The sequence below is a fragment of the Mercenaria mercenaria genome, chromosome 9, assembly GCF_021730395.1.
Source record: "Mercenaria mercenaria strain notata chromosome 9, MADL_Memer_1, whole genome shotgun sequence".
Lineage (NCBI taxonomy): Eukaryota > Metazoa > Mollusca > Bivalvia > Venerida > Veneridae > Mercenaria > Mercenaria mercenaria.
Window position 1 is genome coordinate 39,983,883 of NC_069369.1, and position 57,724 is coordinate 40,041,606.

Sequence of the window (57,724 nt, forward strand, 5' to 3'; positions counted from 1 at the left end):
GAGAAAGTGTAAAATTAATAATGGTAGTCCGTGCTAAGCAAGAAGAAAACTGAGGGCTTTCAACGTTTTTAGTCATTTTATGGATCTAGTCTGGAAAAGGCGTTTTTCTCGGTATTTGCTACAGAGATTTTTATCAATGAGTTGCCTGGGAGTGGAAAATGATTCTTTTTTACTGTCTAGAATGTGTAAAACGGTAAACAATATCTAAACGTTAACAGCACTTCCTCTAAATTAGTACAAATTTACATCTCGCAAAGAATATATATAAAAAAAGATATGTTAATTTGTTTCAAGAGCCCCGGGCCTCACTATTAATTACTGTAACTCGAACCTACTGATGTTGGTAACAGTTGTAACGAACAAACAGACAAATAATAACCTTATACATGTATAAAAAGATTAATGGTTGAATCAATACCTGGTGATGTCATGAATAGCTTTTGATGCAGTATCTCTTAATAATAAAACATACTGGGATCGAAACTAGTAGGCTGCAGTATGGCTACGCAGCAAGCTATACTTGTGTGTGGTAAGGTTCAAAGCAAAAACGCCGAAAATAACTTTACGATGGATCATGAAATAATACGTATATGTAAAAAGGACTAAATTTCAAATGGATTATGGAAGAAAAAATGTAACCTGCACTTACTTCTGCTCAGTGTGGGATATTAATTCGCGCAAAACTATGTACAGATAAATTATAAAAATAAAAGGAATAAGGTAGATCTAAAGTTTGATGATACCATGATGGAAAACGCAAACTGAAAACAACAGCAGGGAAAAAACTCGGAGACATACATCTGCGCTCTTTTAATGTGTCAGTCCCATGACGCTATGAATACCTGGTAGGCATTGGAGACCTTTTTTCAGCAAACGTACCAGGTTTGGAGTATTGGCAATATCTTATAAGCCTATGGTCGGCTGGGCTGATGTCTTTGTTGTGACCGTTGTAATGGGTAGTAAGGTATAAAATCAGTACTCATTAGAACGTGCACAAATGTTGACACAGTTCTTTTTTCAACAAGATGAGACAAAGATGACAATTCTTCCGTTGCAAAGGAGCTCTATTAGTCGTCGCGCTCGATCACCTCTGTAGATTGGCAGCAAATAAACTGGACATGTATCATTTGCAATTTATTGGTGCACACCATGCGCGTTTACTGGGACAGTTTGTTTAAGAAATGGTTTATGTAAATAATCAATCAGTGAAGGTGATCTGTTCTAAGTAGTGATGCCGCGGGTACTGGCAAAGTTGTTACCTGTGGTACCACTGCTTACAGCGGCCATTTTCAATTCAACAGAAATGTTTACGCGAATATAATATCTGTTTCTAACTCAGGAAGCATTTCATATACCCTGACCATCCGCTGTTGTTCTCAGATGGATTGTTCTCGAAATGCTACGATAGCTCAAAGACAGAGTGTCCGCTCAGGCTTTTAGCCCGAGGGTCGGGGTTCTTGAACAATCCCTTGTCGCGCCATAACAAAGACGCGGAGAAATGGTATTGGTAGCTCGCTTGCTTCGGGTATTCCAAATGTATTCAGTACTTGAAAGGTTTTACTGGATGTAAAATGAGCTCAGGTAAGTATATGTTTCTGTCGGATAAGAATCGTATGTAGCTCATGTTGATTTTTGATTATATGCGACGTAAAATAAAGATTATCTTTACTTTCGCAGCATGTTGCCACAGATGTTATAGCATCCGAAGTTTTTAAGAATAGGCGTTACAACAATTGGTTTCAGATGTTTGTCACCTTTAAATGAATTAGATCTACTAGTGGCTGACATCTTGAACAACTGATACGTATTAGACCTTCCTGCTGACATTTGCTTAATTTTTACTTCGTTCAGTGTGGGTTTTTATGCACCTGTCAATATTTTGCCCGTCCGGGGGGGGGGGGGGGGGGGGGGCTGACCCAGGGGAATTTGACATTTCAAAAATTTTGTTGTCTAAATCCCCACCCTAGAGACAACATTTTTTGTCTAATTCCCGCCCTAGAGCCTGGTTGGTACATCAAATGTTTGTCAAATTCCCGCCTGTCGGGAATGGTCTTCTGTCTAAAGTCCCGTGTATGCCCGCCGCTCCCCCGGGCGGGCAAAATATTGACAGGTGCATTATAATGTCATGACATGACCAGACAGAAAATAGATCCACAAAAGGCTTTTTTACCTCCAATAAGATTATTACATTTTCACTGGATAAAAGGTGGTCACGTGGTGATCTCCTAGATCTGTGGAGGGTCAGTAGATTTTCATGCTTTGTTTTACCCAAGTGAAAACTTGAAGGTACCTGTGGTTCCTGAACGGAAGGCGCGGATACTTTGAGAAGTGTTTACACAGTTATCTCCCTTTTTATAACCGGGCGTAAATTGTGTACGTTTCAGGTAGATTAGGTTGGTAAGTTTGACCTTTTAAATTGCTCTTTATTATCCATGTCATGCTATTTTGATAATGCAGTAAACATTCTTACATTATATTGAATTAGTAAAAATATAAATCGATTGGCTTTGTTACGTTCTTCATTCTCGAAATTCTGAATTGATTTTATTTGTAAACATGAACTGATTAAGGTTCGTGTAAAGTGTTTTGAAACTGCCCCTGGGGTGAATTTTTGTTTTATGTTTTTAGGACTCGTAGAGTTTTGTTTTTCATAAAATTATACCAAACTGTTCAGAATAAGAAAAAGTGTCTTTCAAGAGAATTTGTTATGTTTGGAATAATAAATTTCTCTTAAATCACATTTACTTTGCTAGTCCATATTCTATTTTGTAAAAATATTATGACATTATGTCTATACTCATTTTGTGCCTGACATATTTCTCCAGGTACTCCCAGTGTTAAAAATGTTACAAAACATGTATATTTCAAAACGTGTCATGCGCAAGAACCAGGTCCCTAGGTCTGAGGTTAAGGTTACACTTAGAGGCTAAAGGTGCTGGTGGGCTCGACATTCTGCCCGTGGGCATGCAGAATGTATTTCTAGTATTTTCAAGTGACCCGCAATTGGCAGTGATCCGCTATTGGCGAGTTGACTATAATTTAGGGCTATGTAGAAATCAAGTATTTAAATAGAGATTTTCATGCAATAGTTTACATAACAGTAGACCCAGTGGTATTCAACTTTGACACCAGGCGTTATGACTATAAATCAACGTTCCATGCAGAGTGCTTCATACATTGCATGTAATAGAATCAGGGGGAGTTTCTGGAATTGGAGCATCTTCATCTTGCCCCATCATCCACCCTATGGACTACTAGTGGTGACTAGTACTGTAGATTTACTAAATTGGATACAGACAAACATTAATTTGCCTTCATTTGACAGTTTTGCTCATCTACCTGTACTATCATAGGCATATTCAACAGGGCCTGATGCCCTGGTGACCCCCACTCATAAAATCTGAAAATCTGGCAGGCATAATGTTTCAGACTCGCTGTAAATTATGCCTCCACCCCAAGATCTGCCCCTGATTTGTTGGAATTCAGCATCAAAGCAGACCTGATTACAACAAAGTGTTTACAAGTCAACTCTGCTCTTTATACACCAGGTTTTATTATATTGTAAACATAGTAATATTGACTAACTTTCTTTAAAGGTAGGAAACAAAAGAATTGCAGTCATGCAAATCTATCTGTGAATAAGCAATTGTTTGATAGGTTGGCAAAAATAGTATTAAAAGTTTGGTATCATGTTTCACCTGTATTGATATTTCAGTAATGCAAAAAAAATAGACGAAGGGTTAAGGGTTTTTAAAAAATCAATTTTCCTAATAAGAAAAATGTATTCATAGCAACCGGATGAATACTTTCTGAAACTTTTCCATTTTCTCTACATTGGTTTCTTTTCCTGTCTGTAAGTACAAAGCTTTATTTTAATCTTTTGATTTAAAAATTAAAAATATAAAAAAAATTATGTTCCATCTTTATATTGCTACATAAAATATACATATATAGCATGTAGTTTCAGTCGAGAACCAACATTAAGTCATTGATTATAACTTCAAAAGTTATGAAGAAATTTCTGTGAAACTTGCATAAATTATAGATAAATATCAGTAGAAGAATTTTAACTTTGAGAAGTATTATTTCTATGTACTGTGCATCTCTTTTTATGCCCCTGTAGGTGGGCATATTAAAATTTCACTGTCCTTCTGTGTGTTTTGTCTGTGTGTACATCCGCCAGTGTAAATTCTTGTCCGGGCTGTAACTCTGCCATCCATAAAGGGATTTTGAAATAACTTGGCATAAATGTTCAACATAATGAGACGACATGTCATGTGCAAGACCCAGACTCCTAGCTCTAAGGTCAAGGTCACACTTAGAGGTTAGAGGTTAACAGGGTCTGTTTCGTGTCCGGTCCATAACTCTGCCATTGATGAAGGAATTTTGAAATTACTTGGCATAAATGTTTCCCACAACGAGACGACGTGTCATGCACAAGATCCAGACCCCTAGCTCTAAGGTCAAGGTCACACTTAGAGGTTAAAGGTTAACATGGTCTTTTTTTTGTCCGGTCCATAACTCTGCCATTGATGAAGGGATTGTAAAATTACAAGGCATAAATGTTCCCTATATTGAGATGATTTATCATGCGCAAGACCCAGGTCAAGGTCAAGGTCACATTAAGAAGTCAAAGGTGTTTCTTGTCTGGTCATTAACTCTGCCATTTACCAAGGGATTTGAAAATAATTTGACACAAATGTTAACCACACTGAGAAGGTGTGTCAGGCTTATGACCCGGGCCTTTTGGGTCAAGGTCAAAGTCACAAAATGATGTGTGTTTTTTTTGCGCAGAAAGCTGTAGAATTCTTGGGCATGCTTCGGGAAGCATTTGCTACCAGTAGTGACTATATTATGTTCAAGTAAATCTCAGTTATGGTATTCAATGTAAGATTTCTACTTTTGAATAGAGCATTTTTGATTACCTCCCTTTGTGATGGTGATCGTATAAGATCATGTGCAATATTGACATTAGTGGTAATATTAGTGCTTTTCTAACCATACCATTATGCATACTGTCTATTTGAACAGCCGATTTATCTGCCTTTTGGGACTTTAAGTCAGCATTTTGTAAAGTGTCACAGGTTTTTTTTTGGCCATTATTATAGCTGTTATCCAGCTATATTCCCAATGCCAAAAAGTATGTATTTTTCCCAAAATGAGTGCAAAAATTCCCAATATTATCTATATTCTGGAAAAAATTTCAATCAAAATTGCTCAAAAATTGACCAAATTATGGACAATTTTGTAATGGAAGTATGTTTAAGAGGTTCTACGCTGTAAAACAATTGTATGAGAAAGTGCTTAAACACATCCTTACTATATCCTATGGGACTAAATGTTTCCAAATTTGGAACATTTATGCGTCAAAATTCCCAATTTTGGGGGTATAGGCTATGCTTCCAAATTAGCTAGAAAAAACCCTGTTGTCAAGTGAATTTTTGTCATTTTTCAGAATAAACCAGTATGCCTCTCAAAGGAATTCCAAAGATAATATCACCAGATTTGCTCTATGTGCTTGCATCAATGGGCCATGGAGATGAACTAAGTAAGTATAATAGTAAACCTGGTAATTTTTTTTTTTTTTTTTTGATAGGTTCAAATGCCACACCAACACAATAATTATAGGTCACACGGCGACTTTCCAGCTTTGATGGTGGAGGAAGACCCCAGGTGCCCCTCTATATATTATTTCATCACAGGCAGGCACCTGGGTAGAACCACTGACCTTCTGTAAGCCAGGTGGATGGCTTCCACTCATATGAAGAAATCAACGTTCCTAGTGAGGCTCAATCCCACATCGGTAAAGGGGCAAGTGATTTGAAGTCAGCACCCTTAATCACTTAGCCACGGAGGTCCATCAGTTGCAGAGCAAGTTCATAGTAACCTTTCTGACTGTTAATACTAATGTACCATGCATATTTTAGTCAAATTAGCTTCCTGATTGATGTAGATCACCAGCTACATTTACACGATTACAAATGGGATTTCCAGACCTATTTACTTAACTTTAGACTACAGATAAAGGCACTTACATGTATATATTAATTATGTTCCCCCACACTGTAGTGTTGGAGACATATTGATTTACTCCTGTTTGTGCGTGTGTCTGTGTGTCACAAGTCTTGTCGAACATTTCTCATCCGATCTTCACTAAACTTAAACAAAATGTGTTTTTCAATAAGTCCTTGGCTAAGTTCGATAACTTGCCAAATCGGCCCAGGCACTTCAGAATTATGGCTCTTGAAACTTGTTTTTTATAATCAAAGCACTGAAAGTCTGATAAGGCAGTTGAGGTCTTGGTGCATGGTTGACTCATATACTACTATTCAGATGATTAGGCAGTTGTGGGAGACATGCGCTTTTCTCAAAAGCAGCGCTAGCTCTAGTTAAAATTTGACAAAATCTTTTACTTAAAAGTGTTGATGAACAATAGCCCCAAGGTTATCTTGTATATCTTGACTCTTTTGTCTCTGCTTTATATAATAAGAATGAAGTCTGACTTTGATATAAATTCTGTTTTGGTTTTCAGTATTAGCTGATGCTCATTTTCCAACATCATCGATATGTAGATTTGGACCAAAAGAAATTAGGGCTGATGGTAATCTTCTTAGACTTTTTCAGTAGTAATTAGGCCATTACTTTATTTATGGCTGAATATATTTGAAATAATGAAATTATAGTCATAGAAGTGTCACAAATTACTAAGAAAATTTCTGATATTGTTATGATAGAATGAAACATGCCTGTACAATCTGACCTAGCTTTTTTGTGCCCCCTCCCCCACCAAACCCCTGCCCCAATTTTTGTTTGGGGGCACGTAGAGTTTCCCTGGTCAGTGTCTGTCCAAATTGGTGTTGTATACATCTCAAAAAATATTTGACCTATAGAGTCACCAATCTCACAGGAATGTTTTTCAGCATGGGAAGTTGTGCAGCTGGTGTTTTAATTGGGATTCCACAAGACCAGAGTTTTGGCCCTTGACATAGTCAAAAATATGGATAAAAAGGGCCTAAGTGTGTGCTGCATGTATCTCAAAAAGTATTTTACTCAGGATTGTGAAACATTACAGAAATATTTTTAAGCATGTGAAGTGCACGTAGCATTTTGTAAGAGATTTCATTCAGCTAGATAAGAGTTATGGCCCGTTACTTAGTCAAAACTACACATAAAAGGACATTTGAAGTTTGTGTTGCATGTATCTGAAAACATATTTGACCTAGAGTCATGAAAGATAATAGGAATATCATTCAACATGTGAAGCTTTGCACGTAGGATTTTGTTTGGAATTTCTTTTGGTCAAACCAGAGTTATTGCCCTTGATTAAGTAAAAAAAATATGCATAATTGTATACAAGTTTGTATTTCATGTATTTCAAAAAGTATTATGGGACTGTTATATCGTATATGAAGTTGTGCATCTGGTGTTCCATTTGGGATTTCACCCTGTCAGACCACTACTGAGTTATGGTCTTTGACTTAGTGAAAAAATACACATAATATGCTTTCAAGTTTGTGTTTCATTACCTGTCATGAACAGACTCAATCAATCCGAGTCTGCTATTTTTCTTGGTCGCATTCTTTGCTTCCATGGGATATTTTTACAAATTTTATTATCATATATATCTTAAGAAATATTTCACCTAGAATCATAGTCATGAAACCATGTGCAGTGACAGGAGTTGGGGGAATGGGAGGGGGGGAGGGCATCAGTCTCATGTGGACACACATTGAATTTTTTATCCAAGATGTCCCAGTTTTGAAACTGATCATGATGAAATAACGACTAACGTTCTGGCTAAGTTTAATATTATAATATATTTATTGTATCAGGTAGAAATGTAGCCTCTGGAATGTCAAGTTTTTTTCTCTGATTTGACAGAGTGATCTAGCTCTTGATCGCAGTTGATCCAGGTTTAAATTTAACAAACATTCTTACCAGGTTCCAGGATGCAAATCAGATAGAAACATGGCATATAGAGCTATGAAGTAATGACCTAGTTACTGACCTTAAATGACCTAGTTTCAAATCTGACTATGATTCTGTTTCTTCATATGGCATATTAGGATTTTGACTTTTAAACTGACACAATTCTGACACCATATCACCCAAAAAGTAAATAGTGTTCCACATCAGTACCCACATCAGTACCCAGACCAATTTTATTTAAGTGATTAATAATTCATTCTAACAATAAAGTCTGTTTAGCTCAGAAGGTATCCATTTTACTTTGAGATATGATCGAGAATGAAGCCAAGCTAATCTAACATACTGTAATTGGTTATTTTTCATGTCTCTGTTACATGTATTTTGCAGTTTGAAAGACAGATTCTATATTGTTATGAATTTGGATTTTGATACACTTTTGAAGACTATTGTATTCCTGGCTGTTTCGAATACATGACTCACTTAGTTAGCAGTTACTAGCAAACAATAATTTAAAACTTGCACTGTTTTTTCAATCCGCAGTCTTTTCATATTGTTAACACTGTTAATATGAGTTTGAATTTACTCTCAGGTATCCCCATTCCAAAACTGCTAGAGGCTGTACTGACACTGATGCCCTTGGACACGTATGTCTCACATCCTGTAAGTACTACTGAACTGTGTCATAATAAGTGGTAACTTGTAATAAACTGATGTCAAGTTACTAAGGATGACTGTGTAATCGACTCTGCCTGCTGTCCTGAAGTATGAGGTGTGCACATAAAGTATTGTTACTCATACAGAAAGGAAGAAAAAGCCGTCTGTTCTCTTCAGAAATTTTGGCCATGTTGAATATCTAAATTTCAAAATTGAAGTCAAAATTCATATTATTATTAGGTCAAACAAGTAAATTTATGTCTGAGTGGAAAATTTAAATCTATCAAAATTTGAAAAATCTTGTAAATTATCAGAAGGTATATTTTATTACAAGGAGTTTCTTAAGAAAACTATCCTACCAAGGGATGTAAGTCACACAGGTAATCTGATGTTTTGATAACTACTTGAATATCATGTAGCTGCAGGTCCAAATTAAGTCAGTTCAATTTCAGGTCAGTTTTATGAATTTTAAGATTATCTATGAGCTATGACTGAAGATAAAAATTCTACTTTTGAAATAAGTGATCTATGTGTTCATCCATTGACCTCATTAATATTATCAGATAAATATTTATACATGTAGGTCACAGTATGCCCATGAATGTGATGTATGCACCAAAACAGCTCTTTAAAGATTTAGGAAATTGTGTAATTCAAGAATTACTTTGGTGTACGGTGAAAACTCAGTAGACCACTACTTAGAATGCTTTAAGATACGTTTCCTGCAATCTGACTAAAGTACTTGATCTTCTAAACGAAGATCTGAGAACGACCCATTCACATTCGTCTTCTGTATATTTTGGATTTCCAGTATTGCTATTTTTATTTTATCCAATCAGACGACATGTTCGAATGTGAAAGAGTAAGAAAAATGTGCAGTTATTCCAGGGCTCGAACCCAGGACCCCTCGCTTACAAAGCAAGTGGCCTACCGACTGAGCTAACCGGCTATCTGATACATTATGACATAAGAATTGTAAATATCAAAAGTCAAGGCTACAGGTAGATTTGCAAGATGTTGTAAGTTAGGCTCTGATTGGCTAGCGAAAGGGTCGTCAGAACGAGGCAATGAATAGGTCGTTCTCAGATCCTATGCGTAGCGTAATAGGATATGTACTTTAGTCAGATTGCGTTTCCTGCTCTGTAGATGTTGATTTATTAACAGTATTATCTACCGGCCAGGTAAAAATATATGCTTCTGTAGAGAAGTGGTTCTGGATGTTATTAACAGAGGTTAAGCAATATATACAGATTCTAGCAAACAACTGACAATGTTTAGAGAAGGAAATGTTGTTGCTCACCTTCGAGGAAACATTGGTTCAAACCTTGTCAAAATCAATGTAATTTTGTCATATTTAACTATATTTGCTTTGTGCTGTAATACCAGTCTGCTCCATCATTAACACCAGTCTGCTCCATTATAAACACCAGTCTGCTCCATCGTGTTACACCAGTCTGCTCCATCATTAACACCAGTCTGCTCCATTATAAACACAAGTCTGCTCCATCGTGTTACACCAGTCTGCTCCATCATTAACACCAGTCTGCTCCATTATAAACACCAGTCTGCTCCATCATGTTACACCAGTCTGCTCCATCATATAACAACAGACTGCTCCATTATAAACACCAGTCTGCTCCATTGTGTTACACCAGTCTGCTCCATCGTGTTACACCAGTCTGCTTCATCGTGTTACAGCAGTCTGCTCCATCATTAACACCAGTCTGCTCCATTATAAACACAAGTCTGCTCCATCGTGTTACACCAGTCTGCTCCATCATATAACAACAGACTGCTCCATTATAAACACCAGTCTGCTCCATCGTGTTACACTAGTCTGCTCCATCATTAACACCAATCTGCTCCATCATGTAACACCAGGCTGCTCCATCATGAACACAAGACCGCTCTATTATGTAACACCAGACTGTTCCATCATGTATCACCAGTCTGCTCTGTCATGTTACACCACACTGTTTCATCATTTTCATGAGGCTGTTTCAATATTAGCGCAAGACTGCTCCATCATGTAACAGCAGTCTGATCCATCATTAACACCAGACTGTTTCATCATTAACACCATTCTGCTCCATCAGTTGTAACACCAGTCTGTTCCATCATGTAACACCAGTCTGCTCCGTCATGTAACACCAGCCTGCTCCATCATTAACACAAGACTGTTTCATCATTAATGCCAGTCTGCTGCATCATGTAACACCAGAACTCAAGACAGCTCCATCATGTAACACCAGACTGCTTCATCATTGACACTTGTTTCATCATTAATGCCAGACTGCTCCATCATGTAACACCAGACTGCTCCATCATTGACACTTGTTTCATCATTAATGCCAGACTGCTCCATCATGTAATTACCAGACTGCTCATTAACACCAGACTGTGTCATCTTGTAGCTAGATTGCTTCATCATGTTACAACAGGAAGTGGAGCTTTCTATTAAAGCTTCTTTTACGTCTTGCAAACCAGCTAAAATAAGTTCCTTTGAACCATGATAATGAAATGTTTCAGGTTTGTTTGATGGACAAAGTTCCAGAAGATAAAGCCAAAGGTTTACAGACACCAATATGGACAGAGTACCAAGTTATAATTGATAATAAGGAGAATACACAGGTACTCACTTAAAGTTGAAAATCAGTTCAGTTAATATTTGAGCATGGTATGAATTTAACATGCCTGTTGTCAGTATTGACTAATTTTTTGATATGTACTGTATATTCTAATATGCTTGTCTCTGTTAAAAAACTCTTATGCTAGAATCTAGAATGATGTCACGTTAACATGCGGTGATGTCAAAGTTTTTGTTGCAACCAAGAAAGAGGGCTTCTATATTTTATCTCCTGTTTTACATTATGGGCATATTACAATTGAAATAATTTATAGCAAAACCTTGTTTTAACACTATTTATACACTCGGGCGGTAATACGTCGCACAAATAATTTCACGAGGGCCATGCCCTCGAGAAATAATTACGCCCAATGTATAACCGCCCACTGTGCATAAATAGTGTTAAAGCACACTTTTGCTATAAATTATTTCTTAATTTAGTGGAAAAATTTGTGACGTTGAAACGTTTGTGAATTTGATCATGTAACACTAGACTGCTTCATTTGTAACACCAGGCTGCTTCATTCTGTAATACCAGATGCATTCATAAAAAGCACAAAAATATCAACTAGGGCAAATTGAAGATAAACAAACATAGCTTTTTTTTTTTCAGTATATGGGGATGCGCAAATATTTCTGCTCGCAAAATGTCTTGGATCGTGAACTTTTTGACTAGGGTATATATCCACTTGTACAGTAGTAAAACATCAGTTATTTTCAGTGGCAAGGAGGTTTACCAAAGTGTATATACATTACAAACAAAAGTTTTTTTTCAAAATATTCCATCTTTTTATGTGGCCATGAAGTTGGATGTATTATGGGAACACCCTCGGTGGGTAGCATCCATAAAAGTTAGCTGCCCTCTTTCTTGAGCAGTTCTGAACCAGTGTTCTCCAAACTAGGTCAGAATATTTATGGGTATTTTATTTCAACCAACTTTGATAACCAGCTGGATATTCCTAATGACTCTGAATTACTAAAAACTTTGAAATTAGTCAGTGTCTACTCTATTACAGGATAATTTATCTTTGATCTTTAGTGTTTATATACAAAATAATGTATTTCTATAAAATATAGATCATGTTTGGTAAGCACCCAACTCTGATCAGTATTTCCAGAGTTAATGCCAGTGAGTTAAAATTGACAGGTCCACTCAATAAGTATAGTGTTGTTATTTTTAGCTCACCAGAGCACAAAGTGCTCAAGGTGAGCTATTGTGACCGGTCATTGTCCGGTGTGCATCGTCCGTCAACATTTGCCTTGTGAACACTCTAGAGGCCACATTTGTGACCCAATCTTTAAGAAGCTTGGTCAGAATGTTAGTCTTGATGATCTCTAGGTCAAGATTGAATCTGGGTCATGTGGGGTCAAAAACTAGGTCACCTGGTAAAATCAAAGGAAAAGCTTGTGAACACTTCAGAGGCCACAGTTGTAATTCAATCTTTATGAAACTGTGTCAGAATGTTTGTATTAATCATTTCTAGGTCAAGTTTGAATCGAGGTCATGTGGGATCAAAAACTAGGTCACTAGGCCAGATCAAAGGAAAATCTTTTCAACACTCTAGAGATTACAATTTAAGTTTGAAACTGATGAGAATTAGTCAGAATGTTTGTTTTGATAATCTATATGTCAAATCTGAGTCATGTGGGGTCAAAAACTAGGTCACCCAGTCAAATCAAAGGAAAAGCTTGTGAACACTCATGAGGCCACAGTTGTAACCAAATCTTTATGAAATTTAGTCAGAATGTTTGTCTTGATGATCTTTAGGTCAAGTTCGACTCTGAGTCATGTGGGGTCGAAAACTAGGTCAGTAGGCCAGATTAACTCAGGTGAGCGATATACAGGGCCATCATGGCCCTCTTGTTAAAAGTCAGAATTTATTTGCTGTGACGGAATATACTTTGTGATACTTTAGCACTTAAATATAATTGTTTTGTCTAGATTTTTGTATCAGGACCTTACTGTGTATAGGCTTTAAAGAATTGAATTGACTGTGATATAAAGCTACTTTTGTTCTGTATGATTTTTAGATAAATATTGAGAAGTTGGAACGGTTTAAATTTTACGAGAGGGCAAAAAGAGCTTTTGCAGTAGTACATACTGGGTAAGCTTTCTTCATTACTTTACAAGTGTAAATACTGACGTACTAGGATGTTTATGCAAAGTGACTATTTTCTAAACAATGTTTACAACCTTTTGACTTCAGAACAATTTGTTTGTTTACAATACTGTAAACTTTTGTTTATGTAACTGTAAACAGTCCAAACACTTAACATGAAACAAAGAGTCTTTAGTCTCTTTCCGTAGAATCTGAGATTTGATGTAAGTGTTTTGTAACCTGCTCATGTGAATAAAAAGTCATCAGTTTGTAACAATACCATAACAGATTTGATGTTTGTCCCGAGACCTGCTCATAGGGGAAGGGAGGGTAAAAGCCGTTGGTGATTATTGTGTAACTTGGATGAACAGATATTGTTTTGTTTATTATCTGTTTGTCAGTAGACCCATTTGGTTTTAGATCAATAACCAGATAATGCTTGAGCCTACAGTCATTTAATTTAATAGGACGACTGCCTGTCAATAGCAGACTATTTTTGTTTTGTGGATCAGTTGGTCAAAGGTCATGGTCACAGTGACCTTAACACTTAAAATGGTTTCCACTCAGTAACTAAAGAACCCTAGATGACTTATATTATTTTATAAGTTAGTAGGCGAAGGTCATGTATGCCTCCAGACTGAAAACAGTCTAGCATAATAGCTAAACAACGCTTGAGACTACTGTGATTTATGCATATGTTCTGAAACAAAACAGATACAATATATTATGGCAGTAACTATCCATCCATTAGCAATTTCCTTGTCTGGACATAGTTTCTGAAACTTACTAGTATATGATCCATATAGATTCCACTTGAGGAAGATCCCTATTCCTCCGTGTTGGGTCTATAGGTCAAAAGTCAAGGTCACAGTGACCAGGAGACTGAAAAGGGTTTCTGTACTCTTTAGTTATAAAGTATAATAGCTATGGGCTTTTAACTTTAAATAATGACCAAGTACTACTAGAGGAACTCTGTTTAATTGGAGTCAGTGCCTAAAAGGTCAGAGGGGTGACAGGGACCAGACTTAATTTCTGGTACTTCTTCGTTTCTGGTCTCTTGCCAGAAAGTATAATACTTACAGCTTTCAGATTATAAACAATGACTAAGTACCACTAGAGGAAGAATGCTAGTGGTTTTGGGGTCAGTGGCTCAAAGGTAATGTTAAGGAGAACTGATTTTTAACTTTTGGTATTTTTTTTTTCATTTCCAGAAGTCAGAAAGAATAATTATAGCTATAAATTGCTAACTTTTTGCAGTGGCTCAGTACCCCTTGAGAAAGATCCCTATTGATTTTGGGGTCAGTGGCGCACAAGTCAAGATCAGAAGGATACCCCCCCTATTGTTTCACTTTCATTTCAGCTTCTTGATATTGTTCCTTAGTATCCCCTAGTCAACCAACCCCTGTATTTTTTTATGCCCCCACTTTGGGGGGAGGGGCATATAGATTTGCCCTTGTCCGTCCGTCCGTCCTTCGGAGAATGTTGTGTCGCGCCTAGCTCCAAAAATATTTGACGTCAAGTCACAACACTTTACAGGAATGTTGGTCAGCATGTGTAGTTGTGCACCTGGGATTTCGCGTTCGGATTTATTCAGTCATGTAGGAGTTATGGCCCCTGACTTCGTAAAAATTGGTCATTTTGGTGTTGTGTCACGCCTAACTCCAAAAGTATTTGGCGTAGAGTCACAAAACTTTACAGTAATGTTGGTCAGCATGTGTAGTTTTGCACCTGGGTTTCACGTCCGGATTCATTCAGTCGTGTAGGAGTTATGGCCCCTGACTTAGTTAAAAATTGGTCATTTTAATGTTGTGTCGCGCGTAGCTCCAAAAGTATTTGACCTAGAGTCACCAAAGTTTACAGGAATGTTGGTCAGCATGTGCAGTTGTGCACCTGGGGTTTCGCGTCCGGATTCATTCAGTCGTGTAGGAGTTATGGCCCCTGACTTAGTTAAAAATTGGTCATTTTAATGTTGTGTTGCGCGTAGCTCCAAAAGTATTTGACCTAGTAAGTCACCAAAGTTAACAGGAATGTTGGTCAGCATGTGCAGTTGTGCACCTGGGGTTTCGCATCCGGATTCATTCAATATTGTAGGAGTTATGGCCCCTGACCTAGGAAAAAATTGTCATTTAAATGTTTTGTCGGGCGTAGCTCCGAAAATATTTTACCTACAGTCATTACGAAGAGAAATGAGTTTTTTTGACAGCATCAGCATAAATACACATAAGAGAAAAGGTGGGGGCATCTGTGTCCCATGGACACATTTCTAGTTTTACTTAAGTAACTTGTTGCTTTAAACAAGAGCTGTGGGAGGACAGCAATGCTTGACTATTCAACAGCCTTGTCAATTGAATGAATATAAAAATGGAAAAGAGGCACAATTTTGTAAAAATGCAAAACAAGAGTTGATGAGTTGAGTGCATGTCAGCTCATCACAGTGGACAAGTGTGTGAAGATTCAATCCATTCCCATTAGTGGGTATAGAGCTACCAGTTTACATATAAAACTTAAAGTGGAATTATATGCATTTCTCAAGTAAAAATCAAGCTTAAATAGATGTACATGTAAAAAGGATGGAGCACATTATAGCTTTTAACCCAACATACCAAACTCTTCCTGTTACCAGTACAAAATAATAAGTTTCCAAATATGACTTTTCTTATTTTGACTGGGGCAGTCTTTTTAAAAAACGGCAAACTGCAACCAGGAGTTGCTTCCCTTCTACTTCAGAAATTTCCATTTTCAGGTAAGGGAGATCATTGTGCAGAAGATTGAAAAAATATCTATTATTTTATCCGTCCGATTTCTTTATTTTTAAAGCATCAACTTCAAATACTAATGCGGCATTATCGTTAATTTAACACATATAAATGCACAGCAACCGAAAATTGCTTTTATAGAACACTCACCCAAAACACACTATATGCAGTATTAGATGCGCATAATGTCACTTTAATAAAAAATTTCTAAGTCAAAAAGGGGGCATAATTTTGTAAAAAGTAAAATGAGTTACGGAACCTGTGGAGCGTAAGTCAATTTTATGAACGTGAATTAGTGTGTGAAGTTTCAATCCATTCCCACAAGCGGTTACAGAAAATCTTACATACGAAAACAACCAATCGGGATGCAGATGCCAAAGCAAGCTCAATAGTTCCACGTATTCTTCAAAAAAGATTACCCCTCCTCCCCATCTGCCTGTGGTAAACAGATGACATCTGATGTTATTTTGGTGCATTAGTTAAGGTCTCTGTGACTTATAGACTGGTCAGTATATGGAGCACTTTGGGCTTTCAGACTTCAAATTTCGTGCGCTCTGCATGTTGTCTCGATGCAGTTCAAGAGTTACAGAGCGGACACGAAACAAAGTCATATGACCTTTGACCCCTAAGTGTGACATTGACCTTGAAGTGAGCCATCCAAAACATGCGCTCTGCATGTCGTCTCGATGTGGTGAACATTTGTGTCAAGTTTCTGCGAAATCCTTCAGGGGATTTAAGAGTTACTGAGTGGACATGAAATTGCTAATGGATGGATGGACAGACGGCCAGACACAGGGGTCATAACATAATATGTCCCTTCGGGCGTATAATGATATAACTCTAAATGCTTAAAGGATGTTCCCCAAACTTGCTCAGAAGCAAGGTCAAATGGGCCTCTTACTAGGTCAAAAGTCAAGGTTATTGCATAAAGAATTACATACCCACTTGTCTCTGACAGGCCATCAGGCAGGTGGGAATGGATCTTATACTAACAGCCATTGTTTATAAGTTGTTATTTCTTAGAACTTTTAGCTCTTAGTCTACTCTACACAATCGATTGACAACTTATATTACCCATACAGATTAAAGACAGATGACAAGTCACAACAGAAACTTTTTAACCTAAATAAGGATTCTTAGGCACAGAGTTTTAGGTGAAAGTTGTCTGTGTTCAGCTACCTAGATATGTTTTGACATTATATGCACAATACAGCAGAGACCATAGGTTTATCTTCTGATCATACCTGTGTTATTGCTACTTCTTTCACTTGGGCCTCCATTTGCAGTTAGTTAAGATAATTGACTTCCAAACCCTACCTGATGTTGGTGTCGAAATCTCACTTTGGGCATAGAATTCTTAAAGTGAGCAAGCAGTCTAGCAGGCTTACGAAGGTTGATGGTTCTACCCAGGTGTCTGTCCTTGCCTAAAATTATGCCTGGAGCCCGGGCACTCCAGAGTCTTTCTCCATCATCAAGAGCTGGAAGTGTCACCATTTGACCTAATTTGTTGGTGATAGTGAATTCACATTAAAAACTATGATGCTAATTTTTGCATTTCTTTTTTTCAGGGAGACTGCCCAGTATGGAAATATCATATTGAAGAAGGGAGTGGCCTTGTAGTAGTGAAATGTTCTTGCACTGTAACATTCTATGGGATTTACATTTTTCCTTTTATATATTTACGTACATTTTCATTATAATTGTATTTTTGCTTGTGAACACGATAGAGGCAACATTTTGCAATCAACTTTTATCAAACTTGCACACAACTTGTATTGGCATAATATCTCGGTTCCTTTCAAAAACTGGCCAGATCCCATCATGGGTTCCAGAGTTATGGCCCCTTGTAGCCATATAGAGACTTCATTTATGGTTTGATTTGATACAAACTTGCAAAATGTCAACAACAATAAATCTTGGATTCCATGATGAATCATAGGTTCTGGAGTTATTTTATATCTGATTACCTCCCCTGATTTTAATCAAAATGGATTTATATCAGGAAGTACTTGTAGGACTCATTTAAAATTTCATTATTGTTATTAGTTGGACTGAGACAATCAGGGTAGTAACTATGGACTGTTTTTATGTCAAATTACCTCCCTTTGTTTCAAATTAAAATGGGTGTATCTCAGTAATCAATGAAGATACTGATTTGAAATGCCATTTATGCCATCAGATGGACTCGAACAATCAGGGTAGATAACTTTTGACTGAATTTATGACAAATTACCTCCCTTTATTTTATGTAAATGAATATACCTCAGCAGTATCAAATGAGATTGGTTTTAAATGTTATTCCAGGGTAAGAAATAGTCATGCTAGTACAAAATGCAGCATTTGAGCCTATGACCCTCAGACTTGTTATGGAGATTGGCCCTGACTAGTACGTGAGTCATAGGTCAAAAGGGACTGTTACAAGAAAATATCTATCCTGATGATATTTAATGTGTATGCCTATGTGATCTATGTCAAAACTTGATCTTATCATTAAGAGCAATGGTACTCAGGTGAGCTATACAGGGCCATCATGGCCCTCTTGTTTGTTTTTATATCAATATTTAATCAAGATGCTAACAACTTGCTCTTAAGATTTGTGAGAAATGAGAACATTTACAAATTATCCTTTATTTCTTTTATTATAGATACTATTTTTATTATGCCCCCGAAGGGAGGCATATTAGTTTTCAACTGTCCGTTCGTTAGTTAGTTCGTTAGTCACAACGTTAACTTTTTGCATGAAGGCACTTTACTCGTGAACCACTGCACCCAGGACCTTCAAACTTCACATGCTGATAGTACTTATTGAGTATACCACCCCTACTGACTTTTGGGGTCACCAGGTCAAAGGTTAAGGTCACAGGGGTCAACGTTAACTTTTTGCATGAAGGCACTTTACTCAAGAACCATTGCACCAAGGACCTTCAAACTTCACTTGCTGATAGTACTTATTGAGTACACCACCCTTAATGACTTTGGGGTCACCAGGTCAAAGGTCAAGGTCACAGGGGCCAACGTTAACTTTTTGCATGAAGGCACTTTACTCGCGAAACAACTGCATCCAGGACCTTCAAACTTCACATGGTGATAGTACTTATTACGTACACCACCCGTACTGACTTTGGGGTCACCAGGTCAAAGGTCAAGGTCAAAGGGCCAACGTTAACTTTTTGCATGAAGGCACTTTACTCGCAAACCACTGCACTCAGGACCTTCAAACTTCACATGGTAATAGTACTTATTGAGTACACTACCCCTACTGACTTTGGGGTCACCAGGTCAAAGTCACAGGGGTCAACGTTAACTTTTTGCATGAAGGCACTTACCTCGCGAATCACTGCACCCAGGACCTTCAAACTTCACATGCTGATAGTACTTATTTAGTACACCACTCCTACTGACTTTGGGGTCACCAGGTCAAAGGTCAAGGTCACAGGGGCCAACATTAACTTTTTGCATGAAGGCACTTTACATGTGAACCACTTCACCCAGGACCTTCAAACTTCACATGCTAATAGTACTTATTGAGTACACCAACCCTACTGACTTTGGGGTCACCAGGTCAAAGGTCAAGGTGCTGCGGGGGGCATTTGTCACCATTAGTGACAGCTCTTGTTTAATCAGTATTGAAAATGCCATTTTCCATTAGTATATCGAATGTGTAGTAGGTGTTTTGTTTTTACTGGGTGTTTTCGTTTAAAACTAGTTATGTCTTTATTAGATATATATCTGTTTAGGGACTATTTTGGGAAATCATTATATTTTGAAATAAATTTTAATTTATAAGTAATTGTGCTTCTTCATCAAGTAAATACTGCAAGACTGCCTAAAAACAACATCAGAATGTGTGCTGTTACAACAGTTGCCATCAGTAAACTTTTTGGTCTGTTTTGAGATTCGCAGCTCAAAAACACGGTTCATACAGAACATCAGAGACAAAATCAAGTACTTTTCAAGGACTATTTACAATTTTTCAAGGACTATTTTTTTTCAAAACCACAACCAAATCTGAACAACTTTTATTGTGTTCATCATGTAATGCAAAAATAAAACAACCATCACTTGTCACAACACTGTTAGCACAAAAGTAAGGTCATATAAGGGGTATCATTGCTCTGTTTCATACCTGGTGGTGCTGGTATTACAAATGAGTGATTGTTATTTTCATCAACAACAGATTCAGTTTCTTTTTGAAATACCATGTTTTGGTACTAAAACGGCGTAACTGGACTGTAAGATTGAATTTAAATGTGATTCATCATTTTGCTGATGTTTGACGCTTTTCACATGGCTCTTAAGCACACTCACTCCCACTGATGATACGTCAACAATTTTGTCACATACGTACAATTTACTACAAATACACTTCTTTCTGTCTGCTTTAAATGGCTTCAGCCACTGTTTATATTCGTCCTTAGTCTCCCACTTATTTGAGTAAACAGATTTATTTTTCTTACTCATTTTAATTCACAGGAATCACTTGCAAATACCAAAAAAAAAAAATTTAAAAAATGCAAATTATTGTTCACCGTGTTAGTTAAAACGGAAACGGAAATGTAGAAACAGTGATACAGTAGCGATACCACTCTGTGTAAATCTCAATAAAATGCGGCCGTAAACCACTATCATAGCATACGGGGAAATCAATTAGTGATCCGATCCAGCGTTTTCAAGAATTAATTTTCATTTTCTCTGGTTTATTTTGAACCTTTTTCTTTTTGCAAAGCAAAGTTGTTGACAGGAAGTTTTTAAGGTGTCTAAGGTGATTTTCAAGCAGTGTTTTTTTCAAAATTCAAGTACTTTTCCAGGTTTTTGTCATTTTCAAGGACAACCATCGAATTCAAGGACTTTTCAAGGCCTGTGCGAACCCTGAAAAAGTATGCAGAATTGTATGAGTTAACCTTTACCCTGCTGAAATTCTAAAATGGACTAATCCAGCATTCAAATTGAGCAGTACTAATTACTGTTCATAGGGGTATTCACTTAAAATTTACTGAATACGAGTTGAAAATGTTAATAATTCAAAGTATTTTACCTAGAATCACCAAACTCTAAATAATTATCAGTTAGCTCTGACATGACCTTCACTCACATGTAGTATTATTTCTCTTGATCTGATAAAAGCTGTCCGTAAGACAGCCAATGCTCGACTATTCGAATTGTTTGCCCAGAAGCAGGAATATTACTCTAAATGTTAAAATATCTATATTCAACCCAGTATCTGCATCAGTTTTGGAGATAATAACTTGCAAGCAAAATGTTAATCAAGATTTTCTTAGTACAAAAGGGGACATTATTTGCCAAAATGCATGTCATAGTTATGGGACTCGATGCTATCACCTAGTTTTATAACCCCAAAGACACATGTGAAGTTTCAATTCGATATCTGCATTAGTTTTGACGATAGTAACTTGCATGTAAAACTTTAACCAAGATTTTCTAAATCTAAAAAGGGGGCATAATTTGGCCAAAATACATGTCAAAGTTACGGGACTTGACCCAGTGAGGTTGGTAATTGACCTAAAAAAAGAAAAAAATGTTTCAAAGCTATATGCTGTACATGTGTCTGTGCTTGCACGCAAAACTTTAACCAGGATTTTATAAGTCCAAAAGGGAGCATAATTTGGCCAAAATACATATCAGAGTTATGGGACTTGACCTAGTGAGGTTGGTAATTGACCTAGAAAAAGAAGAAATAAGTTTCAAAGCTATATGCCTTTAAATGATAGCCATATGTACTTATATGCAAAACTTTAACCAAAGTTCGACATTGACGCCTGGGTGAGTAGAATAGCTATACTATTCTTCAAATTGTCGAGCTAAAAACAGAGATTTCCCCCTTAATTTGGTTAAAGATAGGGATTTTTGATAGATGGATCTTCATGAAAAGTAAGGATCAGTTCAGTAACTGCAAGATTTTAAAGGCGTTGAACTGTATGAAAGTGTGGCCCCTTTATGCAGTCCTTTTCCGGAGTTCAATGTATATATCAGTAAACTATCTTTAGTTTTCACTCAGTTTTATTAACGTTTCAGCCTTATGGTCTTTATCAAAATGATAAATACCAAGAAATTCTCTACATCATGGCGTTTCACAATATAACAACAATTTAAATACAAAACCGGAACTGACGTAACGTTTCTGCAATTTTTACTGAAAATAATTCTAGTTAAATATGTACTTTTATACACAGACATTCCCTATGGACAGGAAATGTGTTTAGATGTACTTTTATACACAGACATTCCCTATGGACAGTAAATGTGTTTAGATTTTTAGCCGGACTTGACGACGTTTAATATCATTACGTCAGTTCCTGTTTTGTATTTAGGTTGTTGTTATATTGCAAGACGCCATGATGTAGAGAACTGCTCAGTATTTATCATTTTGATAAAGGCCATAAGGCCGAAACGTTAATAAAACTGAGTGAAAACTGAAGAGTCTTTAAACATTCAGTACCCCTTAGGGTAATAACTGTATCAGTAAACTGACAATCATTTTGTAAAGTAATATACATGTTTTATATACTGTTTAATTTTCATGTGTAACAACCCTTTCTTTCTATAATTTGCTTTTATTTGAAATTTTTTTCTCAAAATGTAAGGCTAAGCATTAAGAAAACACTGTCACCCTTAGCAATTTGAGAAAATATAAAAAACAAAACAGGGCTGTATTTATATTGCATTTCATATACATCAATGCTCTACATTTGTCAGAAGTATTGTTTTAAGTATACTCCAGACTCCAGCATTCTTGTATAACATTGAGACTAATTTCTGTTCTTCAAAGTTTGGGTGGATAAAATGGTCTGTTGATAATTTCTGACAAGTTCACTGTTGTACACTGTAGTTTTTTTTGCAGCCATATAACTACAGCATTCTGTGTTTTTTTTTTTGTCAGTTTTACACCAGGTGTCCATTTGTAGATTAACCACTGCAATGACTATCCATGTAATTGTTCTGAGAGGGAACATCTCAGGTGTTCAGTAAACTGCTATCAATTACAGACCCCGAGAGGAGAGTTCTCAGATTCGAAGGTGACTGTTCCAAAACACCTGAAATATACACATATAAACATGTTACACACTTTTTCACTGAAAAAATCAAGTACCTCAAATTAGATTAAATCAAACATTTTGTCTGTCTTGTGAAAAATGTGGGTATAAAAGAAAATGCATGTGAAAATTGTTTATGCTGCAACATGTGGGTGATTCCACATGCACTGGTACACTATTATTATAATTTTAGTGATAAAGTTACATTACAATTCTACAAATACCACTGGACTTACTCAAGTGATATTGGCACTATGCGCTAAACATTCCTAAAAGCCAATTTCTGGTACCTTGCAGAACATACCTGGACCTGGATTTTGACATACCCCATGTGGTTCTGGGACGATCTGTGTATGAAAAGAATTGGATCCACTGCCTTACCCTTGCATGATCGTAAGAGGCGACTAATAGGGTCTTAACACTTGGTTTTGCAGTAACTCTCTGATTGCAGCAGGTATGCAAATTTTGATTCCATACCTCATGTTTTTATTTCGATGTAAATGAGATGTGGAACCAAAATTTGTAGTCCTGTTTGGCGCCATATAACCTATACTGTGTTGGTGCACCATAAAACCCAAATAAATAAATAAACAAATAGACTTCGACATAGAAGTCATATAGCAACAAATGTGATACAAGTCCACTGCCTGAAAGTGTTTCGTCTACAGGAGCTTTGACTAACGAAAAAGGTGCAAAATGAGTTTTAAAACCATCTTCCAATTAAATCTGTAACAATTTCTTGAAAAATTGTCATTTTTGTGAATTTCTTCAAGGGTAAGGCCACTAGGGGGCCAGGACTCATCATGGGGTGTAAAATGAGTTTTCAAACCATCCTACAAGGTTTTAAAGCAATATATGTAACGTTTTTTGAGACATTGTCATTTTTGTGAATTTTCAAAGGCATTAAAAAAATCTTTAAAAAATGCTAATTTCTTCAAGGTCACTAGGGAGCCATGGGAGTGTAAAATTAGATTCTAAATCATCCCTAAAGGTTTAAAAGAAATATATGTAACAGTTTTTGAGTTATTCTCAATTGTTGATGCCACAGCCTTTACCAGAATTTATGATCGCTTAGTCTTGCTTCTGCTGATAGTTGGCAAGACAAAAATGATTAATAAACTGGGTGTGTACTTACGTCCAGTCTAATATTAACCTCTTATGGTATAAATATCTACTACAGCTTTTAAGAAATTGTTAAAACTTTATATAAAGATACAACAACAGAAAGTACAGTGACTCATAAGCTCTTTCCTTGAATATAAGTAATTGGTCAAAGTATAAATAGCTTTATCAGTAACTCTGCACCAATTAAATTTGGGGAATCAAGGCTCCTTCAAAATTCACTTTCATTTTTGTATACAATGTATCTCTACAGTTTTCACTTTTCATTACTCTGGGAACAATGCTAATGAGTGAATTCAATAAATTATTATCCTCTGCAAAATGTATGTTTGGTCCCAACCAGTTAAGAAACTTAACTCACTACTGACTTGATACATAAAAATAAGAATAACTAGAAAATGCTTTTGTAAAAAAGCGCATGTCTCCCCCAATGCAAAGTCCTATAGGCAAGAAGTCAATAGGGGTCAAGAGCGAAAGTCAAAGAGACACTGATGGTTGGCTGCAATAGGGATCATCTACTTGGCATGTCCAGTCATCCCGCTAAATTTCAACACTCTTGGCCTAGTGGTTCTTAAGTCACTGTTCAGGCTCCTGTGACTTTGACCTTTGATGAAGTGACCTCAAAATAAATAGGGGTCATCTACTCTGCATGTCCAATCATCCTATTAAGTTTCAACATTGTAGGTCAAGTGGTTCTCAAGTTATTTCCAAAAAATGATTTTACATGAACAGGCCACTGTGACCTTGACCTTTAACAGACTGACCCCAAAATCAATAGGGGTCATCTACTCTGCATGTTCAATCATCCTATGAAGTTTCAACATTCTGGGTCAAGTGGTTCTCAAGTTATTGATCGGAACTGGTTATCAATGTTCAGGTCCCTGTGACCTTGACCTTTAACGGAGTGACCCCAAAAACAATAGGGGTCATTTACTCTGCATGAACAATCATCCTATGAAGTTTCAACATTCTGGGTCGAGAGGTTCTCAAGTTATTGATTGGAAATGGTTTTCCATGTTCAGGCCCCTGTGGCCTTGACCTTTAACAGAGTGACCCTAAAATCGTTAGGGGTCATCTACTCTGCATGACCAATCATCCTATGAAGTTTCATCATTCTGGGTCAAGTGGTTCTCAAGTTACTGACCGGAAATGGTTTTCAATGTCCAGGCCCCTGTGACCTTGACCTTTCACAGAGTGACCCCAAAATCAATAGGGGTCATCTACTCTGCATGATCAATCATCCTATTAAGTTTCAACATTCTGGGTCAAGTGGTTCTCAAGTTACTGACCGGAAATGGTTTTCAATGTTCAGGCTCCTGTGACCTTGACCTTTAATGGAGTGACCCCAAAATCGATAGGGGTCATCTACTTTGCATGTACAATCATCCTATGAAGTTTCAACATTCTGGGTCAAGTGGTTCTCTAGTTATTGATCGGAAATGGTTTTCAATGTTCAGGCCCCTGTGACCTTGACCTTTGATGGAGTGACCCCAAAATCAATAGGGGTCATCTACTCTTCATGACCAATCATCCTATGAAGTTTCAACATTCTGGGTCAAGTGGTTCTCTAGTTATTGATCAAAAATGGTTTTCAATATTCAGGCCCCTGTGACCTTGACCTTTGACGGAGTGACCCCAAAATCAATAGGGGTCATCTACTCTTCATGACCAATCATCCTATGAAGTTTCAACATCCTGGGTCAAGTGGTTCTCTAGTTATTGATCGGAAATGGTTTTCAATATTCAGGCCCCTGTGACCTTGACCTTTGACGGAGTGACCCCAAAATCAATAGGGGTCATCTACTCTTCATGACCAATCATCCTATGAAGTTTCAACATTCTGGGTCAAGTGGTTCTCTAGTTATTGATCGGAAATAGTTTTCGATGTTCAGGCCCCTGTGACCTTGACCTTTGACGGAGTGACCCAAAAAACAATAGGGGTCGTCTACTCCAGCAGCCCTACAACCCTATGAAGTTTGAAGGTTCTAGGTCAAATGGGTCTCCAGTTATTGCTCGGAAATGAAGTGTGACGTACGGACGGACGGACAGGGCAAAAACAATATGTCTCCTGGAGGAGACATAATGAATACACCTACATATTTCAGGGACTATTATAACTGTTGTACAAACTGGGAAAGTGAGAAGATATATGCTAGTACATAAAGCATTCAAATAAAATCAAGTGGATATTGCACTGGAGGAACAAAAATTGCAATTAGTTAATGCAAGGGAAACAACTCTAGTGTAAATGTGTAGAGTCTTAACTATACAAACATTAACAGCTCAGATCCATTTAGGCTGAAAAACCTTTGCAAAGAAGTAGATATGGGTAAATACAAACACCCACACCAAATATTAATTGAATGTGACTAATCCCTAAAAGATGTGGGTGCACAGAACAAAACTTGCATTCAATTCATAACAGGGCTTTACACAATCAAAGATGAAATCACTTCACTTCAATCAGGGCTACCCATCCACCATATTTATTTCTAGTTCTACATTTGTTATGTGACAGAGGAAAAGAATGAATTACTTGCATTAAGGAAGACTTAATAGTTACCTAATTAATCATACAATAATAGTGGGCAATTTGTGTAACAGATGGTATATTTCTAAAGAGCTGATCAAATTTCAATGTTTTCTAAGACATACCGGCCTGGCCTAAACTGCCAATGTATTTTTCTATACAGCACTACACTCAAAACGGTGTAAAATTTAACAAATCTATGATTTAACAATCTATCTTTTTTATCATTGTTGGAAATCATAGAAGCAAGGGATTTATGCATTTCATTGCTATTGAATCTTGTTACTCATCATCTTTGAAAAGAAACAGTCCATTATACAGAGTTTTAACAAATAAAGTAAATACAAATGATTTTTCTAATTATAATTACCAGCAGATTACCACATCGGAAGAAATTAAATTTTTATCTGCACAAGAGTCAGTCACTGAATCCAATCAAAAACAGTTTGTCCCAGGCAAAAGTAACTAAAACACTGAAGTTGGATAGCTACAAGCATCAAAGGCTGTATCTCCCAGAACCTACAGTAGTGACACATGCTAATCATAGACCAGTAACCACGGTGAGAGTCGGAAGTTTGACACGTTTTTTTAGAGATTTGGGGTGCAATCAACAGTTTCATGCTAGGAGGTAGTCATGACTAGAGATTTCCAACCATTTTTTTTTTTTCTTATTCTCTCTTTTTCTTCTGATACTTTTTATATTTTCATATTATGAATGCATATGAAAAGTTAAAAATCAGTTTTAAATGAAGTATTTCCAAAGCCCTTGCAGTAACTCTGGTCACAAATACATGTATCTGACATTTAAACAAATTGCAGACATGTAGAAAGAAATTGCAGAGTATCGGGTCTGCAAGAGCACAAACAAAATAACTAACAAGAGCTGTCCATAAGACAGCCGATGCTCGACTATTCGAATTGTTGTCTCAGAAGCCGGAATATGACCCTAAATTTTAAAATATCTAAAGAGTTTCAATCCAGTATCTGCATTAGTTTTGGAGGTAACTTGCATGCAAAACTTTAACCAAAAGTTTTAAGTTCAAAAGGGGACACAATTTGGCTAAAATGCATGTCAGTTATGGGACTTGATGCTATCAACTAGCTTTATAACCCCAAAGACACAATGTGAAGTTTCAATATCTGCATTAGTTTTGGAGATAGTAACTTAGATTTTCTAAGTCCAAAAGGGGGCATAATTTGCCCAAAATACATGTCAGAGTTATGGGACTTGATGCTATCACCAAGTTCTATAACCCAAAGACATTCAATATCTGCATTAGTTTTGGAGATAGAAACATGCATGTGAAACTTTAACCAAGATTTTCTAAGTCCAAAAGGGGGCATAATTTTCTCAAAATACATGTCAGAGTTATGGGACTTGACCCAGTGAGGTTGGTAATTGACCTAGAAAAAAGAGAAAGTAAGTTTGAAAGCTATATGCCTTTCAATGATAGCCATATGTACTTGCATGCAAAACTTTAACCAAGGTGTGACACAGACGCCAACACCAGGGTGTGTAGAATAGCAAAGCTTTGGGCTCTTTAGGATGGACAATACTAAAACTCTTATCTTTCTATTTTCAAGAGCGATAAAAATGGCTAATCAATATGCTCCCCCCCCACACACACTCGCACTCTCAGCAGGCACAAAGTTAGAGATGTAAGATTTTTTTGTACATATTTCAAATACATGCCTGCTATTTTCAGCTTCAAAGCCATGTGACTGATTGTTGGGTCCTCAGACATGACTGGCATACTCTCCATGGTGAGATTTTTGTTCACTTCAAATTTCACCCACTTGTAACCATTGCACTTCTTGGCCCCTGGACAACTCTGTATCAAATTCTGTACAACTGGGTGAGATAGACCGAAGAAGTCTGGACCCTTTCCTGTTGATTCTACCAGCTTCATACCCCTGTGTGAAGATATTACATATCTGTATAATAAATATGAATACATTACTTCTTAACAGTTTTTTTTCAACAAGGTATCGATATAACCTGCACATTTATGACAGCTCAATGCAAGTGATATTTGTATTTCGAATAGATCATTTAACTGAGAAATAAGATCTGAATACTTGCCTTTGTTTTAACATATAAAACGTAGATTTCAGCAATTTTAAAAAGCTTTTGGTGTTTTGGAATTTGTTTTATGAAAGATCAGACTGTTGTGCTAAATTGAGGGATGAACCATTATAATGTCAAACGTCTCCCATTATTTTTTTTTTACTAGCTGCAGTGTAAGAATACTATGTATGCAAATTCACGTAATTGGAGTATAATGAAAGAGGATAGTTATGGAAAGAGGTCTTTTTTTGTTAAAAAAAAGGAGCTATTGTCTGAGGATAAAGCGTCAGCCGCTCAACAGGGCTCCTGATTTAGGACCCTTGTGGTCATAACCACACCTCCACATACAAAACCATTACAATAAGCTTAAAGCTTTCCTTATGCTGTCAGTGAATGCAAATACTAGTATAATTCTTTCATGCATCAATTTGTTTTCCTATTAAACAAAGAAGAATGAAAGTGTGACATTATTCAAGAATTGATTATCCCAAACACTGATTTGTTATTGAATAAAATCATTGTTTGGAGTTTAGCTGTGAAGGAATTATAGTAAATATACATCTGAATGACAAACAATGATTTTATTCAAGATCAAATCACTATTTGAGATATATTATTTCAATTCTAACATGTTATCAAGGATTATTATGTACATCCATCAAACATTTACCCGTTTTCTGTTTTCTTTTCCAGCGCACCGCTATGCCATTTGACGCTATGATGTAATAACTGTGATGTCAGAAAAATGAATTGTTGTATAAAAACACACAAGTTTCAGCTTTCTTTGTTTGATAGGAAAACAAATCTGATTGTGTTAGAATATTTTATAAAATCAATGTTTTCTGTTACAGTAAATATGTCTTAAGTATTAAATGTCATAAGGGCACACGGAAAATGAATAAAGAATTAACTCAATACAAGCCAATTTTCTGTCACTGTCCCCATCAAAGCTGCTCAAGCATCTTTATCAGTGTGTGCAATGGGATACGAAATGATTCTGTTATCAGTAATCATTACCCTGAAGTTACTCACAAACATTTTGTTACCTTATCATGACAAAAAAAAACTGAACATGTATTTTCGTAAACAATCTTAGGAATGGGTATGATGGTGGATGAAAATTCTAAGTGTGGGGTTTGATGTGTATATAACTGGACAGAAGTCCTATTCAAATCAGTGAATTATGTAATTTGTGCATACATGTTATCAATGTACAAAATTAGTTACATAATGAAATTTTATAGATGAACTTATCAGCATTTGTTTGGTGTAATGTTGTTTTTTGTCAAATGAATATGATTTAATATAACTGATATCAATGAAATGTACATTTACTATAATTGTCCTATCATACCCTGGTTCCAGTGAGGTTACAGCTTATATGAAGATATCAATAACTGTTGTCAACGTCATCTCATTGATTTAGCAGTTACAAAGTGCATCACTGGGATCACAACGACAACAAGAGCTGTCCGTAAGACAGCCAAGCTCGACTATTCGAAATATTGTTACAGAAGCAGGAAAATATTACCCAAAAAGGTTAAATATCAAAAGAGTTTTAAGTTCAAAAGAGGGAATAATTTGACCAAAATGCATATCAGTTATGGGACTTGCTGCTATCAACTAGTTTTATAACCCCGAAGGCACATGTGAAGTTTCAATTCAATATCTGTATTAGTTTTGGAGATAGAAACTTACATGTAAAACTTTAACCAGAATTTTCTAAGTCTAAAAGGGGGCATAATTTGCTCAAAATACATGTCAGAGATATGGGTCTTGACCCAGTGAGGTTGGTAATTGATCTAGAAAAAGAAAAAATAAGTTTCAAATCTATATGCCTTTTAGTAATAGCTGTATGTACTTGTACGCAAAACTTTAACCAGAATTTGCAAAGTCCAAAAGGGGACATAATTTGGCCAAAATGAAGGTCAGAGTTATGGGACTTGCTGCTATCAACTAGTTTTATAACCCCGAAGGCACATGTGAAGTTTCAAATCAATATCTGCATTAGTTTGGAGATAATAACTTGCATGTAAAACTTTAACCAAAATTTTCTAAGTCTAAAAGGGGGCATAATTTGCTCAAAAAACATGTCAGAGTTATGGGACTTGACCCAGTGAGGTTGGTAATTGATGTAGAAAAAGAAAAAATAAGTTTCAAATCTATATGCCTTTTAGAAATAGCTGTATGTACTTGAACGCAAAACTTTAACCAGAATTTTCTAAGTCCAAAAGGGGGCATAATTTGGCCAAAATGAAGGTCAGAGTTATGGGACTTGCTGCTATCAACTAGTTTTATAACCCCGAAGACACATGTGAAGTTTCAAATCAATATCTGCATTAGTTTTGGAGATAGTAACTTGCATGTAAAACTTTAACCAAAATTTTCTAAGTCCAAAAGGAGGCATAATTTGCTCAAAATACATGTCAGAGTTATGGGACTTGACCCAGAGTGGTTGGTAATTGACCTAGAAAAAGGAAAAATAAGTTTCAAAGCTATATGCCTTTAATTGATGGCTGTATGTACTTGCATGCAAAAACTTAACCAAGGTGTGACGCCGACGCCGACGCCAGGGTGAGTAGAATAGCTAGACTATTCTTCGAATAGTCGAGCTAAAAATGATATTTTTGTGAATATTTAAACATGTTTTATTGTTTCTGCATGGGGGAAGAGCTGCATGGTATATTCCTTTAATGTCATGTTAGAATAAAACTATATATCTCAAAAATGATCTTATCAATTGTTATTGCTTAGACAATGTCATGCTTTATTGTATTACTTGCCTTGCACATTCATGATATAATTCTTTCGCATCTGAACTCCAAGTACTGTTTTTATTCAACAAGAAAATCAATGTTTGGGATATATTATTTCCAATACATTATTTCATATACAAAACTGCAAAGATAACATGACCAACCTTGACTGATTTAATGCACGTAACAGCTGACTGTGGCATTCTGAGAGAAATCGACTCTTGAATGTCTTTGTGTCATCCTCCGGTACAATCTCAAACTGCAAAATAATGCGTGAAAATCTCAAACTACAAAACAATGAGTGAAAATCTCAAACTGCAAATCAAGGTGGGACAATCTAAAACTGTGCCAATATAATTGGCACAACCTCAGAATGCAAACCACTTTGGGACTGTCACGAACAGCAAAACAACTGGGACAATCTCAGACTGTAAAATAACTGACAATCTCAGACTGCAAACTAATGTGGGACAATCTAAAACAACAAAACAATTGAAACAATCTCAGACTGCAAAATAATCGTGATAATCTAAGACTGCAAAATAATGTGGGACAATTTCAAACTGTAAAATAATAGGGACAATCTCAGACTGCAAAATAATGTGGGACAATATAAAACAGCAAAATAATTTGAACAAAAAATCTCAGACTGCAAAATAATTGCGATAATCTGAGACTGCAAAATAAAGTGGGACAATTTCAAACTGTAAAATAATTGGGACAATCTCAGACAGCAAAATAACTGAGACAATCTCAAACTGTAGAATAATGTGGGACATTCAAAAACTGTGCCAATATAATTGGGACAATCTCAGACTGTAAACGGTCAAAATATAAAGAATAGAAGGACTTTTACATGTATGTAGGACAGAATTTTCCATACCAATGGGACAGCATGGGATGAGAAACAGAGTGTTAACACAGTCTGTAATCAATGCTGCCACGAGTAGTGGGTAAACAGCTCGGTAAGATCATTCTTTTTACTTACCACATGAGTCTGACATTCCATCTGTAAGTCTTAATTTTGTATAGAGGGGGTATTTTCTTTTTAAAATAGGCTTCTGTTGCCCTATGAATAGAATTTCAGACCTCTGTGATAACATTTAAAGACAGCTAAATCCCCCGCCACTGTTATGGATAATGAAAGGGTAAATGTTTGACCTTGAGCTGTGACCTTGAGCTTGATCTGACATGGCTGACTCATGAATTCTGCACATCATCTTGATGAGGTGATCATTTGATGAAAATCCTTCAAGGGGTTTAGGCGATACAGAGTGGACACAAAATGGAAGGCTCAAACCTTTGACCCTAAGTTGTGACCTTGACCTTGAGCCTGCATGGCTGACTCATAAGTACTGCACATCGTCTTGATGAAGTGAGCATTTGGCCCAAGTTTTATAAAAATTACTTCATGGGGTTTAGGAGATATAGAGCAGACATAAAGTGGAAAGCTAAAACCTTTGACCTTAAGTTTTGACCTTGACCTCCTTGAGCCGGCATGGCTGACTCTTGAGTTCTGCTCATCATCTTGGATAGGTGATCATTTGACCAAGGTTTCATATGAATACTTCAAGGAAATTAGGAGATACAGAGCCGACACAAAGTGGAAGGCTCAAACCCTGAGTTGTGACCTTGACCTTGAGCCAACATGACTGATTCATGAGTTCTGAGCATCACCTTGATGAGATGATCATTAGACCCAAGTTTGATGAGAATCCTTCAAGGGGTTTAGCACATACAGAGTGGACACAAAGTTGTGACCTTGACCTTGAGCCAACATGGCTGACTCATGGGGTCTGCACATCGTCTTGATGAGGTGATCATTGACCCAAGTTTTAAGTGTTACGAACAGACGGAAGGACAGAGGGAGACCATTCCTATAATCCCCCACCACTTGTGGCAGGGATGTCAAATAAATTTGGATATTTCCTGACATTATGTAAAAACAGTTTATGTTTGCTGTGGGTTTAGCACCATTTTTCAAAGGTACTTCAATACCTGACCAGTTTTCCCGAATTCTCTACCAGTACTAAACAGTTCTCCACAAGAAACTGCCAACTTTCCCGCAAGAATCAGTGGTCGAGGAAGAATAATTTTTAACACAATGTCTTAAATCAGTCATCATGGAGAATATAACCTAGCCCGAGGATCAAACTCATGTCCCCAAGACCTGTAGATCTGCATACTTCCATTTGAGCTTACTGGGTGAACCCTACATTTACCTGAAAACATGACCAGTATTAAAGTGATTTGGCTCAAGTGCACATCATTTTAGGTAAGGTTTTTCCTAGACAAGGTTTTCAGTAAGTGTAACTAACCATTGGTCCATTTCCTCCGTCAGTTATTTTACATGTATACAGGCATTGTCTGTCAGGGTTCTGGATGTTGGCATACACTCTAGTACTGCAGTACCCTACAGGAAATATACTGTTGGATGTGTGGAAACCAGGACGATCTGGTACAATCTGGAAAGACATAAATTGGTATATTTGATTAAAACTACCCAAGGGAAGGGATAAAACAAAAATAGTCTTTTATTACAACTTCTGTCTGAAAAGGTAACTCTTAATGCAAGTGGTCTCTCAAGGACAATGTCTCAGTAGCTTTTGGACATGTTTTGTTGTGAAATTCATGTAAGTGCATCATACCATCCTCTGATTTTGCATGTAAAATTGACGAAAAACAACCATTTTTAACTAAAGAAAATTATAAACCACACATATTCTTTTTTCCTTTTTGTATGTAACTAGCTGAAAACAAGTTCTATCAATCAAACAAGACAAAAATACCACACCTTACTGTTATATTTTTTGCTTTTTATGTCAAAATCTTATCTTCCTAAAACAAAAAATATTCATGAATTTTTCAACTGTTTAATGCAAATTATAGCCAAAGGAGCATCTGTCTATGAAATTGCAGAAGTCACTGCCACTGACTGGAGTTTATTTCTAGTTTTACTCGTTATTTATCCCACAACTATAAAAAGGGAGAAGTAAGTAACAACTAGACATGTCTAACATTTAACAGTGTTCTATGATTTAGATAGAATATTAATCACATTGTCCAGAACTCTTTCTAACTGTGATACTCTGGGTTCTCAGTCACTGAAAGCTAGGGAAAGATGCTATGCACAATGGAAAATGTCAGATGTACCTATAACAGTAGTGAATAACAGAATATACTCAAGAAAGACAATAGAAACAGAAGATTGAAATCCAATCTGTATACAAAAATGACTTAGTACATATGCAGGCATAATCGCAAAAAAAAAGATAGCACAAGTTATGGAACCTACATCATTCAGATGGAATAACCATGGCAAAGAAGTGTTTTAAGTTTTATTTAGTTGTGATGAACAGCAATTAAATGGATAGACATAACCACGAAATCCATGAAGATTACTAGTAGTCTCCCACAAATATAGCTTACCTCACCTATACTGTACAATGTGAGATCTCCCAACACTAAGGGAAACATAGGCCTGCCTGCATTATCTAAAGGTATAGGAGGAACAATATGCTTTCCTCCAGCAATTTTACTCTTTTTTGGCTTACTTTTCACTCCAAGTGCTGCAACAGAAAAAATATAACAGTTGTGATGTTCAAAATTCAAGTGAAATCAGCCAGCATTTCTTTAGAATGTAGGATTTAATACTTTATTGCAATTTATGTCACACCAACACAGTTCTGGTTTTTTGGTAACTTACCAGCTTTTGACTGAATTAGACACACCAAAGATGCAGTGGCACAACCATTGATCTCTCATGAAATTCACACAGGACAAGGCATTCTCTTCAGAGATTGAACATAACGACATGTGCAGTAGTACATGTATGTGCATTTTTTTTCAACTGAACTTCATGCCTAAATGACTACTTAAAACTTTCATGCATAGAAAAAATATGCTTTGTTCAAACTGTCACTGAGAGAGCACAGTATGTAACAGCAATTAGTTATCCTGTTTCCATTCCTGTATTCTTTACCAGTAATAATTTTTTATCCAAAAGTAACCGACAACTTCCCCTTATGAATCAGTAAAAAAATGGCATATGATTTCAAACACACTGCCTTCTACGAGATACAGTATTTCATATACAATACTGGAGTGAGAAAATTTTATTTCACATAGCTTGTCTGGCACCAGTCACAGAAAAGTTTATTGTTCTATATCTTTGTAGTCTAACTACATTATTTATGCCTTATTTGTGCCTAAGTTTATTCAATCTTTCATGCAGTCGCAGTTTCAGACAGCTCTATTTTAGAAAAATAGAGTGTACACTTGATGGTGTCACTGTTACCGTAGGCACTATAATTATAGTTATATGTCACTGTAACAGCCTTGTATAATATATATCTAGTCATAGATATAATAATATGAAAAGAAGAACATTTGAAACAATGAGAAAACAAATCTAATCTTTCAGTTCACTTAAAGTAATATGAAAATCCATCTTGGTAAAACCTTGTTTCTGGATAAAGTCTCAACCTTGGTCGGCATTTTCTGATCCACAAGGCAAGGTTTGGTAGGTTTATTTGATGTCTTAACTCTTTTTTTGTTTCACTGAATATATACGATCTTTAAGTCATTAAGTCATATTAAATTCCTATATAAACCACTGATCAATGTCTATATCTAAATATCTCATTAAAAATTGGTTTATAGACAATATCTATAAAAATATTTACATTCTAACATGTCACGTGTTTGCTTGGCTTTATCCCCAGTTTGTGCAGTACTTTTCTTCTTTGCCTTTGATTTACCTCCCCCTGCTAGTAACTCTTCACCTCCAGGACTCTTCAAAATGGAGGTGGCAGAGATCTTTCCAGTTAATGACTGGGTTTCAGTTGCTGTCTGGTAGTGAAGAAATTTTCGTAGAAGAAACCTATTAAGATTGTGAGGAATAATCTTTAAAACCTTCATTTTACTACAGGAAATCTTTTCATTTTTTGGGCACAAAATTCCATGGTTTGAATCAAAATGTCTACTTTGAGGGGATATTAATTCATGTATTTCAATATCTGAACATAAAATTAATGAGAATTTTACAATAGGGATTCAATTTTCATAGACTGATTCAACTATGAAATCCATGAATGTTAGTCCCTTAGATGTAGTAAAAATTTCATACTAAATGTGTTTCACTCTTTTTCAGAAATATTTCAAGCAATGCAGGTTAGCAGTCCCTAAATAACCTAACAATAAAATAATTTTCAAAGATTATTTACTTACTTTTACTTCTATGGGGTTACTCCCAACAATCCTTTACTGATTATAACTGGGAGGGTTTTTACAGGTCCCGGAGTAACTACAGCCAATCTTATTAAAATTATCTCCTCAATAACGCTACATGTGTCTGAGAAGATGAAGATTTTAATCAGAATGAACTACAGCTCACTGCAGTCAATATATAAAGATCATTTATATGTATCCCAGTTTCCTACCACTTAAAAAGGTTTCTGTCCAGTTTTGCTAAAATGCAAGTGCAACTCTTTGGTTTATTGCCCCACACTTTCTATCAACATATTAAATGCTTTAAAAGCAAACCATTTAAGTTTTAAGTTTGTTACAGAATCCCTGGCAGGTTCTACTGGTTGCCGACCCAGATTCGGACAATTTTCAAACCTTTTCATCTGTCATATTTTAATTTAAGATTCATGAAATGATACTTGAACCAAGTTCAGTTCTTCGGTGTCGCTAAACACAAATTTGTTTGTATATAAAAATAAACTGAACACGTCACTGAGGCCCGAAAGAGGGTACGTAAATTTAACGTTTTCAGCGTGTTGCAGGACCCAGAAATCGGACAGTAGGAAAATACTAATTATCATCACTTCTGTTTGGCAGAATCACGTATACGTCAGTTTTAATGATAAAAAGACATTTTTAGTATTGTTTACCTTGTTTACATTCAACTGTAAATGTTTGATGCTGTGGAGAGTTAAAAAATCCAGCTGGCATACATACGACACAAAATATTAGGTAAAACAATTTGGTTTAAACACATTTAACTCGTGGTGTTAATGGGAAAACATTGATACATGTTTTATAACACGCAATATTCCGTCGGCATTTAGCAGATTGTAGATGAATTCCCCTTGAATATTGTTGGGGCCTCAAAACATGTATGCGCATGCGCACTGAAAGCATATGCAGCTTCCCCCAGCGAGAGCTGTCACAACATTTTGTGAACAAATGTAAATATTCCATTTTTGAAAGTTAAACGTACTAATTTGCAATTATTGCGGATGATGTTGCACATAATGCAAACGTCTGAATACTTGTCAAGAAATTATTAAAAATTACGCCAAAATAAGCGTTTACGCGACTGTTCGATTTTCTGGGTCGTCCGAAATTCTGGGTCGCCAACCAGTATAATTTTGAAAGTCGTCAGCAGGAAGTCATGCTGAAAATGTACAACCTAAATCCAACCATGTGTGGTATTTTCGCTCCAACAAAAAGAAACAGCACTAAACTTTTACTGTAGTTTCATTTCACCATGGCAAACATAGAACATGGAAACGCTCACAAATCAAGTCTGGTAACAAACATCATAACCAACATGGCAGATCAATATACTGAAGGCACGCCTGCCTGAATTGGCAGCTAGATTACAGGGGGTACGGTAAAGTAAATGGCAGGCAATAGTTAGTGGATTATCAAAGGAACAAACTACATCATGGGCACAATAGGTCAAGAGAACCTAGGTGTCTGCTACATTGATAGCTGTCACAGATGACAATGTTTTACATTATTGCTAAGTTTTTGACACTCCAAATATTTTAAAATACATAGAAAATGAAGAAAACTGTTGCAAGGACAGGCATCATGATTGCATTGTCAAAATAATTTAGTAATAGTGTGCTTCACAATTCTGGCAGTAAACATGTGTTATGGAATAAACATTTTAGTGCAAAGGATACATAAATACTGATATTGGTTTACATTAGAATAGGTAGTAGCCAAGGAAACATGCAGGCTTTTTAGTAATAAGAAAAACCACATGAAAATATGGTACTGCTACATAAAAGGAATTTATATAAACTTCCAAGTATCAAAACTGAAGGAGAATATATTCCTAACATCTTCTGTCTCTGCTGTAAACAGTGAAATAATCACAACTGATTAATTTGGCTTGTAAAGATTTTCATCATACACAGTCTTAAGCGGTCGAAAACAGGTTGTGGTCGGATATAGGTTGTGTGGGGATACTGTAATGACCAAGCCATTATCATTTCAAGTGCAGATATACGAAGTATCCAGTAAACTATAAATTCTCATACATAACTCAATAATAAAGAAGTCTTGAAGCTGATACTGGTACGCATCAAGTATTAGCTTTTCCACATGTATATACTGGCTTAAAATGTCTAGAGTAAACATTCCATGCTAGTAACATTGAAATACCATAAATTATACCGTCTGTTGTCTATAATCAATGTCATTTCTGGTGAGGGCTGCAGTTCCAAAATTTGAGCTTGGCAAAGACGTCTTTTACTAGATGGCAACTCTGCCACAATGACCATGCCTACCTAGGCATCGTATGCCACCACAGCCAATATAGCCAGACTTGGCAATGATGCCATTAACTGGGTAACTCTGTGGCAACCATATCAAACTAGGCACCATATGCTAATACAGCCAAGCCTTCTGGATGATGACTTCATGACAAATCTGCCAAGCTAGGCATAATAAGCCGAAATAGCTGGGCTTGGTGATGATGTCATCTACTGGGCGATGACTCATTACAACCATACCAGACTAGGCATTGTCGAGGCAACATATGTCTCCACCATGATTGGCAGAGTCTGGCTGCTAGCAATTATTTCCAAGTCATTAAACTCTCATAAATTTCAAAATAAAACACTCCTGACCAGATAGATGTGACACTATTTTTGTCAAGCCTTTCTTTACTACTTAGAATATTCGGAACGACTTATAGATGAGAAACTTCTGACAATATAGAGTATTCCTGACTGGAGGTAGACCAGGAGCCTTAGCTGTTGATACAAATATGCCATATCCAATTATATTGTTTGCTAAAGGACATATGTACTGAATAAAATATTCTGTTTTAACTTTATTTCAGATGTGTATATAATTTACTCCCTTTGAGCCCCTTTTTCCCTTAAATACACCCTGTATGTCTTCGAGAAGAACCTATTTTTGGGACATAAATTAGTGTGAGCTTGCAGAACCCCTGTAATTTCAGTATCATACACTTTTTAATGGGTTCTAGCAGAAAATGATGAAGACTACAGGATGGATACAGTACCTCCTTTCTTCTCGAGCTCTAGCAACTTTCTCTTCCTGTCTAACCACTTCATCACAGATAGCTGCATTCATCTGCATTAATATTTAAAATTGACATTACTCAGGTGAACTGAAAAGTCCAAGGTTATTCTATGATTTGACCTAGTATTATATTTGCCCAGTTTTGAACTAATCCTAGACTTCATTCTATCAATTTTCGTGAAATTCAAATGGAAAATGTAACCTCTCAAGTGCGACTCTGTAGAATTTGACAGAGTTTGACATTGTAGAAAAACTTTTGATCTGACTGTTCAGAACTACACATGTACCTTAAATGCTGAAGACATATTTCCAGGCATGTAAGATTGTATTACTGACATATACTATATATCTAAAACATTTTAAAGTTGTTCAGAACTGGTGCAGTGGTATGGAAATTGTCAACAAATGAGTTTTTGCAATGACCCTCTAACAGGTCCTCACTACTATATATTGTTTTGTTACTGTAATGCATGTTCCTTGTATAAATATATACTTACAAATATCATATTTTTAACATATTTCTTCAGATATTTCCACTTATGATAGTAGGGATCTCTGCCAACTGCTCCAGGATGTTTTCTTCCTCTGTGACTGCTTGGCTGTTTCTTTCTGTACCCCATAATGCTACTTTCCTTCCTACAAATACAAAACACAGCTACAATGTATAATATTTCAAGATACTACAAGACACAAAGGATAAACCTTTTTCTTGAATTACAAAATCTCAAGTTCCCATGTCATATCAATCTCTTAAGTCCAGGTTTCAATGCTGTGAAACTGCATTTAGGAAACATACCAGGTATTCAACTTTGCCACTGGATTATTTTATCAGGCTTTGTGACTCACGTTCAAACTCAGTTTCATTTATAACCTTTGGCACTGATATAAAGACTCAAAGAGAGGAAACAGTCACTGTCAGGTCGAGTGGTGAAATTGTCCAACTACAAGACTAGCAGAAAATGTGACTTCATACCCCAGCTCCTCCAACTAAAATTACTAACAAAGATAACATTACAATGTGTAATACCTTTTTTTTATTTTTTAATAAATGGAAAAAACCACCACTGCCATTTAGTGAGTGATTTTTATCCCATTTAAATGGAAAAATTACAAGAGTTGTTTGTAAAATACGGATATGCTCCCAATGATGGCCTGTAAAAGGTTTCAGGTGTGCAATACTAGTATTTCAGTATGATGTGACATAGAACTTTCACTTATTGATCCCATGAACAAAAGGAGTCAGCCATTTATCATAGACATGCTAAGAATTCTGAGGCCCAACAATCGATCTAAATTATTTCAGGTGTAAAGGTCTCTGTGAACTTGACTTTTGACCAATTGATCCCAAAAACAACTAGGGGTCACAGAGTCTTAACGTCACTGTGGCCTTGGATTTTTGACCTACTGACTTCCAAAACAGCAGGAGTCATCTCTGACCTCTGGCAATTATTCAATTAGGAATGACTATTGTTGGCTAAAGCCTTTCCTAGAAAGTTCGCAGAAACCATTTTAGTTTCCAAGTCACGGTGACCTTGCCCTTAGACCTACTAATCTCAATAGCTATAAGGGCCACCTAGTGATCACACACAATCATCCTTTGTAAGTTTGACCACTGTATCATGACCAAGCAGTCTTTAAGTTATTTAATGGAAACTGTTTTTGGTCTCAAGGTCACTGTGACCTTTGATGTATAGACTCTAAAAGCAATATGTTTCATCTACTGACCACAGGCAATCATCCTATGACGTCTGACCACTTCAGGCCCAAGTATTTTCCAGGTATTTATCGATGACTATTTTCAGCTTAGAGATCTGTAGTCTTTACTTTTGATCTACTGACTCAAAAAACAATAAGGTTCATGCAGTGTTGATCCACTCACAAGTCACCCTGTCAAGTTTAACCCATTTGGCCTTAATATTCTCAAGGTACTAACTGAAAAACGTTTTCAGTCCCAAGATGACTGTGTCCTTGACCTTTGATCTACTCCCCACCCCACAAAAAAATATAAGGGGACACCTACTGACCCCAGGCAACCATCTTATAAAATTTGCATGCCGCAGACATTTTCTAGTTATCACTCAGAAACTGAAGCGTCTAACAACCAACAGACCGACAGACATAAGCAATGCAATCTAGATTCTACTCTTCTTCAAAGGGAGGCTATAAAAGTAATACATGCATCTACTATAAAAATGTACATACATGTAATTTATTATGATGTCATTTACAGCTGCATTGGTGAAAACATACAAATCTTCTGGTTGGTCAGCAAGAAAATGTTAGCTATATTGCTGACCTTTTATAAATCCCATGCCTAGTTCAGACCACAAACTCCTCACTGTTCTTTTATAAATCTCATGCCTAGTTCAGACCACAAACTCCTCACTGTTCTTTTATAAATCTCATGCCTAGTTCAGACCACAAACTCCTCACTGTTCTTTTATAAATCTCATGCCTAGTTCAGACCACAAACTCCACACTGTTCTTTTATAAATCTCATGCCTAGTTCAGACCACAAACTCCTCACTGTTCTTTTATAAATCTCATGCCTAGTTCAGACCACAAACTCCTCACTGTTCTTTTATAAATCTCATGCCTAGTTCAGACCACAAACTCCACACTGTTCTTTTATAAATCTCATGCCTAGTTCAGACCACAAACTCCTCACTGTTCTTTTATAAATCTCATGCCTAGTTCAGACCCAGACTCCTCACTGTTCTTTTATAAATCTCATGCCTAGTTCAGACCACAAACTCCTCACTGTTCTTTTATAAATCTCATGCCTAGTTCAGACCAGATCCTCACTGTCTTTATAAATCCATGCCTAGTCAGACCAACTCCTCACTGTTCTTTTATAAATCTCATGCCTAGTTCAGACCACAAACTCCACACTGTTCTTTTATAAATCTCATGCCTAGTTCAGACCACAAACTCCTCACTGTTCTTTTATAAATCTCATGCCTAGTTCAGACCCAGACTCCTCACTGTTCTTTTATAAATCTCATGCCTAGTTCAGACACAAACTCCTCACAATCCTGATACTGGTTCTTTGGTTGAAAGAACTTCTTCGCAAGTAAAACCAAAATCTTGTTTACCCATGTTTCTTGTGAAGCAGACTGACCACACCAGGATGCCCTGAACTGCTGGAAGACTGTAAACAAAAAAACAAGAGGGTCATGATGACCCTGAATCGCTCACCCTGAGTAATATGAACTACATGTTTCAAATTGCAAACTGATGCTAAAATATTAAGAAGTCACATTCATGGTCACTGAAAGTCAGTTTTAAGATTGATGTGCAAAACTGCAGAGGTCATCTAAATTTCAAGGCTGTATCTTAAAAGACAAGAAAGTAGGTCAGTAGGTCAAGGTCACAGTAAGGAATTATACTTAAAAAGTCTAGGAAAAACGATCTGATAATTTTCAAAATAATTTTTCCTATATAAGTCATATAACAAGTGACCCCAAGAAGGGAGGCGGGGGCGGCTCTTTTCACCCCAGGGGCATAATTTGAACAATCGTGTTAGAGGTCCACTAGGCAATGCTACATACCAAATATCAAAGGCCTAGACCTTGAACTTTCAGACAAGAAGATTTTTAAATTTTTATTCCTATGTAAGTCTATGTTAAACTTGGGACCCCCAGGGCAGGGCCTGTTTTCAACCCAGGAGCATAATTTGAATTATTTTGGTAGAGGAACACTAGGCAAGGCAACATACCAAATATCAAAATCCTATGCCTTGCAGTTTCAAACAAGAAGATTTTTAAAGTTTTTCCTATATAAGTCTATGTAAAACTTGAGACCCTCAGGGCAGGGCCTCTTTTCACCCCAGGGGCACAATTTGAACAAACTTCACAGAGGACCATTAGATGATGTCACAAGCCAAATATCAAGGCTCTATGCCTTTAGGTTTTGGACAAGATGATTTTTAAAGTTTTTCCTTTCGGCTGCCATGGCAACCAGAGTTCTGCATGGAATTCAATTCTTTTAAAATTTTTGAAAGGGGGCCACCCAAGGATCATTCCTGTGAAGTCTGGTGTAATTCTGCCCAGTGGTTTTCAAGATGAAGATTTTTTTAGAAAATGTTGACAGACACACAACAAACAACGGACATTGAGTGGTCACAAAAGCTCACCATGAGCCTCTGGCTCAGGTGAGCTAAAAGACATGTAAATTATTTCTTACTCTCAGTCATAACAAGGTAGTCTGAAAAAACAGCTATATCCCCCGCCGCTGTTATGGATAGTGGAAGGGTTGATGGTATTGGGTGGTAGCATTGACATTAAATTACCGGTATAAGTATATTTTATAGTCCATGAATGACGACATCAATGAATTTGAAAATCCTTCAAGGGGTTCAGGAGATACAGAGTGGACACACGATCGAAGGCTCAAACCTTTGACCTTGAGTTGTGACCTTGACCTTGAGTCGACATGGCTGTCTCATGAGTTCTGCACATCATCTTGATAAGGTGATCATTTGATCAAAGTTTCATAAAAATCCTTCAAGGGATTAAGGAGATACAGAGTGGACACAAAATGTTATGGACGGACAGACGGAAGGATGGACACTATTCCTATAACCCTCCACTAATCATGGCAGGGGACTGAAAATTATTTAAATGAAAAAATGATTATGAAACCCAAAATGCTAAGAATTGTATAAAATAGATAATTAAATCTGACTGCAAGCAAAACAAAGTGAGTTCTTTTTCTTTAATATTCTTGATCTAAAGAGCATATTTTATTTTAAACTTTTAGTACTTAAACAGGAAGCATTGACCTAACTGGCATACTGACCATGATGCTTCAGCCATCACCAGGCTCTTAATTCAGAGAAAAAGTAATATTGGGTTAAATAATTCTTTGGTCTGTCTTTTGGATAACATACCAATGCACTGTTAATTGTAGATTGTAAGCTTGCATAAATCCACAAAACTAAATCTTGGTAAATAAGCAAGTAAATTTCCATTTATTTTATCTTAGTACATGTATGCTTAACCTTTAGCTTGTTGGTGGTCACTGATTCTCCCTTTGCGGCAAGTGTAGACCAAGATCACATGTATGTCCATGCAGGCTTATCCTGGTCTGCACTATCCACTATTCAAAGTAAATTTTCAGTGAACACCCTTTCAAATAATAAATGGTATTGCCTGCATTGAATAATGGACAGTCCATTTTAGAAAGTAGGTGGGCTAAAGGTTAAATATAATTTGAAATCCACAGTTTTCATATCTTCGAGAAAAAGTAGATTTTGCCGAAACAAAAATTTTTATTCCTACAAAATTAAATGTTTTCACAGTATCTAAGAAATTACAATTTTTGTATACAATATAAACAGAGACAGTGGTCCAAAGAATATTTGATACATTTTGCCTCTCAACATCTAGATTCAGTATAACACTTGACTGACTTCCTTCACTAGCAGACAAAAGAGGGGTTTAAACACTGATATCATTCTTTATTCACAACTCAGTTAAAAGAACTGAATATATAGTGTAAGCATGCAAGCTTATTTATAGTCGTCAACGGTAACCCATATGGGCGACTCTTCCAGAAGACTGCTAGACATGTTATTGGGAGGATAGTGCAAGATACAGAAGAACTCTAATGATTCTAGAAGCTTCACTGGTTTTTAGCATGCCAGGTGGAAAGCACCATGCACAGGACTCTTATCCCAATGTTAGTATTGCTTTTAATTGGAGACCTCCAGTTAAACAGGAGCTGTAAGTCTAGACAGCGCACTCCACTATTCGGCAATTTGACAGTAAAATGAATATTTTTTATATGTCTCAATAAGAGACCTCTACTTTAAAAGAAAGAAAGATACACCAAAGGACACAATTTTGTCAAGAACACAAATCAGAGTTATTGGGATTGTTACCACACATGCAGACGATGATGGTAAAAATATATTTGAGTTTCAAGTCATTATTGTATATGTACTAAAGTTAGTCAGAAACAAGTTTGTCAAAATTAGTATGAAGGGCATAATTTGGTCAAAATACAAATCAGGTTATGGGATTGTTGACACATGCATATGATGATGGTATAAATTATATTTTGAGTTCAAGTCATTAATTATATAGTACATGTACCATGCTATGCCAGAAAACAAGTTTGTCAAAAAAATTAAGTATGAAAGGCATAATTTAGTCAAAATACAAATCAGAGTTTGGGGATTGGTACCACACATGCGATGTGATGATAAAGATAAATTTTATATTGTACTAAAGTTATATAAATTGCAAAAAATAAGAGAAAGGGCATTTGCAAATACAATCATTAATTGTTGAACCAGTTGATTGTTAGAGACAATTCAACATTGCTTTACAATCCCATGATGTCTGATAAAAGTTTTCAAAATCAATTAAACAAGATGCATAAGAATTTAACATGACGAAATACATAACACCTTGGTGGACTTGACACTCAAGTTAAAAATGGGCCCAGCCCTGCACATACTTTGATTGTATGCTGGATAATGTTTATGTGGAGTTACAGTAAGATATAAGCAATAGTAAGTAATAGTAACAAAGATACATGTTTGACAGAAAAACAAAGGTTGCCGAAAATCTTTAACCAAGAAAGCTCATGCCGATGCCGGGGCAAGTAGAATATATATATTCTCCAAACAGTGGAGCTAAAAACTGTAATCAGACAGTATTACCACTGGACCACTGCGTCTGTTCTAGAAAGATAATAATAATACCTGTCCTCCTTTTGATGCTTCACCTCTTGGTGTCCCATTTGATTGGATAATTTTCACTGTTTGTCTGATCTGTGATTGGTTAGCAACTGACAAGACATTTGATTGGCTAGTGCTATCCAATGGTGTTTCTGCTGTGTTCAGTTCGGCCAATGAAATGTTATTTCCAGTTTTTAACAAACTCTGATATACTCTCTGCAGGTATTCTTTGTTATATCCTTCTGTCTGGTCCTGTTCCATTATGCAGCTCTGAAAATATTAGATATAGCTATGACACACAATTATGTTGATTTTGAGTAACTAATACTAGTAATTCAAAATCTACATTTGGTTGCTGTCAGGACAGCACTTCTTTATTTTTATGGGGCACTGGTGATTTTTTCAAGGGGACTCTGCCTTTAGGTAGCACCTTATTTCATATTAACAAAGAATTGTTAAATCTTCTGCTTTATTCTCACAAAGTACATGAATTTGCTGGGTGTGCGAAACCGCATATGCTGCTTTCTCCTTGATTCGAGCCTCGATCTTAAATCTTTTAGAGGTGTGCAAATTTTTGTAAACCTGTTCAATTAAATAATTTTTGTTTTTTGTTACAAAAATATTTGCATTTAACAATGGGCAATAAGAATTACAAAGTTATCATCTTTTATAAGTACTTTTTTGCATGAGACTGAAGGAGGTGAAACTCCACATCATTTTAAAACGTTTTCATCGATTCGAGCCCTCTATTTGGAAGGTCATTAATTGTTTATGTTTGCATATTCTATTTCCATAAAGCAAATTTCTATCAAGATTGACTTCTTGTTCACTTGTTACAACAGTCTAAATATGCTCAGGGTGCTTTTAATTTGAAATTTGGGTTCACAATATTATCCATTATGTAATTTCCTTTTGAAATAAGTAAATTTTTGATGCAAAAATTTAAAATTGGTATTTAATCAATTTTTCAGTGGTTTCATGACTAATATTTTCCAAGGCATTTTAAAATGTAAATGACACAAGTTTCTGATGGAAGAACATGCTACATGAGCATGAATTTTACTAAAACACAAGGGCTCGAATCGATGAGAAAGCTCAAATCGACGAGAAACAGGCATACAGTGCGAAACCAAGTACACTGACTATCTATCTATCTTCTCTGTTGACATCAAACCCCTTGCGGGAACGTAGACGTTTTGCGCGTCAAAATCAAAAAGAGAAAGAATATAGTGATAAAAATTTAGAGTGGAAGACACTAAAAGTAACTTTGGTGATATAAAAAGGTTAAAACTTGAGTTTGCAGGATAACTAGGGCGAGGCATGTTCATGGCTGCAAACTGCACTGTTCTTGGAAAATAAGAAAACTTGTAATAGTCAGTGATTGCAGTAATTAACCTATAACTTAGTAGCAGACACATCGGGTCATTGGGGTCAGGTAATCTACAATTGGGATAGCAACCAGATCATAATAAATCTTATAGAAGAGTGATAACCTAGAATCTATATGCCTTAAATCCAGTTGACGAAGGTTTAGGGAGTGTAGCATATCTGTTACACTGGAAGTACGGCCGTAGTTGGTCTTGATCCAACGGGAATCCCGCCCAACAGATTCCATTGGGTGTTACTTACGCAAAGAAGAGGACAGTGCTATCACATTCTTTACCTTTTCTGGTTTGTACTCAAAGGCAGATATCGACAAGTCAAAATGATATAATGATATTCAACTCTCGAGTACAATTATTTTGACTACTCATAGGCTAGACAAGCTTACTGTCGCTGTGCGGCTGCTTTTCAATTTCTGACTTCTGCAGTTAGAGTCAGTGTACCCGGTTTCGCACACATTTCCAAAGAATACCTTCCTATCTAGCTAAAAATGATTAAATTTGAATTTACCTCTATATGTTTTAATAAACACACTTGTTTCGGTTTGAAACACGCTACTTTCACTTCTAACTACAATGACGTATATCTCAAAGTGTACTTGATTCGGATAACATATTTTGACCAGTTGTTACATTTAAGTGTACCCGGTTTCGCACACCCTGCTATTTATAGAACTCAGTGATAACAACGCACCTACTCAACAGAAAAATATTAATTAACTTTTTAACCATTTATATAATTCAATTTAAACATGTATTTTCCAATGAAACATCTGAAAGTGAAATTTAAAGTTAGTTATGAAAGTGAAAGCTAGGTACCAAACCCTGTTTTTACTTCTAAAAGCAGAAAAAGCTAAAACAACTGAATACATGAAACAAAAATGAAACAATAGAAGCTGTTGAATCACAAAAGACCCCCACAAGTCTAATTATCCGATTAAGTTCTCTGTTTTAATAAAAACGTAAAGCAAACAATCAAGTTGAAGGCATTTTGCAGGTTGGGAGAACTTCAATAACTGTTGAAACATTTTTCATTCAGGTAAAGTAGTAGGTAAATACTTACCTGTATGATGGAATAGTGATTTTTTAATTTATTTTGCACCTTGTTGTTGTTTGCATAGTCATTATTTTCATGAAACTTAATATTTTTAAGCTGACCTACTGGTCTCCATTGATATTGTTATTGTTTTCGTCTGCACTTACCAGAACGAGGCTCCAGTGGGGAAGGACCCCTTGTGTCAAATTATGTAGGGAATAACTCATTTTCGTGAAATAATAACAAAGAATTGTTGAATTTTCTGCTTTATTCTCACAAAGTACATGAATTTACTTGGTGTGCGAAACCGCGTACAGTGCGAAACCGGGTACACTGACTCTACAGTTTGAGTCTGGTAAGCAATGGTCTTAATCATTAGGCAGTGGCTAGGGTTACGGTACCGTAATCCTAGCCTCCGATTCTAGGATTACGGAAGTTCCGTATTTCTAGACAACCCTGTGAGAATAGGCTAGGATTACGGAAGTATTTAAGAGGAGTCAAATATATATTTTAGGACATGCATAAATGATGTTTTAAACTTAATAGCGACTTTTTATGCCTGTCGTATTATTTCGTGTTATCGATCCACCATTTTGGGTAAGTAAAAGAAGAAAGAGAAAAGAAAAAAAATAGAGAAGAACAATTAAAAATGAAAGAAAAAAATGCAAAATCACGACTATGAAATAATAACGTACTCGAAAACAAAAACAAAATTACAACAATATTTAAAAAAAAAAAAACAATAACAAAAAAAAACGATTATTTATTATGGAAACTGAAAAGAAAAAGAAATGGGCCATGAACTGAGCACCTCCTCGTCATGTAACCCGGATATAGTTGGACAATTATGTAAACATTGAAACATTACTATTTTCATTAAGAAGATTTTAACTTTTATCATTCATAATCATTCATCAACAGTGCATAAATAATTGTCCATCTATATTTTACTAACCCAAAATGGCGGATCGATAACACGAAATAATATGGCAGACATGAAAAATCGCTATTTTAAGTGAAACAAGTAAGTTAACAACATCATTTATGCATGTCCTAACATATATATTTGATTTCTCTTAAATACTTCCGTAATCCTAGCCTATTCTCATAGAGGGTTGTCTAGAAATACGGAACTTCCGTAATCCTAGAATCGGAGGCTAGGATTACGGTACCGTAACCCTAGCCACTGCCTAATCATTAAGTTAATGGATTGGGATTTGACCTTATTGTTACTTCGTAAGAACCCTAGGCTAGGGTTTGGTTAGCTTTCTTGGTTGACCTGTTTATGTAATTGTCACATGATAGGTCATTCGAGATATCCACGCCTAGATATTTAGCTGAGCTGGCCGATTCGAGTTGGACTCGAAGTTTCTGGAGACAAATTTGTCACTTTTTCTGAACTCATTAAAATTTATCACAGATACCTGATACAACGACAGTTCTATACTGGAGTATTTGTTAGCTCTTCAACCTTTATTCACTAAAATTCAGACGATAGAAAGAATCCCGTTAAACTTTTTACCAAAAAAAATCTAGATCTAACGGGCGCTGACATTTTGTACCTTGATTTGTGGGTAACAATTTACCGAAAAAGTAAAACCCGGAAAACGCGGAAAGTTTACGGCGCCATTCTAGGAAGTAGAACTAGGATTTGTCCAATTTATGTAAACTAGAGCATCTATAAACCTACGTACATGTAGCATTGAAGTTTAATAGAGTAGTTTGGTCGTCAAAACAGAGTTTTTTTTATGTGAGATAGATCTAAGAGTAATTTGGAAAACACGGATATTATAAAAAGTGCATAGGATTTGATAAAACATTATATTTAGTCACATTTTTATTTATTTAAAAACTATGTAAACAAGAATATCTTTACTATACAAGATATTTAAAAAGAAACAGAAAATATTTATATTTTGTAAGGTAATTTGATCGTGGAAAAAAGCATATTTTTCATGGCCGAAGCACAAATTGAATATCTGGAAATCATAGAAGTGCTTAAATTATATAATTATGTAGTAAAATACAACAGACTCTACCGAGTATCGAACCCCGGAGATCGTGATCTGTAGGCGGATACTCTAACCACGTCGCTTGAGGGTTAACCCAACAGCAAGGTTGTTGGAAGTGGCCTTACATATCTACAACCACTACAGGACCGGACTGTTCAAACCGCCTATAAGTTTCTAGCCTGAGGCATCAACTGAACCTACTATCAGTTACTAGCCTCATCCAAATGCAAGAATCCGTCAATCATCCTTGTCGCCATTGTGGTAAAATACCACAGACTCTACCGAGGATCAAATCCCGGACCTCGTGATCTGTAGGCGGACACTCTAACCAAATCGCTATATTAATATGAAATTAGGCGCTGCCTATCTGACGGGAAAACCTAGTCATACAGAATCTTATTTCTGCATTCATTTTTCTTTTTGATATTTTCAGTTTTGACAGTAAGCCTGACGGTTTTGCTATTCAGCCCGTTTTGTTATGTAAATTATGAACAAAGGCAAATGTTTTTAAATGTTTGGAATAAATGAACAAGATCAAATCATTTCTTCAAATGTGTCAAGACTAGACTGACGACGGAAAAATCGTTGGGTGCACAGAATCTAGTCCCAAAATGCATCAGAGGCCACTAGTCCAGTATATACAGTCGGCGCTATGGGCCCCAACGATCATGCCTTTGCTGTCAATTCGTTTCTCTAATACATTTGTCTGAATCCGGGAATGCAAAGTTTCTTTCAGTTCATGTACACGTAACAAATAGTTTTTAAAATACATATTAATCCTGTGTAACGTCACATTCATGGTATCAGTGCATTTAGATTATGTGGGTGCAACATCAAGTCAGACGTGACAGTATTTATACTTAATAGCAAACTTAGAAAAATTCTTTTAAAACTTATCTTTGTAAAGAGAAAATGGACATAAAAACAGTGTAAATTTAGTCACTATCTAAAAGGCAGAGTTCTCTTGATAAACCAACAGTGCCCCATAAAAATAAAAGAAGTTGTGTTAACATTAATGGCAATACCTGGTAATACAGATTCTTTGTATGAAGTTTAGTGTTCTATTAAGTTATTAACACAACGAGAGATCGTGTTTGTATACAAATCCGTTGTATTTTCTATTTTTAGAACTGATAAGACAAAGGTCGGGTGGGCGGACGCCGAGCGTCCATGTTTTTTTGTAAACAGTGATGTTTTTCTAACGGGTTAAACTTTCTTAAAACACAAATGATATCAATATTTCTTTGATCAATGGAAAGGATATAAAATAAGCAATTTATTGATTACTTTTAAATTTTATTTCGAAATAAAATGGATTAATTATGAACTAGGGCTGTGAAAGGGAAATAAGCAACACATGCTCTTCCCTGCCTTTGAATTTGAATCTCAAGTTTTGTTCAAAATTTACATTGGTAAACAATACACATTAATGATTTCTGCTCCAAAATTTGTGACAAATACTGGGCTTATAGAGAAAAAAAGCATATATGGGGATTCGAACTCCGGACCTCGCGCATGGAAGGCATGCATGCTAATTACTAACCACTGGGCCACAGAGGACTATGACATTTAACGTTATAAAATTGTGTATGTAAACAAATTTTGTTACGCCAGTGTGTCTGGATTTGTTTCATGGTCAGCTTTTAACGAGAATTTGCAAGAATTCCCTCCCTTAATTACTGACTGTGTTAAAGCAATTCCCTTCAAATTGGATTGCATCCCTTACATTAGCTGAAGTCGTGTCATTCATAACCTAAGTCAATAATTCTTTGTCATGGATTTTGCATTGATCTAATACATGTATTTTGCTTTAGGTAAAACACGGAAATAAGGCTCGCATGTTAGGCTACTCCATGGAAAGCAACAAAACATGTAGCCAGTTTTTGATATAAATCATGTTGTTTTATAGATTCATATAGAAGTATTATTCATGTAAAGATATAAAACATTTCTGTAAAAAAACATTATGTTAGCTTATGATATTGCGAAATTCGTGCTGTCATGTAACAGAAAATGAAAACATTTAAAGTGACATTATGCGCATCTAATACTGCATATAGTGTGTTTTGGGTGAGTGTTCTATAAAAGCAATTTTCGGTTGCTGTGCATTTATATGTGTTAAATTAACGATAATGCCGCATTAGTATTTGAAGTTGATGCTTTAAAAATAAAGAAATCGGACGGATAAAATAATAGATATTTTTTCAATCTTCTGCACAATGATCTCCCTTACCTGAAAATGGAAATTTCTGAAGTAGAAGGGAAGCAACTCCTGGTTGCAGTTTGCCGTTTTTTAAAAAGACTGCCCCAGTCAAAATAAGAAAAGTCATATTTGGAAACTTATTATTTTGTACTGGTAACAGGAAGAGTTTGGTATGTTGGGTTAAAAGCTATAATGTGCTCCATCCTTTTTACATGTACATCTATTTAAGCTTGATTTTTACTTGAGAAATGCATATAATTCCACTTTAAATAAATTTCTTTTCTTTTGAAACTTTGAATCCCGCCAAACATTGAAATCCGAAAATTATTTCATAAACGAGCTTTTCCACAAACACATGCATACATAATAGTTTTCCTCGAGAAAAACGAAACTTGTGTGAAGATATATGTATTCCCATTTTGACTGATTGTTCTTGCACATATAACGGTACTTTTGTTTAACTTTCATGTCTAGAAGTTTGCCTTTTAAAACATGATAAAATAAAGTAATAAACTAAACAATACTGTATTTGACAGGCAATGGCAAAGAAAAACCCGAGCAATTTAACAAACTTAAAAAAACATACATGTTACTAAAACACGCGCACACATGTTTTATTAACTGGTCTTGATCCAAGGCTTTCCATAGAAATCAAAGAAAGAAAGAATCTATTGAATTATGAATCAAGTTTCTGATTTTTTCTGATCAGCATTGGTGTACGTGTATCATAGAGATCCTAACTCATTTTTTTAAACAATTAGCTCTGATTCATCCTGTCTACTTATTTATAGTGTCTAAATTACTTGCTTATACATAAATCAAATATGCCATTCAGATATGTGTTTGTACATACTATACAATTCAGTCATGAAATCAAATTTATCGTGTAAACTGAAGTCTTTAGCTGTAAAGGTGACTGTTTTCCATGTTTTCCGTGGCAAAAAAAAATGTAGGTCGTACTAAAGAGATAATCCTACCGTGCAAACACATGGAAAGCATGCAATTTTTTTTTTCAAGCTTGGATTTCATTTCTAAATTAGACACGATATTGCGCGTCTGTTAATTTCACCCTGTCTTTGCACATCGTTGAAATCATGCTGTGTCTTTTGTTTAAATAAATGTACACATTCTCTCCCCCCTCTCACCAGCTTTCAGTGAGCGCCTAACTTGCAAATTACACCATTTCATTAGAAAAATATTCTTTGAAGTAGTTTTTCTCCTGTCGTCGAATGTTTCAATATTCCAAAGATATTTAGCTTTCAGTCGGAAATTATGTAATTTATGTTGATTCGTATTGTTTCCATAAAAAGTTTGGTGAAAAATCAAAGCTCTGTTCTATTCTGTTCTTTTCATTCTTTTCTATTTTTTTTTATTAATTAGACAATTATGAACGTTATTATTTTAAAGACTATATCGAATCGTACTTCAGTTGTTGGTATATGCAGTTCCGTAAATTAACACGGTTTAAGTTACATCAGAACTTTAAGAAATCTACAAGTTTTTTATTTCTTGGTACACTTTGAAGTAAAGTGGAATCAAGAGGCCTTTACCCTATTACACTTAAAATTATATTATTGTATTGTTTATAAAATCAAGAATACCTACATATGTGATAATAAATTGTCATGCTTTGGAAAATATGATTTATTTGCCTCTAAAGTAGAAGAAATTGAAAAGTTTACTGTTTTTCACTATATGTTCAATATAAGCGGGTTTTCACTATATGTTCAATATAAGCGACGGTGATACTTTTAAAACAAAATTTGAAGCAAGAAGATGTTCAGTTAGAATAAATATTTTCACATTAAATTGAAAAGAAGAAATTGAAGTTTTCTGTCATATCTGGTAAAATATTCACAAACCAAAAGACATATTAGAAATTAATCATTACAAATAAATTTCCTATATAATCTATTGCTCAAAGTAATGTCAATAGGGAAACCAATATTGAGTAGCGGATAGTTTTCAAGGGGGACAACCTACTATAATAAGCCAGTCAAATATAATAAAAGCTGGGGATGTATATTGGCATTTTTTGTAACTACTGGCTTTTCTACATTAAAAATTAAACTGGCGATGATTTTATTCTTCAAACACTACTATAATGCACATTTTTATTCAATATTGGAAACTATTAGCGGGACGCTTGAATCATCAAAACAAAAAAAAAAAAAAAAAAAAAAAAGTCGTAACAAAGAGACCCGAATAAGACCGATTTCATCTAATACCGCGAATTTTCAACTCGTTAAAATACGACAGAATAAGAATAATTTGTCTGCTGATGATTGTTCGTAAGAAACTTTATTTTGTCGAATGTCGTCAGCAGTTCCGGGAATTATGGGATAGACTGGACAACCGGTGAAGGTATAGAACATATTCCCAAGTTGAACTGTATATAGGTTTACTTTGACAGATATACACGTACACATTATCTATAGACCGTATAAAGGGTTAACCCAACAGCAAGGCTGTTGGAAGTGGTTGGAAGTGGCCTTATATACCTACAACCACTACAAATAGATCTAAAATATCTTTAGGATATTAAAGCAATTTATACATTCTTATAAATACCGAATCAGGATTATATGAGCCGCGCCGTGAGAAAACCAACATAGTGGCTTTGCGACCAGCATGAGTCCAGACCAGCCTGCGCATCCGCGCAGTCTGGTCTGGATCCATGCTGTTCGCTTTCAAAGCCTATTGCAATTAGAGAAACTGTTAGCGAACAGCATGGATCCTGACCAGACTGTGCGGATGCGCAGGCTGGTCTGGATCCATGCTGGTCGCAAAGCCACTATGTTTGTTTTCTCATGGCGCGGCTCAATATTCTACCACATATATAAAAGTACGAATTTAATAATGTTAGCTAAGAACAAGGCTTGGTCACGGTAACATTTACAGTTTCAGACGCATTGGGCACATCCAAAGATTCCTATCAATAGTCATTTTCCCTAGAACAGTTATAGTGATCCGGAAAAAAACTACATGGGCAGCTACAATGTTACGGATCCTGCTGACAATATCAATAAATCAATAAGACCCTCACAATCCCAGAACGCCCCTAAACGGTCCCTAATATATACGATATGGGACACAGAAAGGTCCCACACGGGTTATAAGATCTGGGACCCACAAGGGATCCACATTGATCTCATATAGTACATACCATATGGGACCCATGTCAAAATGGTTTGCAAAACCCATCTGGATCCCATATGGGTAGTCCATATAGGTCCCGCATGGGAGACCATATGGGTCCCATGTATGCTTGCGTTCTGGGTCAGTGGAACATGTTGCCCGCTGTTGTACATAAAGCAACCACAGCTGACTCCTTTAGAGCCTTTGACATTGTGTCTGTCCTAATCTCTGCACTCAATCTTTAAACAGCAACAAGTGTAAAAAGTCTTAATAATGATGTAAAATTTGGAAAGTTTTATTGTTTTGGCACATGTACAAACTTGATCGTATATGTAAAATCACCATAAAATATTATTCAGCACCTACACATAATTTTCAAAGTTATGAAGGAGTGTTACAGTAGTAATTTGAAGAAGAAGAAGAAGAAGAAGAAGAAGAATTTCCCCATAGATTTCCATTATATCATTATGGCGTGTATATGGCCTTCCATGAATCAAATCTAGTCCCATTTTTTTTTTCAACAACTATCCGAGTTCAACCAAAATAACGAATGGTAAACGTATGAATAGTTATACTTAATTTGAGCATTTCTCACATGAATTACAGGACCCGCTATTTACATCGATTGCATGACGGTAGAAAACTTTCATGAAACGTTTTTTTTTCAATACCCATCAAGTGTAACAACTATTGTCAAATGTGCGATAAAAATACTCTATAAACGCACAAAAGATGAATCACTTTTAGGTTTGTTCACATTTCGGACCTAGCTTTCTCCCAGGTATACGATTAAGTAGGTGCCCTGTACTTTTTTGAATTGCTGGTCTCTGACCAACTTTAAAGAGTGAGAATAATAAAAAATAAAGAGTCTGACTAAATATTTCAGGTACAGTGAGACTTGAATGGAAGTGTTCCAGTCAGTTGTTAAAAAGTTAGAAGTTAAAAGTAAAAATTAAAAACAGCGAAAAGGAGACTAACATTAAATTTTTACACTATCGTTATTACACCCATGTAGATATATACTTTAGGACAGTGACAGTTCATAACAACACGGAGCTTCCGATAGACAAATATTGTTTAGATGGGGGATATCATGAGTATGTCAGAATATCGTACATCAGCAAGGTAAAAACAAAGCTTATCTTTAATATTACAGAAAAGTCATACTTAATGGTAAAATACATTTGCGAAAGAGATTGGATAGAAAAGCCATCAGGACTCATAATAGATTAATGTAAATAAAAATAAAACAACAACAAAAACAAATAAAACGAAACAAAACAAAAAACCTGCAAAATGCAGGATGTCATAAACACAGACAAGAAGAGTATGTGTCAGGACGCCTCACACAATCCCTTCCCCCTCTACCGCCAACTGTTAG

General features: G+C 36.0%; 2 protein-coding genes across 7 annotated transcripts; one reads left to right on the forward strand and one right to left on the reverse strand.

The window, feature by feature from the left end:
* Window positions 1-2,249: 2,249 nt before the first annotated feature.
* Window positions 2,250-19,854, forward strand: LOC123547895 (fucose mutarotase-like). Of its 6 annotated transcripts, none has more exons than XM_045335142.2 (7): window positions 2,262-2,397; window positions 5,456-5,548; window positions 6,533-6,601; window positions 8,519-8,589; window positions 11,113-11,214; window positions 13,241-13,314; window positions 17,633-19,854. In XM_045335142.2, the coding sequence occupies exons 2-7, from the start codon at window positions 5,467-5,469 to the stop codon at window positions 17,682-17,684; spliced, it is 450 nt and encodes a 149-aa protein (XP_045191077.1). In that variant the 5' UTR covers window positions 2,262-2,397; window positions 5,456-5,466; the 3' UTR covers window positions 17,685-19,854. The 6 variants fall into 6 exon arrangements, with proteins under 6 accessions (XP_045191075.1, XP_045191077.1, XP_045191076.1 ...); XM_045335143.2 differs by having other exon boundaries at window positions 2,331-2,393; XM_045335144.2 differs by lacking the exon at window positions 2,262-2,397 and adding an exon at window positions 3,708-3,853.
* Window positions 19,855-20,071: 217 nt separating this feature from the next.
* On the reverse strand, window positions 20,072-50,569 carry LOC123546917 (transforming growth factor beta regulator 1-like). The gene is made up of 11 exons (XM_045333566.2): window positions 50,415-50,569; window positions 46,597-46,842; window positions 42,980-43,035; window positions 40,382-40,520; window positions 39,865-39,935; window positions 36,278-36,474; window positions 35,022-35,161; window positions 33,911-34,057; window positions 31,757-31,851; window positions 28,462-28,682; window positions 20,072-23,116 (listed from the first exon to the last, which is right to left on the reverse strand). The coding sequence occupies exons 2-11, from the start codon at window positions 46,831-46,833 to the stop codon at window positions 23,037-23,039; spliced, it is 1,383 nt and encodes a 460-aa protein (XP_045189501.1). The 5' UTR covers window positions 46,834-46,842; window positions 50,415-50,569; the 3' UTR covers window positions 20,072-23,036.
* Between the last annotated feature and the right edge of the window lie 7,155 nt (window positions 50,570-57,724).

What these genes read in the sequence shown, in the direction of transcription:
- LOC123547895 (XM_045335142.2), top strand. Translation starts at nt 5,467, where the DNA reads ATGCCTCTCAAAGGAATTCCAAAGATAATATCACCAGATTTGCTCTAT. An exon ending in GGGCCATGGAGATGAACTAA is followed by an intron (nt 5,549 to 6,532) that starts GTAAGTATAATA and finishes TTTGGTTTTCAG; the next exon opens with TATTAGCTGATGCTCATTTT. An exon ending in AAAAGAAATTAGGGCTGATG is followed by an intron (nt 6,602 to 8,518) that starts GTAATCTTCTTA and finishes ATTTACTCTCAG; the next exon opens with GTATCCCCATTCCAAAACTG.
- LOC123546917 (XM_045333566.2), bottom strand. Translation starts at nt 46,833, where the DNA reads ATGGAACAGGACCAGACAGAAGGATATAACAAAGAATACCTGCAGAGA. An exon ending in AAGCATCAAAAGGAGGACAG is followed by an intron (nt 43,036 to 46,596) that starts GTATTATTATTA and finishes TTTTGTTTACAG; the next exon opens with TCTTCCAGCAGTTCAGGGCA. An exon ending in TTTGAAGCTGAAAATAGCAG is followed by an intron (nt 23,117 to 28,461) that starts GCATGTATTTGA and finishes TGTATATTTCAG; the next exon opens with GTGTTTTGGAACAGTCACCT.